General features: G+C 48.0%; 2 protein-coding genes and 1 long non-coding RNA gene across 4 annotated transcripts; 2 read left to right on the top strand and 1 right to left on the bottom strand.

The window, feature by feature from the left end:
- Positions 1 to 1,071: 1,071 nt before the first annotated feature.
- On the top strand, positions 1,072 to 38,416 carry LOC135820964 (piwi-like protein 1). 2 transcript variants are annotated; one of them, XM_065334022.1, is made up of 18 exons: positions 1,072 to 1,254; positions 10,824 to 11,929; positions 13,688 to 13,771; positions 14,388 to 14,579; positions 15,661 to 15,941; positions 18,089 to 18,203; positions 18,410 to 18,533; positions 22,041 to 22,055; positions 25,171 to 25,254; positions 25,949 to 26,137; positions 28,696 to 28,774; positions 31,676 to 31,901; positions 32,413 to 32,483; positions 32,839 to 32,921; positions 33,558 to 33,625; positions 34,765 to 34,893; positions 35,323 to 35,482; positions 37,343 to 38,416. In XM_065334022.1, the coding sequence occupies exons 2-18, from the start codon at positions 10,824 to 10,826 to the stop codon at positions 37,457 to 37,459; spliced, it is 3,123 nt and encodes a 1,040-aa protein (XP_065190094.1). In that variant the 5' UTR covers positions 1,072 to 1,254; the 3' UTR covers positions 37,460 to 38,416. The 2 variants fall into 2 exon arrangements, with proteins under 2 accessions (XP_065190094.1, XP_065190095.1); XM_065334023.1 differs by lacking the exon at positions 1,072 to 1,254 and adding an exon at positions 9,666 to 9,819.
- Positions 38,417 to 43,257: 4,841 nt separating this feature from the next.
- Positions 43,258 to 44,430, bottom strand: LOC135821617 (uncharacterized). The gene has a single exon (XM_065334614.1). It carries the CDS (start codon positions 44,428 to 44,430, stop codon positions 43,258 to 43,260), a length of 1,173 nt encoding a protein of 390 aa, XP_065190686.1.
- Positions 44,431 to 56,489: 12,059 nt separating this feature from the next.
- On the top strand, positions 56,490 to 58,730 carry LOC135820963 (uncharacterized). Its single transcript, XR_010554231.1, has 2 exons — positions 56,490 to 57,081; positions 58,103 to 58,730. It is a non-coding gene; the product is annotated as an uncharacterized LOC135820963 (long non-coding RNA).
- The last annotated feature ends 2,218 nt before the right edge of the window (positions 58,731 to 60,948 follow it).

Genomic DNA, 60,948 nt, shown 5'->3' with positions numbered 1-60,948 from the left:
ATGTATTAAACTAAAACTAAAATTACTTCAAGTCCAAGTGCAAGCCAAGGCCAATGCGGGCCTTGGCCGATACAACTATCGCATGTACAGTCATGCACATGACATTGTACATGTACATGTATGTGTGACTGTGATTGTGAGTGACGAAGTCGAAGATCTATCACAACTCTCGCTGCCTCACCACACCTGCACATGTCTTGTGAAGGGAGTCGTACAAACCAAAGCTGGCAAAAGCTACAATGTAGGCTAAAGCCAGTAAACATGGTAAAGGCCAAGCCTTGAACTAGTAGTAGTAAAGACTGAAGTTCGCACGTCCGCGTTACCATGGTTACCACCGGCTATACGGAATTGTATTGAGAACACACAGTTAGTTAGTTTCGCATGTGCCAGGCCACCACCATGCCTGTGAAGTGTGATACAAGGGTGGCAGATGCAGCGCCCTTAGCTAACGGCGAGAGTGAGGTGGTAACTCTCACAACCAATGCCCGACAACCAACTACATGTACATGTACATGTAACCATGGTAACTAGTAATAGTAATACTTGAATTGAAGGCCAAGACTGGCAAGATCAGAGTGAAGACTTGGCAAGAGTTTCTATGACTCCCTGGTGTACGGTGTGTGAAGTAGTTCACAAATAAGTAACAACGGATGCCAGTGATTATTGCCAGTATTGGTGGAGAACTGCAGATTGTGACGTGTCTACCACGCATTGGTCCACACTGTTTCATCAGCACCGTGCACCGCCGGCCGTGGCCCGTGGCATGCCTGTATGGAATTAATGTTGGCGCCCCGCGCGCCGATGCACGCACCCATGCGTATCACACTAGACTGTGCGTGGCCATGCGCGCCAAAAATGTACATGACCGGCGATAGACTCACACGTGTATCTAGAACGCCTCGCGCCCGCGCCTATGCACTTTATACTGTGACTTAGATCATGAGGTACTAGGACTAGGTATGAAAAATGTAAATCTGTGCAAGACAGTGATCCTTTTTTTTAAATAATAATAATTATTCATTTTTGTGAAAGCCTACCTAGTCCGATATATAGCTACCTGTCGTTGGCTTGGACGCTCAACAGTAGTACAACACTTCATCGCTGACTCGACTATTGTCGTTGACTATTGTCTTGAGGGCAGCATCGTTTGGTTTACACTGACGACGTCTTCTTGCCTTACATTGTGCGTCGCGACGGTGGGCCCCAGTGCCCGTCTTGTGAAGGAGCTAAGAAGGAGGAAGATACCCTAGAAAGGTACGTGGCTGCTTTCTTGCTTTGCCGCCAGCTCGCGCGTTGCGTTGCTTGCATTGGATGTGTATGCTGTAATTATGCGCCATGGCTACCGCTGCTGCGCGGAGCGGTGGCGCTGGCTGGTGAGGCTTCTGGTTTAATGATAGCCAGGCTGAAATAATTTCTAGAGGCAAGCTTGTTTACCTGTTTCGAATTTGCGTAGTGCCCTCGCGAGGTTGTCGCACGCGCTTTCGCATCGTCTCGTCTATTTGTGCGAAATTTAATCGTAATTATAGCCACGTTTGTTTTTTTGTATTTTTTGGAATTCGCAACTTCGAACGGGCAAGAACCCAAGAACATGAAAGCGAATGTGATGATGTCTACGGCCATAGGGACAATATGGTCGTTACGATATTGTTTTTCGCTAGCTAGCTACTAGTAGATTATGCTGTTCAACAACGAGGATTATGTAGATTTACGTCCCTCCTCTGTTGAGTACGAGTAGTTGCTTGTTTGTAATTTCTTTCCTATCGGGCGACGTCATTGAGGTGTAAGTACTACTAGTACAGACATGTGCACTAGTAGTCGTGTCTCTCGGTAGTGCGGCCAGCATGCCAGGGTCACTTGCAACAATTACGTGTAGATCATGACTGTACTTGACAAAGAGCGGAAAACTGTTTCTTGTGGAGTGTCTGTCCACCTGATCATAAACCTCGCCAGCTCTTTCAGTTGATCGCGAGGCGAGCGAGTACGCTCGTGGCTCCGTGTGATGATTGCAAAGCAAACCATTTTTTGCTACAAGTACATTTGTTGCCAGGTTTGGTATTGGCGGTGTGCAACGACGTGACATTTGAATATTCTATGTGTTTGGTTAGCTGTACTGTGGATAGTGCTGCATACGCAGTAGCTGCGTCGTACGTTCAGGGCTCACGGTTGGGATGCCAAAACTTGATTACATGGGAGGACATCTTGAAATCTGATCACCATAGAAATGAGCTCCCCTAACTCGAGCTATATGCACACGGCAGTGCGCGCCTACTGCGCGGAGCACAGCAAGGACTCGAGAGAGTTGCAGTGACTGACAAGAAGAAGTGGAACTGAGGAAGACGAAGACCGGCTGGGGACTTGCGCATATGCACATGCTTCCTTCCTTGTCGTCGCGTTCGCGTGCGTCCCTGCCGACTTAGCTCACTTCAAAACAGTATAAGGTAGCACAATATTGGCTGATTTTGACAATCGATGGCTCAAAATCTTCAGTAGATGCTAAGCTACAGTTTAACCGAAGCGATTTTTTCTAAATGAAGGGATCGCTGTAGAGCATTCACGGACTTTGTGACAATCTCTTTAGTTTCCCGGGGCCAAAATCAAAAATTCCTTCGGTTTAAACCCTAGTTCACATCTTGCCTGGTTCCACCCAAATTTTCAGTGTCGTACTGTCTACCCGTGCTACCTTACTCTATTTTGAAGAGGCATGTCTCGCACTGAAAATGCACTGCGAGATGGCTAGAGTTTGTTTACAAGGGGTGGTCGAGCTGTGGTCGCGTGACTGTCGACCTGTCGTCGCGTGAGCTGGCCAGAAACAAAATGGCGCCCACGTATTTGTACACAACCCGTGAGCCCTGACGTTATCAACTCTCCAACACCCAAGGCGCCACGTCGCTTAGCTCATCAACTTGCTGCCAGAAACCCCACCCAATGTCGCAAGTCTCTGCACAGCTCCTGATAGGACTATGCCTGGATGGCACTGTATTACATGTACAAGATCAGTGTGATAGCCCGTAAGAAGACCTTGAGTCTGTGGGGAATGCCCTATTAAAATATGAATAAATAATAATAATATAAATAACGTGATTAGAAGCGGTGAGGCCTCCTGCAGTTTCATACAGAATTACAGATGGAGCGGACTCGCTCCCTTCTATTTACACTGCAACGTTCGAACACATTTTCGTAGTTAAAACAACGTTTCGGCATATAGCCCTCATCAGGTTTGCAATGATGTGCACTCTACAAAGGAGCAGCAACTCTACCCCATGATGCAAGCCGAGAGCGAACAAAAAATACACAAACAACTGCGCATAAATAACTACCCAGCCAGTATCATATCGGAAGCAAGGGAAGCTGCCAGGAAACCTCGGCGTAGACGACGCGGTAATCCTCGCTCTGCCTTCCTTAAACTACCTCAAGTCCGATGAAGTACACCACCATGTGAACAAAGCAATACGGAAATACAAGTTGCCGGTACGTGTCGTATACGAGCACTCGGGCAGCCTCAGGCGTCAACTGTGCCGTTCGGCGCTGTCACCACCCAAGTGCGTAAACGAGCCCAACATTACTGAAAAAAGACGAAGAGGACGTCCACTAGGGCCTTGCATTACCTGTCAGTCTGGAGGCGAACGAGTATGTATGACAAAGAATGTAGTCTACGAATTGCAATGCAAATGGTGCCGGGAAACGTATGTTGGGGAGACGGAACGCTCCTTGGAAACAAGAATTCGGGAGCACAATGGCGAGGCACGCCGTCGCACTCTCGATAAGCCATGGGGTGACCACGTGCGCGACAAACATTCTGGCGAGAGTATAGCTGCTGCGGATAGTGTGTTCTCGGCTGTGTCAGTCCTGGCAAGGGCAGGCGACAGAGCAAGCAGAAAACTGCGAGAAGCTGTTGAAATCCGCAACTTGCGGCCGCAAGTAAACACTAATGCTGGCTGGGCACTACTGTGAATATATTATCGTATCTGGATATTAATATATCACCAATCCCTTTCGCCACCTTTGTAGCTGACACATTTGGCGCAAACACAGCACAGCACAGTATATTTGCTGCTCCTTTGTAGAGTGCACATCATTGCAAACCTGATGAGGGCTATATGCCGAAACGTTGTTTTAACTACGAAAATGTGTTCGAACGTTGCAGTGTAAATAGAAGGGAGCGAGTCCGCTCCATCTGTAATTATAAATAACGTGGGTGTCAATAACACACTATGGCTGTGATTGTGTGTGTGAGCAGCCCAGGTTGGTGGGGCACTCCGCATTAGTCCCCCCCCCCCCCCCCCCCCACAAGAATGCTGGATGGAATTGGAAGCAGTGTGTGGTACTCTATATTGTACAAGTAAATTGATTATTAATGTCCGTCTGTTGTTGGAAGTAATTTACAGTGAAACCTGTCTTAAGACGACCGCTCAAGGGACCTTCAAAATGTGGTCTCTGTAACCAGATGGTCTCCTTATCCAGGGTCATTTGACTGGAAATAGCATCCCTTGGTCCTGGTTTTAGTGGTCTTTTAAGACAGGTGGTTGCCTTCACAGGTTGTACTGTAGTTGACTTTGGTTACAATGGACCCCGCGTGACATGCCTAGCTTGTGTATATGAATGCGGCGTTTACCGCCTGCATTACAAGTATACCCCTCACTTCAGCCTTGGGCCATGGTGTAGCACGCACATGTACATTCGTATGATGCCCATATGCTTGAATGCATACGGAAAAGAAGAATTGGTCGGCGCTCGGGTTACCTGGATAAAAAAGGACTTTTTCGGTGCGGCCTGATTTAAAACCGGTTACTGTAAGTAACTCTGTTACATGGTATGCACATAGCAAAGCTAATGCAATCCTCAGGCAACTGATAATTTGTACGTCATCTAGCTACACCGCACTGATATCCAGGCAAGTAGTAAGGTCTTTCTTGCGTATCCTCTGTATCGTTCCTTGCCATGCAAATATATCCTGGTGGACATTTCAGTGTGCTGCGGTTAGTGACACATGGCGTGTGTGTCCATATGCATGTAAAACCAGAAGTGGTCGCAGGGCCATCGATCAAGAGAAACGTGAGCGATGTCAGCAAGAGGACGGAGAACGGACCCATGGATCTTGTTCGCCTACGTGTAAAAGTCAGCAGTGGTTGGTCTCTTGATCTCACATGCTAGTGCTTCCTTGTAAGAAGGTCCCGGTAAATTACAAGTCTCTTTGTAGAGCTGTGTTCGCAGTAAAAAAAATTAGCTGGGAGAGATGGCCAGACCACATTAGCTTTAGTTCGAGTCTTTACAGTGCCTGTCGGATGGGTTGTTACTCGGACAGCGCTGTCAATCCCCACTGGTACGGGATTTTTACGCCAATCTTTCCCTTCTGTGTGCCTGTAGCCAATGTCGTATATGGACGGTCACACTATAAGAGCGTCCAAGGTCGGATATGACATAATAATATTCTGACTGGGATGCTTACACAAAACTGCGTTTGTGTAGTGTGTGTGTGGTGTAGTGTGTGTGTGGTGTAGTGTGTGTGTGGTGTAGTGTGTGTGTGGTGTAGTGTGTGTGTGGTGTAGTGTGTGTGTGGTGTAGTGTGTGTGTGGTGTAGTGTGTGTGGTGGTGTAGTGTGTGTGGTGGTGTAGTGTGTGTGGTGGTAGTGTGTGTGGTGGTGTAGTGTGTGTGGTGGTGAAGTGTGTGTGGTGGTGTAGTGTGTGTGGTGGTGTAGTGTGTGTGTGGTGTAGTGTGTGTGTGGTGTAGTGTGTGTGTGGTGTAGTGTGTGTGTGGTGTAGTGTGTGTGTGGTGTAGTGTGTGTGGTGTAGTGTGTGTGTGGTGTAGTGCATGTACACACTATGGGATTTAAAGTGCTCCTTCGGAGGGCCCTGCATTACTAGTACACGCATACTGTAATACAGTCATGTGACCTTGTATACAGAGTACGTTGTAATACAGTCATGTGACCTTGTATACAGAGTACGTTGTAATACAGTCATGTGACCTTGTATACAGAGTACGTTGGCTACAGGCACAACGCAGGGGACGGACGCTTTATGGCTGCACTATTAGTAACTTGGAAATTTTCGCCAAAGCATTCACTTGACAGCACAACGTGTACAGTTGTGTGCACCCTGGCTAGCGCCAGGCGCTACTAAAGTAGCGTCTTTTGCATAGCTACGGGAATTGAAAGCCTCTGCACCTAGGCACATTGAGCATGCCGCTCTCTCTCTCTCTCGAGCTCCCCCAACTCGTACCAGGACCGTATTGGTACGGTGTGCACATAGTCATATTGTCCTGGCCCTTGACGATCCGCTGTAGTTCTGAAGTTTTTTAACTGTACATTGCTACAGGCACTGAGTTTACGACTTGGTTTGCTAGTGCACTGGTGAACGTGCCACTCGATGTCGACCATGCAATGATGTAAACTATGAAAATTAATAATGTCAATAATGGCTCCTGGCTGAGCAATTTGATTGAGACATAACCGTTTGCAGCAAAGAGACCACTAGCTCCTAGGCTGCGTTCGTTTTTAGCTACCTGGTAGAGTAGAGTCACTCTACCGATAGAGGTAGACGGTAGAGGCAAGTGCACAAACGCTATTATATATATATAGTCTACCGGATTTAGTAGTTTTCACGTATGTATGTGAAATGTTCCTCTTCTGTATGGAGTTGTGTACAAATCCTTGATCTTGCCGGAAATCCCGTAGCTCGACCAACTTCTACCGGCTTCTACCAATTTTTTCCTGGTAGAGCCGGTAGAGGAAAGTAGAATCTATCCATTTGAAGGCCGTGGCTAACTTGACAAACAAGACTGCAAGAGATCCCCCGGCCGTAGATCTGCTAGCTCTTCGGGTAATCGTCATCATCGAGTGCAACCAAGAGTTCATACACCCAGAGTACATAAATCTAGTTAGACCTAGTTTATGTACTCTTGGTACATGGTGCTACAATTAACAACATCGCACTGGGCGCTGAATTTCACTTTGTGTACTACAGTCAAATCTGTCGTAAGCAACCGCCGGCCCTTGGTACAAGAAAAAGCGGTCTCTTACGGCAGACGTATGGTAAATCCGGCATACCGGGCATGCATACCGGTATATGCTTCCATGTACTCAAATCGACGAGAATAATGTGATTTTTAATATCATTTTATTGGATATTCAATAGAATATAGGGGTGCCAGCTAGGGCCAGTCAATCGCACTTGCATTTTCACACCTTGCAGTTGACAGCGCAATGGCAAGTACAGTTTCGCACCTGACTGAACCTGGGTCGCGGTCGCTTACAGCAGATTTGAATGCACCGGCACAGGGAGCTCAGTGGAGTGGAGATGGAGCCTGGGACCACTCGGTCCTCCATCTCCACTCCAGCTCTCGGGAAACTGAGGCTGACTGAAGTTATTTTTCCAAAGCCTCTTTTACCGGCGAACAAACACGACGTAGATATGTAAAATAAAAAAAGGACCAATCCTGCCTTGCCAGTTACGTGAACTTAAGGGGGTCGCCATGGCAAGTACTGTAATAAAAAAGTGCACGTTCGGGCTCTAAGCCTTCTCCTTGAAATAACAAGGAGTAATTAGTGGAAGCGGAAAGCCACCAAGAGGCTGGAGACACACATATACATGTCTTTAGTTGTCATGCAAGGAAACAAGTGCCTCGGCTGACTACCACAGACGCGGCGGGGTCCCTGGTGACATGACACGGTGTGCGGATGAGGATCTTGCCCCACGAAGGCACATCACGCTAGCTCGGACGAATGCAAAGAGCCATGCCATCGTGACGGAGTACGGCGTCGACTAGCATGCTGGCAAGATGCTTTTAGCAATACGAATCTTTATAGTAAAAGTGGGGAGGTTCCCTGCAGTTTCATAAACAGTCGACAGGCCCGGTGGAACCGGTCTGGTTGATCTGGCCATGGCCGGACCAACGTTTTGATCGCCAACGTGTGTTTACTGCTGAGGAGGTCATGTGACTACCGTCCATATCATACACAAACTGTAAGAATGCCATAATATGGCCGGACCAATCAAAAATTGCTTCTTCACATTATTCCAACGTTTCGAGAGCTTGCATGTCATTGTGAACCTGATAAAGGCAATTATTATTTGCCGAAATGTTGGAATAATTATTGTGAAATGAGTTGAACTATTGGAAGAGAGCGTGTGGGCTCTACTCTTAAAGGGGAAGTATACCCTAAAATCAAATTTTCACCAGTTGTAGTCTTCGGGGTGCTGAGTCGAATGGTCTTGGTCCGAGGAAGCTGCGACGCTCCCTTCCTACTTGAATCCCAATCGAACTCGCGCACTTCCACCGAAACTGGGTGATTGCGCCCTACTAGATGGGGATTTGTATGCAAAATGTCACTAAAAGCGCCATTTCGTTCTTATAAAAGCACGGATGACCGCGATTGGCCCATATGTTGTAGTCTTTTGGACGCTGAGTCGACTGGTTTTGGTCCGAAATGGCTGCGATGCAGCGGTCCTCCTTTATTCCCAATCGAACATGGTTGAACAAGCGGTCACGTGCTCCTGCGTACACCAGTCACCTGGTCACCGTGCCGGCAGGGTACAGCTTACTAGCCTGTTTGACCTTTTTTGGGTGCAGTCCTGTCACTCGAGTTGAACTCGAGTTGAACCTTGGTGTGAAAGTTGTCGCCTGCTGGCGCGGTGACCAGGTGATTTGGGCACCCAGGAGCACGTGACCGCTTGTTCAACCATGTTCGATTGGGAATAAAGGAGGAACGCTGCATCGCAGCCTTTTCGGACCAAAACCAGTCGACTCAGCGTCCAAAAGACTACAACATATGGGCCAATCGCGGTCATCCGGGCTTTTATAAGAACGAAATGGCGCTTTTAGTGAGATTTTGCATACAAATCCCCATCTAGTAGGGCGCAGTCACCCAGTTTCGGTGGAAGTGCGCGAGTTCGATTGGGATTCAAGTAGGAAGGGAGCGTCTCAGCTTCCTCGGACCAAGACCATTCGACTCAGCACCCAGAAGACTACAACTGGTGAAAATTTGATTTTAGGGTATACTTCCCCTTTAAAGAATCTTTATTTTCAGGATTCAATTTGTGACCCAAAGCCTAACGCCTATCTGGCGGATCTCCTCCTTGAATAGGGCCGGCGATGCACACTTGCTAGTGCCACCAGTGGCTGCCAGCAATGGCGCGGTCAACCTCAAACAGACGCTGCTCATACCTCCGGACAGCTCCGCGAGGCTCCGGCGCGGCGTTTGTCCTTCTCGTGACGTGCAAGCACTGAGGAAACCTTACATCAAGAAAGGTGCGCTCAAATCGGCCACCCCAGATTCCATTGGCATTGGCAACAACATCAAGACGAGCCTGATCATGACATGAGCGGTCGTTGTGGATATCGATAGAAGCCAGCTGACTGAACTAGTCTGAAGAAATAGTCAATACAAGAAGTGAAGCGAAAAAGGCGGCGTATATACCGTATTTTACACCGGACGACCGTAGAGTCTACGAGTACGGTCGTCGTATGCTCGTTACTACTACTGCTATACGGTCATACGGTATGGTACGGTCATTTCTGCCGAAGACTGCATGCTTCATGTAGCGAAGTCGTTGTGAAAGCGCTGGGGCAAATCCGCCGCGGCCGATTTCTCGTACGCCGTACCTGTCCACGCGAAATGCGTGTTTCGAGAGTACTGCGCTTGCGCGCCTCAAGCCAGCGTTTTTCTCACGAGTCGAGTAGAGTGTTTTTGTTCTTCCTTGAAGTAAAGTCGTTTTCCAGTGCACGAGGCTAGTTAGGAAGGAAGTAGGTTTAGGTGGGTTCGTTTCTCCTGTCGTTGTGGAAGTCACCAGGATACTAGGAGGGACATAGGCAGTTATCAAGGTACAGTCTTATTGGATTTTTTGTTCTTGTATTGTTGCCAACGCCGCAGTCCACATTTCGATTTGTAAATTTCTTTTCCACCTTTCTTATTTTGTGAACTAAAAGCTACTCGCTTGGTTTCCACTTTGGCGCAGTATGTGTTCGAAGTGAATTTCAGTACATTTTCCTAGCGACGTAGTTTGTCTTCTCGGGCGTGCTTTCACGCCTTCAGGCAATGTGGCTGAAAGTGTTGTCCATTTTTTTGACGTTTAGAATAGTACTCCTATTTCCACGTGTGTTCCTGCAGGCGAATGTATTTTTTGAGAAATTGTTGTCGAGCTTCTGTTTTGCTTTGTGCAGACTAGCAATTCTGTCTGCCAGAAACCATATTTTAATTTGCCTTGAACACAAGCAGCTCTCCCTATTCGGTCTTTTTTACTGGCTAATTTCTTTGAGAAATCGTAAAGTCACCTTGTGTTATGACTTCGCAACATTTCCGATTTCGCCTCAAAACTGTCTACGATCGTACTGTCACATGAAAGAGTTTTGTTTGAATTGTCCCCTCGGACAAACGGATCCATATTGTGAATGCGAATAATTAAAAGGTTTTTACGTTGTAGCAAGCAGTTGAGTGGCGAAAGCGATTTTTGCTCGCTCCCGCTTCCGCAGCTTTCTCTCCTTTTGGTCGATTTGATCTGCTGACTTTGGATGTGCATGTACCGGTTGGACAAGTGCAGTTGTCCTGCTTTTGAAGTGTTTTTCCGAATGCAAATCAGGCACTACGTGATTTTAGTAGCTGGTGTTGCGTCGGAGTGACACTGGGTAACCGTGTGCCTCAGGAAGGATTGGGTTCTTTCGGTTTTTCTATTATTGGTGTTTGCTCACCAATTCTCTTGGTGTTGTTTTGTTCGTGCAAGTCCTTCAGTTAGTGATCAGTATCTGATATGGATTGTGCTGATGTGTTCTGTGGATGCGTGTGTATGTGCTTGCGTGCGTATGGCACTGCTGGTGTGTTCCTGGCTCAGATGTCATCGCAAGGTACCGGACGCGCACTTGGCCGTGGGCGAGGTCGTGCTGGAGCCGGCCGAGGTCGCGGCAGAGGGGCCCCGTCAGCGGGAGCATCTCGTCCAGGTGGTGGAGCCGCAAAAGCTCCAGCACCTGCAGCAGCAGCAGCAGCTGCACCAGCACCTGCAGCAGCAGCTGCAGCAGCAGCTGCACCTGCAGCAGCACGTGCACCAGCACCGGCAGCAGCACGTGCACCAGCACCGGCAGCAGCACGTGCACCAGCACCGGCAGCAGCACGTGCACCGACAGGAGCATGGGCAGCAGCACCGGCAGCAGCACGGGCAGCAGCACCGGCAGCAGCACCGGCAGCAGCACGTGCACCAGCACCGACAGGAGCATGGGCAGCAGCACCGGCAGCAGCACGTGCACCAGCACCGGCAGCAGCACGTGCACCGGCAGCAGCTGCAGCAGCAGCAGCACCGGCAGCAGGTGTAGCAGTATCCCCTGCAGACCCAGTAGCCGCTGTTGCTCAACAGTTCGCAGGCGCAGCCATATCGGGAGCTTCGGCAGGAGCTTCGGCAGGAGCTTCGGCAGGAGCTTCGGCAGGAGCTTCGGCAGGAGCAGCATCGGCAGCAGCCGCCTTTCCCGGGCAAGGAGCAGCTGCACGACCAAGGCGTGGCGTCCAACACTTACCCGAAGCCCAGGACTTTGCGCCACAATGCAAACAGGCGCCGGCGAGTCGCATGGGCACGCTCAATAACTCTATCCTCGTGCCCATTGTTACCAACTCGTTCTTGCTCGTACTCGGCAGGAATGGCCCATGCCATAAGTGCGTGTATAACTACCGGGTCACCAGTCATCCCAACCTGGCCCCGTCCGTATTGACCGCCGTTATCCACAACTCCCCAGAGATCACCGCTGCCGTGGGAAAGATGGCCTTTGACGGCGCGCAGGCGTTCTTGCTCGGAAAACTGGCAGACAGTGTAACCACCTTCTATGCCCGCACTAACGGTTCCAGGGACGGCTCCATCCCACCCGAGGATGTAGAGGTCATCTTCGAATACAACCATGATGTCCCGTGGGGATCTCCAACCATCCTGCAGGCGATGAACATCCTGCTGAAATCGTAAGTCGCTTTGTTTTTTGTTTTGTTAAACGTATATGTGTTTGGTGCGTGTGCGCGTGTCCGTGTGTGTCCATATGGTGCAGTGTCATGTGCAGTCGATTTCCAATCGAGGGGTTGCGGGTTCAATTCCCGACGATTATGGTCGCACACGTCTTTCTTCTCTTTCTCATTCTCCTAGCTCTTCTTTCATTCTCCTGGGTGGTTACCAACAGCCAATGTATGCCGGAGTATGTCCTGTAGCGTATGTGTAAAAAAAAGAATTAGCCCTTTTGTAGAGCATGAGACTCAGGGTCGTGGGTTCGAGCCCCACGTTTGGCGCCAATGTTGAATTCAAACAATTCAAACAACAGCCGAGCAGATCTTCAATGGTTCGAGAGACAGTTGAGAGAGAGGCAACGCAATATAAAGGGCCTGGGTAGCTATGGCAAACATGGACGCGCAAGTAGCTACCCAGGCCAAATGAATAATGCATGAACTAATGAATTATAATTATGAATTAATATATTGTAATTACTTGTGGGCCTAACAGTACTACCCTTTATGTACTGATTTCCAGCACAGAATGAAGCAGAATTTGTAGTTTCAATTTTCACCTTCAACATGCAGAACGCTCAAATGTTCCGAGGCGATTCGAACTTCAGCCAACCACGTCATAATCATGTGCTCAGTTGGTCAAAGAGCACACGAAAAGGGATTTCCTCTAAAATGACGGACTCCCCGCCGAAGAGATCGATAAAAATTTGAATTTGCCGAGATAATAATACGACGCGTGATATCACTGGATTCGGACATCGTAGCTCTTCTGCGATTGTTGCGTTGGAAAGCTTGGAGTTTCCGCCACGAGGCTGTCCCTCCAGAAACTTGCGGAGACATTTCGGAAATATCGCGGAAAAAGTTGCGAGGTAAAATGCCACAAATTGCGGGCAATATTGCGGATTTTGTCAAATATTGCGGGATTATTGTGGTAAAATTGCGGAAATTGCGGCCGATTTGGTACTTGTACTGTAGTGGTGTACGATGTACGGGTCGTACAGCATAAATCATACATGAGAAAACAGAACGTACGTGTGCTGCGCTGACTGTTCAACTGCAAGACAGCTTTCCTCCATCCTCGGACAACACTCGACGCGAGCCTTATTTTGTGACTTGTCAGCCGCTGATTTGCCCAGAAACTTCTCCATTCGGGTGTCGATCTCACAAGTAAACTACTGATGAGCTTGAAGGACTAAACAACATCGAAGAAAGACCCGAATATCGCGGTTGCTTTTCGAAATATCGCGGTGCTTTTCAAGTATCAAGGACAGTTTTCTACAATAACGCGGATGATTTTTCAAATATCGCGGATATCACGGACTTTTGTTCAAATCGCGGAAAACAACGCGGCCGCGGAATCGCAAGTTCCTGGAGGGACAGACGAGGGACTGCTGCTGCTGAACATGCAACTAACTTGCTAGTTGAGCCTCGAGCTCCTTCGCCATGATATTCTTTCCAGTGCAACTGGAAAAGAAATGAAGATGCACTAGCCTATGCAGTGTAGCTGGCCAGCAAAGGTTCAACAGTGCACATCGTATGTGAACTCTACGCATACAGCACGTACATTGTGACGTACAACTATTTTCAGGGCCGCACCCGTTTAGCTAGTTTTGAATACAGGCCGCGGCGGCTGTTAAAGGAAATACGGTATTGGGCAGGATTTGTTCGTTGAAAAAATTCTCTGCTCTGTGTGACCTCGTTGTTCATTTGTGTTTCTATGCACAGGTACATGAAGAAGTGTGGCATGGTCCTTATCGGTCGCCATTACTTCCAGCCTGATCATGTCCACCCTGTGCAAGGATTGGCGGGGTACGCGTGAGACTATGGAATGCACTGATTTAGAGTCCTAGTCCGTTGAGCGAGGCTCTTTTTCGCATTACTAAGATGTTTGAATCATGATGACAGAATACTCCTGTGGTGAATCTTCTCTACCATACCGTCTTGTATAAAAGCTTGTCTCGAATAGTATGAATACCGCAACGTTTCTTTACCCGTAACTTACCTTTCAGTAACTAAATTGTGATTACACCTTCATGGCACTAGAGTATGCACTGTGTGTGAATGGAAAGTTGGTCACCTAAATTTCAGTTACACCTGGACCCTGTCAGGTCGCTGGCATCGGAATTTTAATGCCGTGAAAGTTACATGTTGTATAGTACATGTGCATGTATCTGATTTGTGTGGAGACTTAACACTGACATCGGCTTCTACGTGAATAAGCGCAACCTTTTTCGTCACCTTACACTAATTGTTCCTTGCATTAGGCTGTAACGCGGACAAAGAGTTGCAATTCAGTGGCCTCGGCGGGTCTGGTTTATCTGTTATATTAGAGGTTCATGCACAATGTATATGTATTGCTTCTGGGGTGTGTGTGTGTGTGTGTGTGTGTGTGTGTGTGTGTGTGTGTGTGCATTCGTTGGTGCAGGATCAATGTGTGGCCAGGGTACGTGACGGCCATCAGCGAATGTATGGGTGGTGTCATGCTCAACGTTGACATAGCCCACAAGATCACCCGCGACGAGAGCCCCTATAATGTCATCCAGGAGGTAACGCACAGTGGAAAAAATGTGAAGGAGAATGTTGAGAAGTTGTTGATCGGTGAAGTCGTTATGACGCCGTAAGTTAAATGTTTGCACCTTTAGGAATCTAGTAGTCTATTGTGTTGAACTTGATATGTCTGACCTTGAAGCTTTGGTTATAACTTTGCGACGTAAGAGGAGGTGTTGCTAATTCTTTGCTCACTCATCCTCATTTCTTTATCTGTTTTACCTTGTATTGTTTTGAGCAGTATACATCAGAACGCACAGGTACATTTCTGGCCATAACATTGTTGTCCGTTGGCTGGTTTTATTAAACCTGAGCAGCTGCAGCTGGGAGTTCATTTGTCGATAGACTAATTACTGAATTTGATCAATGATTGGACTTATGATACTTGGTGATTTCAAGTGCACCTGTTCATGCATGAGAGATTGATCCGTCACATGGGCCTTAACCCTTTAAGAGCCACAGGAAAATTTCAAAATTCTGCATTTTTTCGTGTTCCTTGGATCATAGCTCCAGTTCTACTCACTCAATCCTCATAATCTAGGGCTTCCTGGAAAGGTCTCCGCGAGAGGAAGAGAATAAGGTCGATCATGATAGCCAGCACACCGTCTATCCAGCGCTAGATCGCAGCGACAGTACGAAAAATGCCCCAAATGGGTCCAATTGCGTCCCGCTCCAGATATTTCATTTTACTCGATCGTGGAGTTCCTATTTTTTCGCTGTGTACTCTTGACAATATCAACAGTGAAACCCATGCAAATTCGAGTACATCAGCGTGACGAAAAGTCTCAAAATTCTCAATACTAAAGTCGCACTGCGCGCTTTTGAAATTGCCGCGATCGTGGCTCAACTTACGAGTGATTTATCTCAGGAACCGTTGCTCGCAGCGCCTCGCGGATTGTTGCTCCCGACAGGTGAGAGTTTTCTCTTCGCCCTGGATATTTCGATCACTGGATTTGAGCGAGATTGGACTGAGTTACGATCTTTTGAAGTTTTGCATTTGAATGCGTCGTTTACGACGCATTCAAGTATGGGGCGGCTCTTAAAGGGTTAATATGGTTATAGGGTTAGCTAGCTGGCACTTGTGTAAATGTTTTATTGATTTTGAAAGTTTTACACACACACGCACACACACGCACACACACTATTCACAGGTACAATAACAAGACCTACCGCATAGATGACATTGACTGGAACAGCAACCCTTGTTGCAGGTTCACGGCTGGTCGCAAGATCGACGGCGTGTTTCAGGAGTATGAAACGACGTATCTAGAGTACTATGAACAGAAGTACACGGTAAGCATCCACGATCACGGGCAGCCTATGTTGATCTCTTGCAACAAGAAGAAGGGACCAATCCCTGCCAACAATGCCGAAGCAGTGCATGAGGCTCAGAAGCTCCTCTACTTGGTGCCAGAGCTGTGCAGGTTGACCGGTAAGTCGGCTTCTTATCCAGTTGTGTAGTTTGCACTGGCTGCTGGTGCCGCTGCCAATGAGAGTGATTTGTAATTTTTTAAACCATTGGGACTACATGAAGCTCGCATTCTAAGTTCGCATTGGGACTAGTGTATGCTGTAAAGACCTACCAACGCATGCTTTGTTGATGCTTATGTACTTTCGTAAGCCAGAGTCCGGTCGGCTTTTGAACGGGGACATGCGCCAGTGTTCTCTTGCTGCTCCCACCGACGTGCTATGCTGGGCCTCTTGGGTTCCTGTCCTTTTCTGGAGTCGGGTGGTTGTTGTTGCTTGGCCTGCGTCCCTAAGGTCTTAGTAGTGGCCGTATGCACCAGCAGAACTGCAAGCAGTCATGTCTGTGCTGCGTCGATAGTTTAACCCTTTCAGTGCCAAGGTGGTCAGACAAATGATCACAAATTCTTCTGAGTGGAGCCGAACTCGAATTTTTCATAGCTCGGTCTTACAAACGATGGCCGGGCAGACAACTGAAGAGTAAATGCAGCGAAAATAGTCTTCCTCGCGAGGGCGCCTGAGCGAAGTCCGTTTTCTGCATTTTCGTAGCATTTGCGCTTTCTCAAACGCGATCGATCGCAGTGCAGTCAACTTTCAACGCACGAAATTCGAACAAAGTTGGCCTGAAAGCTATCGATGTTTTTCATACTCAATATGCATGAGTCGCCGCGAAAGAAATAGAGAAACCTGCGATGCCCATACGTCCTGTTTTTTACTCGCGACAATTGGACAATTTGTTCGAGCGCACGCGCTTCAGGCTTCGCCCTGGCGACACCTATCCTCACGGACACAAAACGATGTGATGAGTCGATAGCCAAGGTCTTCCTGAACACGTAGAGTGGTTGTTTTGTAACTCTCCTGTGTGTAAAACTGGAGATATAAAATTATTCGTACACACAAACTCATTCTGGGCGACTAAAGTCGCCCGTGGCACTGAGAGGGTAAATGATGAAGTAGCGCTTAGGGCGGGATTGGTCCTGTGTGTGGCCTTTTACTTCTCATGGTGGCATACTATGTCTATTGACTCTCATGAAACCAAGAAGTGTAATGTCTCAAGGCTAAGCACCGCGTGACCTGGGGTGGACAGTACATTCCTGAATCAATTACACATTGTAGTAGAACTTGGTATGTGCACCTAACCCTAGCTGCTCTTCAGTAACGTGGTGGTATGCAACTGGAATCTGTATGCTACACATTTCCAGTGTGCACTGCATACTTGAAATTGTCGCCACACCGAGTGGTATGTTCCCTTGTTCCCCTCCCTCTCCGCCTTCACAATATACTAACAGGCAAATCGGTGCAGCTCGAAAGGGCCCTCCCTCCCCGCCAGAGTGCAGAGCGGTATTGATTGGTTTCACATCTAACACATGACCATGCTTGAACATGATGGCCATGATGTCCATGTGGATTCCAACTCAAGTCAACCCTTCATGTACGGGTCACGTGTCGTCCATGTTGATTCCACTGCCTCCATGCTAGACAAAGCCCGATTTTGCCGGTGAAGCCTTGATATTTTGCCGCAACATTTTCCTGGCCTTGTCGATATTTTGCCGCAAAATTTTGCCAGGCCACTCGATATGTTGCTCCCTTTTCGTTCCAATGTGAGGCCAAATTTGTGTCACGTATGGAAAAACTGACCAAAAGTTGGTCGCATTGTGGCAAAAAGAGAAAAAGTGAGTCACGTGTTGGCGAAAAGTGCGAAAATGAGTCCCATGCACTGTATAAGTGTGAAGTCTCCCAATTTCCAGCTAACATACACCGATATTTTGCTGGCAAAATTGCTAGCAAAATCGGGCTATGTCTACTCCATGCTATGGTCACTTTCTGCACAATTCAAATCCTATCACAAATGCATGGAGCCACTTTACACCCAATTACAGGAGATCGAGGTGCTGTCTGGTCAGGTGATCGCTCAGTGCATGCCACTAGAAGTTCAGTGAAAGCCTTCCAGCTCCTATGTTTATGCCACACACTGCTACGTTTAGTACCTGTTTCCTCATGAACATTCGGAGGCTGGAGAGGTCAGCCAGATGTATCTTTTCGAAGCTGGCGTGCTCCTCGACGTGCATGCAATGATGTGTTCATGTATTGGTTTGTACGTGTCTGTGTTTGTAGGTATCACTGAGCGCCAGCGTGCCGACTTTAACTTCATGAAGGAACTTGGTAGGGTGACTCGTGTCGGACCCAACGACCGTGCCCGCCTCACGTTGGAGTACCCTCACGACATGAAGTAAGGGGAGGGGTAGGAACACTGTCTCTTGAACAGCTGCTGGTGGTGCTGACAGATTGCTGTGACTTCTGCACATTGCATTGTCCTTGTTTGAGAGTTTCCTGCCTATATCTGGATGCACTGATTAAAGACACCATTGTTATCAGTTACTCTGCCCGTTCTCAGTCAATGTTCGATATTATTTGGTATGCTTTGTTTGTTTGCAGCAAGAAGCAGGATTGCCATCGCTTCGACAACTGGGCCATCAGGGTCACAGAGCAGTTTGTGAAGCCTACGGCTCGGCGCCTTAGACCGGTTGTAATGTTCCAGAACGTGGACTACGAGAAGAAGGTGAGAGCAATTCATACGGCTGCCTGCTTGTCTCAGTTGCTCTGCGTATCGTCCTCAGATTTCAGATTTGTGGGTTCAACCGCTGACTTTCAGATGAGCGTGCGCTTGATTGAAAATTTTCCAGGAGCCTGTCTACATGAGGCTTAGCCCATTGAGGGCTACAGGGCCTTTCATCTGAGGCTCTGAAGAAAATGCTAAAAATGCTATGATCATCACGCTGACCAACTTGATATAGGTCCCAAAAGAGGAACAAAGTGCTATATGACACGTAAGTTCATCTAAATTGCGTAAAATACGGAAATGTCGAGAACATTGCTGTGGTGTCAAAACAAGAACGGTGTCGGTGAAGAAGAAACTCTGTTCACATTCAGTCGACCTACCCTTATAACGATAACCCTTAAAACGATATTACCCTTAAAACGATATTGCCCTTAAAACAATATTTTTCTGCCAAACCTAATCACTCCATTCATTGACTTGTGTATACAATGCTTTACCTCTATAACAATATTGCTATAACGATATTACCCCTATAACGATATTCAATGGGCTGACCAATCAACATTTTCCATTTTATAACAATGTCTAGCAGGGAATATTGTACAGCCCACTATCCAGGCAGGGCAAGCTTCACTTGATAAGTTTCTGGGAAATGACGAAATGCAATGGGGGCACCAGTGGGCACCTTGCTGTGTACATAATATGCATGTACGTCAGTTTTTATGCTATGAAGAGTGTAAAAAATGGAGAAAATCCATGCATTATGACGTATGTGTATGAAATGAACCAGTTAGGGCGCGTTCAGACTACCGTGAACCCCGTCAAACCGTGAATGCCGATAAACCGTGAAGGACATTCACACTAACAAACGTTACCGTGAAGTTTTCAGCTCTCACCGCGGCACTGACAATGGATTTTCCCTTTTTTTCGCAGCGCGCATGCAGCCTGAGCACTTTTTTACTGCCGGTAAAAGTTTACTGCCGCAGCAGCCGCGGCAGTAAAACTTTCTCACCGGTAACGTGCCAGGAACGTCACGTGATCAAATCACCTTGGCGACTTTCCCAATCGGTCACTTTTTATCGGTAGTTTGAACGCGCCCTTACCCCTATAACAATATTACTCTTATAACAATATGTCTTGGTCTACGGGTAGGTCGACTGTATAGATTTCAGGCTGGGCTGGAAAAAGGTTACGGTAATCAGACCATGTGATTTGAAAATAGGTGGCGAGTGATCTATCGCTCTCCTCGCCTGTGTTAGGCGAGCTGTAGGAGAGTGATCCAAAAATTCTCACTCCAACAACACAGCACATTATTGATATCATTTTTTTAGAGAAAAAATTCTGGATGCTTTCTGAATTTCCACCATTGTCTTGAAAGATGACAGCGGTTGGCCGTGAACTGCCATCAAAATATGCAGTGTGGAAGAGCTTTTCGTATGCGTCCTCCGCTTGGACTAGAATAGCTGTGTGGATGCGTGGCTGCTGAGGCGCTTGTGTTGCCTTGCTCCCTGATGCAGACGTCGACGATGATTTGTCGGTGTCACCCAATAGCTTCGCATGGCTCACTCCGATGCTATGCGCCTACATGACAACAAGCGAAGAAAACAAGGAGAATGGTCGCGAGTCCGATCGACTTTACTTTCGACATTGAATTGACCACTTACCTGTCCAGACAAAATTTAATGTCGAGTGACAGCGTGCTTCGTCACGTAGTCCGATCACTCCACAAACCTCAACGCATCGACCTTCGCTTGACCTCTCAGCCATAGAGTCGCTCCGGATAACGTCAGAATACTTCGCACACGACTTGCACCACACTTTCACGACCAGCTCTTTACCTTCCTTCTTCACCGAGTTGAAGCCTATGTCCTCATCTACTTTCCAGCTGGGGAAAGTGGACAACTGCACACTGTTCCCTTTCGACATTTCTACTGCTAGCAGCAGCAGGAGATCACCAGCAAGGGATCATGTCGCAAGGAAAGAAAACAACTGGTATGATCAACTCCAGTTGACCAATTGGCCTTTTATTCTAAGAGTAAGAGGACAAAAGCGCCATTTGGGTGCATTTACTTGCAACGCATGCACTAGCAGAACTAGCAGAACTACTAGTCTATGTCAGACTGCGGTCTATCTTGCTACTCGGACCCGCCAGGCGCTAGTTCAGAGGGTTGTACGGACCCCTGCGCTGCATGCAGGGGTCCGTAAAACCCGTTGAACTGGAGTGTTTCATGAGTGGTGGTAGATCTACGCGGCACAGCTAGCTCTGACTAGTTCAAGCCGCAATCATTCATCCAGACGTGTGAAATGCCCCGAGGTCATGCCAGGCTAGCTGGGCGCCATGCCAGTGCAGTGCCTGTGTCACACTCACAGTGTACGTGCAGTGAACTAACTTACTTGCCTACTCAGTACTGACTACTGTGCATGTCACTACACATGACTAACTCACTGTCTAGTCTGTTTCATAACAGCGCGAGCGGGCACAGTTCCGGCCTGCGCACGGATCGATGAGTGCACTTGACACCATACACTCGTACTAGTCATAGTACAGTAGTAGTTGCGCTGCACTCCGAAAAGCGTACATGCAGCCAAAAATAGTTTCAGGCGCGCGACAAAAAGTGCACCTTCCAAGAAAATAAGGCGCGCGATGGCGCGCGAGAGCGATCGCTCGCCTCAAATCACAGGGTCTGGGTAATAATTACCTGTGCTTGTGCTTGAAGATAAACGGTGCGTCCGAACCCTACTTATAGTGCGTTCTGTTTGTGACTGGAAACACACCGTGATATACCGTATTAAAGCCGGGCTTCTTCCTGTAGCTTCTTTGATGCCAGGGCTATTCTTTTATTCACATCAGGCTTCTATTCAATTTTTCTAACACGCGTAGACATTTTCTATTTGTGTCGACACTTAAACCAGCCTTTTATGCCAACAGTGAATCTTGAATCTTGAAAATCAGGCTTGTATTCAAAACAGGCTTCTATATATGAGGCCGGCTTTAATACGATACGGTAGACTTTGTTTTATTGCCTGTGTATAGTGCGAGTATAATGGTCATTCCACTGGTGTGCCTAGTTCATCAGTGTTCTGTACTCACTCTGTTTCCTCTCTCTCTCTCTTCCTCTTTGTCTCTTCCTCTCTCTTTGTCTCTTCCTCTCTCTTTGTCTCTTCCTCTCTCTCTTTGTCTCTTCCTCTCTCTCTTTGTCTCTTCCTCTCTCTCTTTGTCTCTTCCTCTCTCTTTGTCTCTGTCTCTCTCTCTCTTTGTCTCTGTCTCTCTCTCTCTTTGTCTCTCTCTCTCTCTCTCTCTCTCTCTCTCTCTCTCTCTCTCTCTCTCTCTCTCTCTCTCTCTCTCTCTCTCTCTCTCTCTCTCTCTCTCTCTCTCTCTCTCTCTCTCTCTCTCTCTCTCTCTCTCTCTCTCTCTCTCTCTCTCTCTCTCTCTCTCTCTCTCTCTCTCTCTCTCTCTCTGCAATGTGCCCCGGACGGAATGAATGTGGCGGCTACATCTAATTGCAGATCCGTGGTGCTGAGGTACGTATAATAGTGCTTCATTGCACTTTGCCATGCTTTGAGGGGAGGTTCTTCTCTGCATTCATATTGATTGATTTTTATTTCACGGATCCTCCAGAGGCAAATAGATGCCTATCGAAGGCAGTCTCCTGAGTATGAATATAGAATATAGAGTACAAAAGAAGTAAATTCAGTACTTCGGTTTTATTTATTTATTTATTTCACTCAACTCGTGGTTCAATTGGCACTTGACCAATTGGCACGCAAAGTGCGAGAGAGGGGTGATAGCCAACCACGGCAAGAAAAGAAAAGAAAGGAATATAGAAAAAGAGAAGAAAGAAGGATAGACAAGAATCCAGCAATGAGATCCTATCGTACTACATTATGCGATCGGAGTGCATTTTTAAAGCTGGAAAGACATTTTGATGTCTTAACATGCTGGGGAAGTTGCGGCCAAAGGCTGTAGGACAAAAACAGAGGAGAGTTGGTAAATGCGGCTGAATTAGCACAGGGAAGTGAGAGACTATTACGAGTGGACCGGGACAGAGAAAACCAATTGAATACGGAGAGATGAATGGGAATTTTACCTAGGCGAATTCTGTGGATCAAAACGCAAAGCTGCTGTTTGCGATTATCTTGCAGTGGCTGAGTATTGCTGATACAATAGAGCTCAAGACTAGGAAATAAACGCTGCTTGTTAACCCTTTGTGTACCAGCCCCATCTCGAACCGTAACGTACGTTACGGTTCGACGCACTGCGCCGCGCCGTTCGGCGGCGTCCTTGCTCCGATCGACTCGCGGTTTTTTGCGCTGGGCAGCTGAGATCCCACTGCAAATTTTGATGTATGATGTGGGTAGGTTGCCATTTGAAAGTATGGAGAACGATCGCGGCGAAAAGTGCGCTTTGCAATTTCAGCGCTCTGCGATATATTTTAGCAATTTCGATCGTGTTTTCGTTCGGTTACGCTGCTTGTATCTGGAATATAGCTTGCTCTAGCTGTTGTCGATGTCTACTAGTGATGGTGAACGCCAGGAGAGAGTTGTAGTAGCGATATAATCTCAGGATCTGAATCGAAAATGAGAATTTCCATCGCTGAAGCCATTGCAGTATTCGCTCTCCAAGCAGCAGCGAGAGGGAGCGCAGCGATGGCCTGAAATAATCAAGGCAGGTGGATTTCCTCACCCATCGACTATTCCTGGTCTTCTCAATCGCCAATACCCCCGCTGGACGCAAGTAGATAAGTGAAAAGTACATATTCAAATCTGACACAATTTCAATAATTTGAAATTTTGATGCAATTGTTTGGCATCTGGTATTCACGCAATATGGCTCTTTCCGTCCATTTCGCTATTGTTGAAGCATGCAACTGGCGGCTATACACTAGTGCAGTGGTTTCCTGTTGCTCTGTGTGAAGAAGGGCAATGTCAGCAAGTATATTCACGATTCCAAGTACACGGATCTAAATTGTCAGGAATATGGACAATTGATTCAGAAATAGGTATTCCAGGTATGGCCTGTATCTGTAGTTGTGTGCTCGGTCAAAATATTTTCTTACCTGGACACATTGATACCAACAGATTCAGAAAAACATAACTTGCACATACAAAATGTGTCTTAGTTTTATGCTATAGGTCCATCATTACCGACGAGTACCCCGCGCATACATTAGATGCCTGGTACACAAAGGGTTAAACAATATTTTAAGAAGAGATTTATGTTGGATTTCAAGTTTGTTCACAAGATGTTGACTTAGACTACACCAAGACTGACATGCATACTGGAAAATAGGTAATAGATACGAGCGATAAAACATAGAACGGCATGTATTTGGCAAATGAGAACGATGAGGATATAGTATGCCGAGAACACTACTAGTTTTCTTGCAAATATAGTCTACATGAGGAGCCCATGTTAGACAGTCGTCAATAATTATACCAAGGTGCTTATGTTCATGGACAATTTCTATGGTCGATGAGCTGCCAGGACATGATAAAGACACATTGCAGAACTGATCACTAGCACCGCTACAGAAGAACATCACTTTGGTCTTACTAGTGTTCGGTCTCAGCTTCCAAGTCGACATCCAAGAAATGGTGGAGTTTATCTTTTTCTGGAGGTCATTGACTAGCAATTGCTTGCAACTACTTGAAGCGGAAACTGTGGTGTCATCGGCGAACAGTGAAACATTAGGGACAGACATCGGTAGATCATTGACGTAGACTAAAAAGAATAGTGGCCCCAGGATTGACCCCTGTGGCACACCAGAATTAATTCCCTGGGGAGACGAGAGGGTGTTGCCGACGCGTACAGCCTGTAGCCTGTCAGTTAGGTAGCTTTCAAAGAAACAAAGCAGGTTGCCACCAATGCCATAGGCACCCAACTTGGCAATCAGGCCTCTATGCCAAACAGTGTCAAAGGCTTTCGGTTAATACATTGCATGCTAATTGCATGCTAATCATAATAAGAATTAGAAAAATATACAGCGTGCCAGAATCAACCCTGTCCTGTGTCGAAACTGTGTCGTGTGTTTGTTGCTTGTGTTTGCGGTCGCATTCACCCGGTGTGGGCCGATCAATAGTTTACAGATAACTGGCACTATCCTCCCTACCGGCTTGTGTGATCTTCAGTAAAATCTGTAATGGCGACCACTCGACCATGGCGACCACATTTCCTTATCACGGACGCATTCACATTCAAAACAGCTTTGATAAGGCAACCGCTCAACGCGACCGACGACCACGCGACTGCGTTGCACAGTGCTAGTACATGTAAATGTACGCATTGCATGTTGCACCATGCATGGTAGATCTACACATCAGTGCAGGAAGTGTAGATGTGCATGGTGCATGCACGGCACTTGACAGGTCTGGGGACCCCATGTACATGAGTCGTGCTAGAGTAGCATAGGCGTGTGCACTGTGATACACTGATCAAAATGATCATGTGGATATGGTCACGTGACCCACTGAACCTGGATAAGAAGACCACCTGGCCACGGCGACCATTTTTTCTCGTCCCTTGAGGGGTCGCCTTAGACAGGTTTCACTGTATTTGCGCTAAGAGTAGATGCTGACACTGCATTTCACTGCATTTCCTGTTCCTTTGATGTGTTTATCTGTGATGCGGTGTATGTAGCTCAAATCCAACCCTGACAACCCTGACTGGACTGCAGCCATGCGAAGCATGCCGCTTCCTCGCCTGCCACAAAACGGCTTGCATGTAAGATACTTACAATGTATGCTGCTAGGTGCCGGTGTGTGTGTGTGCGCGCGCGTGTATGTGTGTGTGGATTATAGAGTTATGATCTGTTTCATTCAGAATAAGATCCGCTTTCGTTGCTATAAAGAGAAAATCTGTGGGTGTACATGCAGTGCATTTGCAGATTTGCGTGCTTTCTCTTCCGACGGTCGTATACATGGCACATGGTACATGGTATGTTTAGCCCGGATTTAGCTGGTATGCACCAGACCTGAGAAATGCTCCCCTTGCCCGCTGAAGCTAGCTTGAACTTGGCTCTCTTGTGAAAGTCATTGTCATCATAGATTGGGCAATGGCGATCACAGGCGCGAGCGGTTCACAAACCGCTTTTGGTCAAAATTCTACAGGATCAGGGCAGATCGCAGGAGTTGTCCGACTTTAGTGCCCAACTTTGCCGGCGGTCCCTTGCGATTATTTACTGTATGATTTTGTTACGACTGAACTGGTTCACAAAATCGCAATGGGCCGGGAGAGGTTGCAAGAGGCCCACCGCCGGTGACTTCCGGCGCGTACCGGCGATATGTGAACCAACCCTAAGGTAGACCACCGATGTCCCTCTCATTTCCAGGAGCGTGTCGCAGCTATTAATACTACCACCACAATCGGTGCCCTACTGGATTCTTTAAAAAAATGTGCTCTCTTTTTCTGTTTGCAGACCTGGCTCTTTCTTTTCCCAGAGCGTGTACTTCCACAAGCGCAGGACTTCCACACCACATTGATGAAGGTTGGCCCGCCCATGGGACTCAACATTATTAGTGCAAACGTTCTCCGCTTGGACAGAGACAGCCCTGGCAGATATCAGGAAGTAATTGCCCACGAGCTGCCTAAAAAAAATTACCAGCTGGTAAGTGGATCTGGTGCCTCGAGTATTTAGTGCAGCGGAGAAGAGATTGTGCAGCTCACTTTAGGACATACAGTCTGACCTTAGCTGAGCTGGGGTGAGGCAATTCCTCTTTTATTTATTTGCTTTCTGGTCTCCATGTCAGTAGTCTTCCCACGCCTGCTGTGTACAGTATTGGTGTAGTGTTTTGCTAACAACAAAAGTATGCAGCTCTGCATGTGGTGACGGTCTATGACCATCATATCGCTGGATGCTCCTGTTCACTACTGGCATAAGCTGAGTAGGTTTCTGTTACTACTCCACTGCTCGCTAACAATTTTGGGAGCATACAGCATGAACACCAAGGCTGTGAGTTTTTGCCGTCAAATGACCCCATAACACAGTTCATGTGCTCCTATGGTGTTCCTGTAAAACATGTAATTTTAGGTGCATTAACCCTTTTACCAGCCCCATCTCGAACCGTAACATGGTACGGTTCGCTGCACTCCAATCAAGCGCGCCGTTCCCCGCCGCCGTAGCTCCGATCGACCCGCGGGTTTTTTTTGCGCTGGACAGCTGAGATCCCACTGAAAATTTTGATGTATGATATGGGTAGGTTGCCATTTGAAAGTACCGAGAACAAGTATGCTTTTCAGCGCAAACAATTGTCGCTGTTTCGATCGTGTTCTCGCTCAGTTTCTCTGCTTGTAGCGAAGATGTAGCTTGTTCTCGGTCATGTCGACGTCTGCTAGATGTGGTGGACGATTGATTGGAGAGTGTGGCATTTCATCGCGGAATGCGACTCGAAATTGAAAATTTATATCATCGCTGATCCCATCGCAGTATTCGCTCTCGAAACAGGAGCGAGAGGGAGGCAATTGTTTATCTCAAATATGTGACAATATGACCATATCCCTGGTATGTTGTTGCTCTTCATGCACTGAGACAGCGCTTGTTTTGTCCCCATGTTCCCAGTATATGAGCACAAACTAATTCTATTTGTTTGTGATACCCTGGTTGGTCAGAAATATGCACAATTGGCGCGTATGGCCTTCATATACTACTGCATACTGTCCCAATATCCATGTGAGTGCAGTGCAGTGATACATATGTAGTCAGGAAAACACACCTTGCATATACAAAAGTTGGCTAGATTTCATACCATGGTTGCTTCTTTGGCTGCGATAGCCCCTTACATACATTAGATGGCTGGGTTTTCTGATTTCCCAGGCATTCGCACAGCACAGCACGCAACCACAGATGGTCGATTTCACAATTCGCTCACCAGCAATGGAATTTCATGATCTGGAGCTTCCTGAAAAGCTTGTGATCTCCTCAATCCAAAGATAAAGACTTAGAAACTAAGCAGAAGCAACAGAAGCTCCTCCAAGTCTCTTGAGTGCAGCTCTGTTGCGCCTGAAGGAGATACACCACCCACAGCAACAATTTCCTTCGCTTCGCCTTTTACTCAACACTAAACAACGATTCAAAAAAGTTCTTCGTGCTGCTGAAGCTCAAGCGGTCATCTTGACTCTTGGTACCCATCTCGCATGGGCTGCACTGTGGAAACCCCGTGCGCACGCGAGCCCTACTTGAAAATTTCAAAATTCTCAAGTTCAGAAGTATGCAACAGCGTTCCGGTCTAAGCCGCTTGGGTATTTCGCATCGCGCTGCCACAAATGACACACCGCTGGAAAGGTCTTTTTCCTTACCTTTCCAACAAGCTATCGTTTTGTAAAAATCAAAGAAAAGACTAAGCAGATACGAAGATTTGTACTGTGATCTATGCTCAATGCGTACACAGTGCGTGTTTAGACGAGTTACTCGTCCTTGGGAAATCACTACAGTCCATTCAGAAAAAAGATGATAACCTAGCTTTTGGCCATGAATGGGTCAAATTTTGAGTTTTTGGTCTCAATTTTTTTGGCAATCCCCCATGGAATGTTCTTCCAATTGTGTTTTTGAAGTCTATTTCTCCAAAAAAGCAAGCCATAACAAGAATAGGATTTCGGCCAGGTTTTGCCCCCAAAGCACTGAATTGGGGAACAGCCATAAAAATCCAACCCGTGCACTCCACTTGCAGAACAGTACATTTGCGGTTCAAACCCCAATTGAGGTACCTTTTTGGACCCTTTTCAAGTTTCGAATCTCGCGCCACTGGCGAAATCACCAAACACTGGAACTCTCCGGGGCCAGCGCTAATCTATTTCTGAATAGACTGTATGGACGAGTATACTCGCCCTTGGGCTTCCAAGGGTTAAAATGTTGGTGCCAGGGAACTGCCAGGTTTCAGGTGTAATGTAGAATTAGGTGACCAGCGTTCCCTTCACATGACAGTGCATGCTCTAGTGCCTTTAGGTGTATTTTTAGTTTAGGTGCCTGTCTTTCTCTACCAAAATCACTGATTTAAGTAACACCGAAAATTACATGTTTCGCAGTATATTTTCTTGCTGCCAGTTGTTTCCTCCTTTCTCTAAAGCTGCTTTGAGGAGCCCCGCTTTTTGTGTGGATTTGTCTTTGTGCAAGTAGCACGTCTGTGTTCTTGTGCCTGTCCGTCTTGCCCTGGTCTTTGTCGTGTGCAGGTGTGCTGCATGTTGCCCAACAACCAGAAGCAGCGCTATGACACCATCAAGAAGCTAACGTATTGTGGACCAATACCAGGTGAGGAGGAGTACACCATAATTATAAACTTGTGCACGTGTGAATTGGCTAATCTCACCTTGGGCTTGGTCGTGGAGCCCAGTGCTCAACGTGATATTGTGTTCGTCTTTCGTGCGAGTTTAGCCCATTGCCACATACCAGCTCACCATTGTCCCACTGGAAGCTTTTTAACGAGCGAGAGATTGGCTTCGTGCGTCTTTTCTGTTATTGCCCTTCATTCAACGTTTGATTGGCAGCCGGCATCATTAGGGTAAGGGTGCGTTCTTAAATCTCCAAGGTTCGAGCGCTGTTGTTATATCCTCTCCGACTTTTAGGAAGCTCTCCAAGCTTCAGAGGTGGTTGAAACTTGGAGATCCCTGCGGTTTGGGATCAGTGCATGCGAACTACGGCTAAGAGTCACGTGTTCACCATGGATGTGCGCATTTGCCTTTTCGCACACGCACATGTGCGTACTACATTCAGCCCCTTTGGCGCTTCTTATTGCTTGACATGTGCAAAATATCTCCGAATTCTTCGAGACGCGTTTCGAATTTTATCAGTTTCTTCGACTTCTCTTTTCTTCTTCTCCGAGAAACTAGAGAATATAAGAACGCACCTTAACCCTATCTTTTCTCGTAGGCAAATTTTAACAAAAGGTATGCGGGCGGGCGGAAAAAACAGGATAGAAAAAACAAGAACAATTTCTACTGAAAACTGTATACATTTTTTTCGTGTGTGTGATTCCTACAAGACACTGCGTGTACAGTACTCGTCCCATAGCATGCACATGATTGTACTACATTATCACACCAGCCCACGAGTAGTTCGAAGTGATAGGCAAAGTGCAACAATAATGGAGTATAGAATTTGATGACGAGATGGCGAAGAGAACATACATGTATCTGCTATTGCATCAACAAACGCTTTCCCACTCTTCTTTTTTATAGGCTGTCGAAGTGCCTACGTCATGCTGCCTGAAAATTCGTAGTTAGGCGAAGCGGTGACAAAACAAAAGTCGCATCACCTGCGCTTGTCGTGTTTCCAACGGTCACGGCATCACTTTGACTGGGGCACGCTGGTGCAAGATCGCGAGTTCAAATTTTGTTTTACTTCAAAAAGTTTCTCCTTCGCTCTCAAGCCATCGTGGAGTGTTTTCCTGCTGAGTGCTCACCAGCACCCGAGAAAAAGGAATTCTGATTTTCGCTTGCCGCTGGACAATGAAACGAGCCCAGAGTTGGTTGGTCTCAGAACTAAAATAAATCAGCAATCGCTGCGATAGAAATAACAGAGACACCCATCATTGCTTCTTGGTCGGTGACTACATGTAAGGCCGAACGACAGTACAGGCACAGCAGTGGCCAAGCAAAAAATCAGCTACGGCTTCTCCTTCTCCATAAAGCGAAAACTACAAGCTCCGCGACAAGTAGCAGTTAGAAATAAATAATCAACGCTCGCGCGCTCCTCAGTCAAAATGATGCTGCAGCTGTGTTCACTGCATGCTGCTGTGCTGGCACTGGAAACACGACAAGTGCAGGTGACGCGACTTGTTTGTCACCACTTGGCCAAGTAACTACGCGTTGTCAAGAAGCTGTTACGTCAGACTTTGGCGGCCTATTTCGTTCAACGTTCTTATGTCCGCTTCGTCAATACTTTTGATTGCACTAGTTTGTCTCCACGCCGCTCATCCTTTCCTCGCCATGTGTCCATTGTTTAGATTTTCTGCTCGCGTAAGATCTTAGACTTCTTTCCGCAGATGCCAATAGCCACGAAACTTCGACTTGCGGTATTCCTGCGACCCGCGATGCTCAGGAAGTGAAAGACTGAAAGCTTGTTGCAGCAGCCTTCATCGCCGAGAACACACGGGGAGCACTACTTTGCTGCTGTGGTGCAAAAGCTTGCGATTTTTGATTGACGCATCTAGCCGCTGCAGCATTTACAGCGTACAAGCATGAACTTTTTTTCCGAGATTTCAGAAAACCTACGCACGCGGTGGCGAGAAGCATGGAAAAAAACAAGTGTGGCCTAATGGTAGTGACTACACCCAATTTCCAAAACTTGCTCCGATCGCTTCGATTTTGCTCCCATTCGATTCTCCCAGGCGTAGTACATAGGAAATCTGTAAGTATTATTCGAATCGGCCCAGCCATTCTTGAGTTATAGTCATTTGAAGTGCGCCAACTTGGACTTTTGCTGGAAACAGAAATGAATGGGAGCGATGGGAGAATCGAGAACGACCGCACAGTCCGTGCATGCAGTACAGTGTACAGTGCACACGCCTCGTCACTCGAACTGCGCGTACGAAATTGCATACTTAGGTATGCTGGCGCAGAACAAATTCGCTCGTAGAGGAAGACGAAAGCGTCTCACCGCCTTGTAATTTCACATGGCCAGTAGTTTTTCGACGCTGAAGACGATGGAATAGTCCGCGACGCTGCGACCCGACCAGAACAACCCGAAATTCATACCCTGAAAAAGCGCTGAGCGCAGAGCTCCTAAATTTTGTCGTATGGAAACGGGACTTCGGGTCTCAAGGGCACGAACATCTTCTCTCTCAGATAAAGCAATTCACTCGGTGCGATATTCTACAATTTGACCTGGCCACGCCGAAATGCACTGCCATGTCGGATTCTCCCATCGGAAGTATAGAAACTTGTTTCCAAAAAATCAGCGTCTGGGTGCGAGGGAGTAAAGTCACTACTAATGGCGCATATTATGGCCGGACTTATTCCTGTAGAAGCCGATGTCAGGGCTAGGCTTCTGTTCACATCAGCTATTTCTGTGTTTGTCAACACTAAAACCAGACTTAGATGCTGACAGTGTAAATCAGGCTTGTATTCAAAACAGGCTTCTACATTATTATCTCCTTGGCTTCACCACTGACACTTCAGTACTCCAACTTCTCTGGCTTGTGTCTCATTTCAGTTCTTTCTCAGTGCGTCTTGTCCAAGACCGTCTCCGGCAAGAAGCTCATGTCGGCATGCACCAAGATCGCCATGCAGATCGTTGTCAAGCTGGGCGGCGCCCTGTGGCATGCGGAGCCGTGTGGTATTTTTTCTAGTGCCATGACCGTCGGGTTGGACGTGTACCATCAGAGGGGACAGAACTCCATCCTTGGCTATGTGGCAGCTCTTACCCCGGGCCAGGACAGGTAAGGACAGTCTAGTGTGCTAACTGTTTACTTGTTACTAGGGATTTAACGGGCCATGAATTTTACCAAAGAATAATCTAGCCAATTTCACTCGAGCGAACGAACGATTATTCTACTAAGTATTGGAATACGAAGTGTGAGTAGAGTCTACCATGGTCTATCGTGCATAGTCTACTAGTACGCCGTGAGAGACTTGCTCAATGAGAACTGTCACACTGGTTTAGTGTTGCATTTTAGCGTTGTCGGCTCTTACCTCCATTCACACTTTCTTGACAAGAGCGTCATGCTCAAGGTGTATTTTCTCCGTCTCGATATCTTCTCTTATTTGGTAGCGTGCTTTCAAAAAAAATTGTAAGTGAAGCGTGTGGGTACAGTGTGTGCTGCATCCCACTAGATTGTGCTTGGCAGGAAGAGCACCTTGAAGTGATAAGTCACGTTTCTTCGTGGACCTTTTTTTCCTTTCCCTCGAACTAATTATTAATATTTCCTCTTTTTTGTTGCACTACCATAGGTTCTATTCCAAAGCTTTTGTTCAATGCGAGAGAGAAGAGAATATGAATCAGCTGCATCAGCCTACCGTTCGTAAGTGACAGAAAACGTGGTGTTCTTTGCATTCCCGTCTTGAGCTATTCCCTACTGGTGTATATGTCCAGACGTGCCGGCATAAGGCTTGTCTTTTCTAGCTCGCAAGCCTTTTGTTTCGCTGTGAGAGAGACAGTCGTCATGTCCTGGCTACAGAATTCTTCAGTTTTTGTCGTGTGAGCAGCTTGACTATGCCCCATGATAGACTAGCTATCAGGACTGTGATATCCGCTTTTGTTAGTGTCTTTGTTGTTGTTGTTGTTGAAAAGGAACTCTATAATGTGCTGTGCATCCTGTAATGTGTATTATGAGCGAGGCGGTGCTCTTTGTGTAATTCGACTCTTCCTTGTCTTAGATGCTCTACAAGCTTACTATCAACTACACGGAAGATACCCGAACAACATTGTCGTGTTCCGCGATGGTGTCGGTGATGGTCAGGTATGTCTTGTTGTCCTACAAATTCCCTTTTTGTTCTATTTGGATCTGCCAGCATAAAGCACTCTTCATCTAGCCTTCACACTTGATGTTGCGCTTTGAGAGGGACATTGGTCATGCCATGGCCAAATAAATCTTCAGTTGGTTTGGGTGGGCAGCTTGACTAGTACCCTTTAATAGGCTAGCTCAATCAGGACTGTGACATTGCTTTGCTTTCACTTGTAGGAAGTTGTACCACGCAGGGTGTAACTTCTCCGTCTACTTTTCCAGCTTATTGAAAGATGATCCGTAGTCTCTTTCCAGCATTGGCTGCAGCTGGCCACAACTTTACAATGTAGATATCCAGCTGACTTGATGTGGTGCCTTAGGCCGCAGTCACACATGACAACACAACACCAATGTTGGCACACCAGAGCCATCACCCTACATGTTCTGCAGGGCGATGGCAAAAGCTGTTCCTTAGAAGCGGAAGGTCTGTTCGCTTTTCTTCCCCGCATAGCAGAACTCAACCTTCTCCTAAAAAGTGCATGTGTTAATAAGAACACAGAATTTGAAGATAAAAAGCTTGGCTGCTAAAATATGTTCTGGTGACGGGTTCTGGTATGTGTGTTTGCTTGCTATTGCACTGCTCTGTTGCAGCTCCCTCTGGTGAGGAGCCACGAGTGCGCCCAGTTCCTGGACGCCATCCAGGCAACAGCCTCCCACAAGTAAGAGGTGCCACAGGTGTTGGCTTCGCTGACATATTCTGCTTACATGTGTCTGTGTATGTGTCTGTGTAGTACTGGTCACTGAAGGTTAGACCCATTGTTGAGACTTCATATCTGGCACGCTCAAGGCTGTGCATTGTACGCCCCTCGAACCTGTGTTCTTCTGTGGAATAAGGAACTTGTCGTCACAGCCAACAGGGCTGCACGGAAACGACAAACTATAGGGTGCTCCTCCCATAGAGGAGCACACATTCTAGAATTGTATACCGCACAGCCAAGAACGCGCCGTCATCAAATATACTCTTGAATCTATGTACAGTTGAGTCACCGTGTATACATCTGAGGTGTGCTATGCTTGGTAAAATTCTAGCCTGTTCGTTCTTCAGCACATGACAGTACTGTATTGCTTGAAATGCATGTGCAGCTTATGGCCTAGTGCCCAGTAGTGGCTATGTATTGCTTCAAATGCATGTGCAGCTTATGGCCTAGTGCCCAGTAGTGGCTATGTATTGCTTCAAATGCATGTGCAGCTTATGCTACAGTCCATTCATTGGAAACTGGCACCTTAACTTTTTGGTATCTCTCTCTCGCATAGTTGTAGATATCGTGAAAACAACAGTACACCCTGCATTGTGTGACCCATGCGATTACTCCTTGCCACATTTGAGGCCAGAAAAGTCCAAGAACAGGGAAATAGAAATTCAGCCAGGTTTTACAAAATTAGGACAGGTATGCCATGGCAAAATGTATGGAGAAGCAGATCCAAAACCCAGATTTTTGAGATTTAAAGTGGTTTTTTGATCCTCAATTCGGCCCAAATCCGACTTTCAAAAGCCAGCAAGCCAGTTTCCAATGAATGGACTGTAGTGGCTATGTGCTGTGAAGAATTCCAGTAATTGCAGTTGCTGGAACAGTGTCGCTCAATGAAATCCAGTCGTTCTCTCAAGTACACGCGCCGCCCGTTGTGCATCCCTAGACCTGTGAACACTTGGCTGCGAAAGTGGTGCAAGGCGCCAACTTGAGTGACGTGTATTTGCGTGCCCTGTCCCTGAGTGGACTTTCCTTGTTCACGTATATGCATGGTCGTTTAAGTGATGTTATTGCCGCTGCTGCTGCTATTTCTGCTCTGGCCCACACAGGATCGGTCTTACCTTCATGGTCATTCAGAAGCGTGTCAGCCAGCGCTTCTACTTGAACACAGGACCTGGCAGTTATGAAAACCCTAGGCCTGGAACAATCATCGACGATGTGGTTACTCGCAAGAAGTGGTACGTTTGCATTTCTTTCTCACTTCCAGTGGATTGCCCTGTTTTCATTAATGGTGGGGAAAGACGAGAAGCTTCTGCTTTTGTTGTTATTGCTTCACATGTCTTTGCTCAGCTCTTCACTATTCTTCAAACTGTTTGTAGCTATAGCACCATTTGCCCCCCCCCCCCCCCAAACACACACACACACACCTCTTCGATGAAAAATGGATACTGCTGCTACTGTGCATCATACTCGTGCTTGTCGTGAGTCTTTCGTGCTTCTGACTGACCTGGCTGCACCTGGATGATTCCAAAGGGCAGTCTTCATATGAGCACCTGTGTTAGTTGAGGAGAGGCAGGGGAGATGTTTTGGTGTTAGCTAACTTTGCTCTTGCTCTTTCTGCCGCTGCTGCTCTGTGCCCTATCCTGCCACCATGGTGTGGTGCACAGGTGTGACTTCTACCTGTGCAGTCAGTCGGTCAACCAGGGAACTGTCACGCCCACCCATTTCAACCTGATCTATGACACGGCCAATGTCGGAAAGGGATTTGATATCGACCTCCTTCAGCGATACGCCTACATCAATACCCACATGTACTACAACTGGCCGGTAAGAACGCACATCTCTACTGTTGTCTGCAGCTTCTTTTCTTCTGCTTTTCCTCACAGGACCCTTTTAAGCCACACGGCACATCTTGCTAAACATATACTACCTCCGGCACGCGAAACGTGGTGCCTTGTTATCTTATTTTCTGGTGGTACTACAAGACTGAGGTACGACCTACTTGTAGCTCGTTGCATCCAGGTACAGGAAGCCTAACGGCGGGATGGCAAGTGGCACGTGGCTCAAAGGTAGACGTTTTTTTGTTTGCTGAGGCAGGCCAGTCTCTCTGTACCAGCACAACGGTGCGCGCTTCAATCCTGCAGTCGTTGACGAAAGAGTTCAACATCTACAGCCGGGCAGCTACGCCGCTGATGCACAGGTGCGGGTGACGGGAGAGGGAAAGGACAAGCATTCCTTGACGGCATGGAGCAATGACTCGTGTCGTGTTCTAGTTTAAGTTTCTACGCCGTTAAGTCCTGTTGTGTAAACGTAAATATACGGCTGGTCTGCAGAGCCGTGTAGCGCAGTGGTGACGATGTGGAGTTGTGAATTATTCGCCACTCCGTTTCGTTGCAAGAGAACAAGTCCAATAGTCCTTATGCACATTGTACAGATGTACGAAGTTCTGTACTATGGCCGTAGGTGTGTACATACCCGGTTGGGTGTTCATTGTGTGCTATACATGCGCGTTTGACCCATTTAGCCTCACAATTCATGGCAAACGATCACTTTTCAAGCCTTCTTCACTTTGGGATTGAACTAACGACTAGCTAGATCTCTGCCGGAAAAAGATTTCGTATGAAATGCCTTCATGGCCCATTTCATAGTGGAAATAGCAGTAAACACAATAGGGTCCTGCACATTCAACACCCAACCGGGTCTACGGGATTCTACAAGATTATACGGGATTTCGTGCATCTGTACAATGTGCATAAGGCCTATGGCTTCGCCGTTGTGCTAGCCATGTATTTCTTCGGTCTGCCATAACCATGATAACTCCTGGAGGACACAGCGATGAAGCGCCAGGCGAGTTGCAAAAACGTTTCAAAAATTGCTTTGCTGCTAGTGTTGTTTCCGCATTCACAACAGGTCCAGCACGCGCGGTTCTTCCTCGCGGCTGAACTGCAGATAGGGTTGCCTTTGAAATGTTCGTTTGTACCCGTCTCTGGCCTGATTTTGATGGCCAATAGCTTAAAATTTTCAGTAGGAAAATTAGAAGAACTTCTCCGAGAGACTTTTCAATTTTAGTACAATAATCCTAATCAGAATTACGCCTGCACCAACTGATACTTTGGCTCCATATGTGCGCCAAACTGTATCGATTAAAACGAAAGACTCTCGGAGAAATCCTTACAATGGGTATTGAGAGTATGTTCCTAGAGTTTCAGAGGCCTAGGCAAAAGCATTGGTACAAATGAATATTTTGAATGCACCTCACTTTCAAGTTTTCAGAGATATCTGCCTGATTGCATGTACACGATTCTGGCATGCTGGCTGGCTCCTGTGACAGTGGCCTGTCCAAAATGGCGCCCACGCGTTTGTGTGATGCTGTGAGCCCTGACATTGCTCATGCAATCCATATTCGGCAATGCACTTGGAACTTTACGAGCCAGCAATGTTTACCACCCTGTGTTCTTCAAGAGCATGCTGTACTGTGGTTATAAAGTCTGGCCAACCACCTGTAGTGTTGTGTGGTGGCAACGCAACGTGCACCTGCGCTCTCCGGCTGTTTACTGAAGAGCTAGCCCAGTGGTTATGTTTTCTAATATTGATGAGTGCTCTGTTTGTGTGTGTATGTGTGCGTGTGTGTGTGTGCATATGTGTATGTGTGCGTGCACGTGTGCTCGTGATTTGTATGTATTGTAGGGTACGGTGCGTGTTCCAGCTCAGTGCCAGTATGCTCACAAGCTGGCCTATTTGGTCGGCGAGCACCTCGTCAGTATGCCGGATGATGCCCTCAACAATAGGCTCTACTACTTGTAGACGTGTGCTGCTACTTGTACTTTGTACGCGCCTTTCTGGATTCTCTACGTCGCGTCATCACGCCGTCCACAGTACCTGTGTAGTGTATAGCATCAGGATCCTCATCTCTTGATCAATAAATTGTGGTTTTCGGTGGCGAATTTAAGGGTGGTGACACCACTGTCGCCTGTGTCTTACTGTTTGGGTCTCGTCTTAGGTGACAACTTTGTTGTGTGTGGGTGTGTGGTGAAGTGATCGCTGCTGTCTAGTCATCCCCTACCCAATTTCTCCCTGTTCCTCATGTGTTGAGATTTGTCTTGATGCATGTATGTGCGTGTGTGCTTGTGTTTGTGTGTTATGCTTTTGATCCCAACCCGCGCATTTTTCAGTGATGATGGTGTGCTCCTGCTGCCGGCATGCAATGCATTTTACATCTTCCTTCCTTTTTCCCTTCTATGATGGCTGGCTTCATGCTGGAGTGGCCATACACGCCCAGTCCTTGGGCAGTTTGTGTGCTGTTATCTACTCTCTCCCTTCGTGAGAGATTTTTCTCCTTTCATGGCGTTCTTTACCCTCTCTTTTTTGAGTCGACCCTGACACAAAGCGTAAGGTGTCTATGCTTATGCATGTACCTCATCTAACCAAGAACAAGAACGGCCATTTTTTTCCTATCTCTGGCTACCGTGTGCAAACTCGCTGTCTAGCTTCCCCGGTGCATTTCTTTTTCTTTCTTTTTTCATTGATTTGCGTGCGAGTTTGACGTGGGCCACTACAGAATGCTGACGGCAGCACAGTCATTGTTGGTTTTATATGCGTTGCGTGTCGCCATTATGCTGCTTTGTGTGTATGTTCTCCGTTTTATCCGACAGCGTGCGCCCTATCCTGTTTTTCTGGGCCCAAGCTTTTTTTCTCGTTGCGACGCTGTGTGCTGCTGCTGTTGTTCATGTTGCTTTATATGGCAGAATACGTTCCAGTTGATTTTCTGGTTTGTATGCTTGTGGTGGTGGTGCGTGTGCGCGCTCGCTACCTGCAGTGTTGCTCCATGAAGTCCTGCGAGTCGAGAGTAGGTTTGAGCCCTGCCCTGTGCAGAGACACCAGGCACGGGGACACAGCGTAGACGAGGATGCGGTCATTGACGCGCCTGGTCAGATTTCATTGGGCATCGCCGTAGCAGGCGCGTACACAGCTGCCCTTGGCAACTCCAAACGCGGCAGTGTACGACCGGATTGAATTGAGAGGGTCGTATATTATTGTTTGTACCCCAATCCACTTCACTCCACACCGGTGCGTTGGTGGCATGGTGTCATCTTGTTCAAAACCAAAATAATTACTTGATTCACTTCTAGCCGGCATCGGCACTCGAGTACGGGCGACTGCGACTTCCTACCGCCAACAAGGATTAACCCTCACACCACAGAAGAGATGAGCCAGTGGGGTGTCGCAAGCTTATATTGAACGTGAGCACGACATGATTATTGTGATCATGATGACGTATAACATAGTTCGCGTGAAATGATCGGACTGGGCCGTCTAAGGCCGCCCATCTGTAACATAGTATGATAGGAACAAATAACGCCATCTATCGGCTATGAAAGAGCGTTTGAAAGACGACCCATGGGGTCATGTAACAATCATAAAGGCTGGGTGTACCAGTACATTGCTATGGCAACTGCATGACCACTAAGTACTCGGTAGTACCCACAAGTATATTAATTGTATTGTCTGCGGCAGCCGATGGATGTGCACCATGCGGATTTCGTGCCCATCGGCCGAGCCCGTGCCTCCCCTCCGTCCGGTAGGCGTGGGCGGGTGGGAAACAAAATTGCGTGGCGAGCACTCGCAGCAAAACAGACAACTGGCAAAATTACACCAGCCAGCAGTAGATGAGCCGTCTACGGATGCATCCGCCAGGCGAAGGGTGGCTCATACGGGATGTCGTATGCGAGTGCGACCCGAATGCGGAACTCTGCAAGAGTGCGTGCTTGCGCAAGTCGGCTGCGGCGGCACGGCGGAGTGCGTATGGTCACCTAAAGTCATCTTGCGGGAATATTCCCCTGCGGGGGCGCGGCCCGTGGCGTGCTGGTTAACTACGGTTTGCGCAACGCAAACCAACATTTAACCCTCACACCACAGAAGAGATGAGCCAGTGGGGTGTCGCAAGCTTATAATTAGGGAGGTTCTGCTCTACGTTTTGGGAACGCGACGCAAAGAATCACGCGAACTTTCTTCGCGTTCCCGTAACGTAAAGAAATGCTGTTCTGCTCTACGTTTCACCTAGAGAAGTCACGTGGAATGTGTACTGGGAATTTCCCCTTCCATATTTGGCAGTTTTCTGCATGCAGTTGATCGATACCCACCAAATCCGTACGCATTTTCTCTGCGTGTGCCGCAACGTAGAGAACCTCATCTCCGCGTAGAAATCTGGAGCCAAAACACGCGAAGCCGTAGACTCTAACCCAGGCACCTGCTCTCTACGTGATTTCTCTACGTTTCACGTATAGCAGAACCTCTCTAGTATTAGGGAGGTTTAGTCCCACGTAATCCGTGGGTACTTTACGTGTGTGTACCACGTGATACTCAGTGACCCACGGCCACGTACAGACGTTTTCTGATTCACGACATACCGTGTATGGACTATGGAGGCTCACCCACGTTCCGCCAGAACGTGGGTGAAAATCAGAATGGAGCGCATTTTGCGAGCTGTGAGGGTGCTCAGCTGAAGAAATTTCCGAAGCACGAAATAAAAATATTCGATGAGCTTCTTAGGCCCGGGTAGCTTCGTCTTTGACCAGGTTTGGGCCTTTCGCTTCATGCTTTTGTTTGTTCCGTGTGACTAAACACAACATTGCAACGTGGATGCCCTTCCTCCACTTTACGTGGATCACCCACGTACGCGTTTCCGTTACGTGGGAACTAAACCTCCCTATTGAACGGGAGCACGACATAATTATGGTTATTGTGATCATGATGACGTATAACATAGTTCGCGTGAAATGATCGGACTGGGCCGTCTAAAGGCCGATTCACAATACAACTTTCTGCAACGCGACTTGCGACACATGCGACACACGGTTCACAATATTCATGTTTGCGACATCCTCATCATGATCATGCACAAGCAGTACTATGCACGTGCACCCAGGGTCGAAACTGTACTCCATTTGTGTGTGTGTCGCATGTCGCAAAAGTTGAACTTTCTTCAACTTCTGCGGCAGGTGCATTGCGGCAGCTCGCGACAGGCAGTTTCTTGTCGCAACTGTCGCAAATCGCGTGTCGCGTCGCAGAAAGTTGTATTGTGAATCGGCCTTAAGGCCGCCCATCTGAAACATAGTATGATAGGAACAAATAACGCCATCTATCTATCGGCTATGAAAGAGCGTTTGAAAGACGACCCGTGGGGTCCTGTAACAATCATAAAGGCTGGGTGTACCAGTACACTGCTATGGCAACTGCATGACCACTAAGTACTCGGTAGTACCCACAAGTATATTTAAAATTGTATTGTCTGCGGCAGCCGATGGATGTGCACCATGCGGAATTCATGCCCATCGGCCGAGCCCGTGCCTCCAAGAAAAGGGGGCGTGCGGTGCTTGCGACCCGTGGCTCAGTAACGCCGTGACATGCCTGCAGGCCTGCGAACGTACGTGCGGTAAGCTCCGCTGGACCACCGCCCGGCTGCCATCAAGGCATACTCCGGGGCACCTTGGTTCGCCATGTGCGTTGCGCCACCTGCACGGAGGGAGTGGCTACTGTAGCTGGGGCCCAGAACCCTGCGCAACACTGCGTTGATGTCATTGGGCGTGAGCCATCGTCCATTGCCGAACTTGAAGAGAGGTTGTTCGTCACTACCCCATGCGCATGATCTGACGTATGCCCCGAGGGCCAGGACGGGGCATATTTGCGGGTCTGCATGGCGATGCAGCACAACCTCGCCACCGCTTGTCAGCTGCGATGTCTTCGTGCGTTGAAGCCGTAAGCTGGCTGTGGCCTGAGAGAGCACGAGGTAAGCGCGCCTGAGAGTTTTCAGGGTACCCGACCCTGCTGGCGACGGGGACGTGTACTCGCTAACTCGCAGCACCATGGAATGCTGTCGTCAACGCGGCCCATAGCATGAGCGTGTCGCCAGGGCTATAAGCGGAACGCTGCAGGAAAAGATGTAGTGCCTTGAGTTGTACGGCGATGATAGCCTGTCTCCGAGGCTGGGCAGTTGCGTGTCGTGGGAGCGACGCGCTTTCTCTCTCCAGGCCTTTCACCAGAGCGGTGAGCCGGCTGGATGCAAGGACTTCCACAGGTCCTCCCCTGCAGAGGAGGTTGTATCTGACTGCGGCCTTGCTTTTCTGCGGATAGATGAGCGATCTGGGCTGGCGAGCCATCATGTGAGCGGTTGCATGCGGCAACGGCCAGCGAGCCTGGAATCAACACAACAAAGGACAAAGAAATTCAGTCAGTGCGAATGACCCTGCTTCGTGCGACCCACCCCCATGAGCGCAGTCATGATCCTAGGTGTAACGGGGCTCTCTGACCGGTGGAGGCCTACTGCCATGAGGCGTGCGGATTTTGCTTGCGGCTTGCCTTTTTGATTCCCGATCTACCGGTAAACGTGCCTATTGCAGTGGTCTCCCCAGGCAGCGGCGGGACCGAACTGCTCCCAAGAAAAGTGCAGGAGTCTAGGGGACCTGATTCAGTCCCTAAGCACACCGGGCGGCAAATCTAGAGGACTTGACTCGGTCCATAAGCATACAGGGATGCGATTCTAAAGAACTTGACAATCCGTGAGCACACAGGGTTGAGGCAGAAATGATAGCCAGTAACACCCCGGCGAGGGCTTAACAACTAGTGCAGAGGTGCAACGGGTGGGGCGTGGCAGTAGGCTGTGCGAACAGAGATACACAGCGGAAAAAGTGAAAAAAACCAAAAAGAAAACACGGGGGCAGACGCATAGTTCTGTGGTCTCAGGAGCAGAGTGTCCAATCTCGGTAACGGCGGACCCTGGATGGCGACTTCCTCACACTGCGGCGTGGATGTTAGCGAGTGACGATGGACTGAGGTCGGCCCCGGGCGCCAAGAGGCGGAACCGTGGGAACTGAGCGCGGGATAGGGCATCTGTGATACCGTTGTCTACTCCGGCGATGTGGCGGATAAGCAGACAGAAGTTGTGGCGAGCGGCCGTCTGGAGGGTGCTGCGTATGAGCGCCATGACTCCTGGGTGCCGGCAGGTGCCCGACTCCCAGGCAGCGCACACGGAAGCGTTGTCGCAGTGGAGCAGGATCTTCTTCTGCGTCCAAAGCGGTCCCCACAGCTGGCAGGCGAGGGAGATTGGCCACTGTTGTAACCTTAACTGCATGTATTCATCGATGTCTTGATTGTATAGCCCTCTCATCGATGTCTTAATTGTATAGCCCTCTCATCGATGTCTTGATTGTATAGCCCTCTCATCGATGTCTTGATTGTATAGCCCTCTCATCGATGTCTTGATTGTATAGCCCTCTCATCGATGTCTTGATTGTATAGCCCTCTCATCGATGTCTTGATTGTATAGCCCTCTCATCGATGTCTTGAGATTGTATAGCCCTCTCATCGATGTCTTGATTGTATAGCCCTCTCATCGATGTCTTGATTGTATAGCCCTCTTGCCTAATGAATCCTCACTTCTCTGTGTTCAGGTCTAGGTGCTGAAAGCATGGCCCCATAGGCCCCCTAGGCATTCTACCACCCAGCTCTATTCATGTCTGCTTCAGAGATTTGGCGCGTGCACGTGCAGCTGCATGTGTGTACTCTGCCGCTAGGTTCTGCGCTAGGTTCTACGCGTACAGGACTTGCTACTCTTTGCTACTCTTTGCACGCCAACTCTGTTCTACGGTACACATACTTCTGCTTTTGGGGATATAACCTGGGACTGGTTGTTGCTCTCGGGGAGTTCTCGGAGAGTTGTGGAAAGGAAGGCTTGCGTTTTCAAGGTGACTGGACTGTCTTGAGTTTGAGTGTGTGAACGGCGTCCGCCGAGTATAGACGAACCATAACAGCCACATCTCCCTCCACATGATGGAGGTGTATGGCGGCGTCTGTTGCGTTGCGGACCATGCGCCGGCGAACCAGCAACCTTGAAAGAAGCCACCGAAGCCTAGGCCGGATGCGTCCGTGAACAACTCAAGGTCTGGTGACCTAGACCACTCTGGGTCGCGCATGAGGGCTTTGCCGTTCCAGACGGGAAGGAATTCCTGCCACCACCGGATATCGGCTAGGGCATCGCTGCTCAGGTGGACGATGGGCGATGAACCGTGAGCGGAGGTGCATGCATCAAAGAGCCGTCTGGTAAAGGTGCGTCCAGCAGGAACAGCCTTTGCTGCGAAAGACAGGTGGCCCACTAGCGATTGGAGTTCCCGCCGTGAGGCGGTGTGGCGGGTAGACCATGACTGCAGCAGATGTTGCAGCGCGCGGAGCTTGTCAGTGGGAAGGCGGAGTTCCCCGGTGGCCGAGTCAATCTCGATGCCCAACACGGTGACGCACGTGGATGGACCCACCACCTTGTCGGTGCCAACTGCAGTGGGGACACCCAGGTTGTCGAACACCTGAAGGATCGTGGCCTTGTGGACTGCGGCTGTCGACGATGGCACCACAGTGGCTGGTGGTGATACCGAAACAAAGTCGTCGAGGTAGTGCTCGAGTGCGGGTATGCTGTACTTGTGGCGTAGGATCCACTCAAGCGCGTCTGCTAGGCGGTTAAACAAGCTAGGGGCGGACCGCAAGCCGAACGGCAAGACTGTGTCAAAGTAATACTTCGATCTCCATTGCATGCCAAGCAATGGCCAGTCGTCGGGGTGTACTGGACAGAGCCGAAACGCGTGCTCCAGGTCCACCTTGGTTATTAGTGCGCAGGGGCCTGTTCTGCGAACATGATCGGCAATGCAGTCGATCGTAATCAGTTTGAAGCGGTATTGGTCAGGGTCAATGAACGTGTTCAAGCTGTTCCCCTGCGGCGCGGAGAGGTGCATGATCAACCGGTGCCCGCCTGATTTTTTCGGGACCACCCCGACTCCTGATGTGCGGAGGCAGGCGAATGGCGGAGCTGTGAAGGGACCGGCTGTGTGGCCCCGCTGGCATTCGGTTGCGAGATATTGGTCAACGACTTCGGGGTGAGCTGTTGTAGAGGACAGATTAGCACTATGAACAGAAACATTACGAGGCCCGGAAAAACCAATGCGAAAGCCAAAACGCAAGTCATTAATCAAAGCAAGAACAAAAGAGGGGTCGGGGTGCGTGCGCAATTCATCATGCAATACATCAATGTGGATGGGGGTGTGCGGTGCAATATTATAAACGAGAGAGCTTGGAAGCTCAGGGCCCTACGCTATGCTTTTATGCTTTTTTGCCTAGCTCATCGTACATGTTATAAGAACTGATGGAATTGTCTTTTTCCGTTCATTGGCCACATCACTGTATTGCAAAAACGTTTCAATCGGTTTGAATATTATGAGTTAGGCAAAAGTATTTGCAGAATTTATTGCGGATTGTTGTTTCTCTAATAATCATCTACTTTTGTCTTGCTCCTTCTTTAATTTTTATCTCCTTATATTGTAAATCAACAAATTTTGGCCGATGAGAAATAGAAACCTCTCGATTAGAGAGGTTAAGATGCACGTTATTTCCGACGTGACGCGCAGTTTCACGTCAAATTTGAAATCGATCGGTATTTTTGCTCTCACATGCATCCATTGCTCAATCATGCATCATTTGCCTATATGACAAACGTTGGCCTGCGAATTACTTTGGCCGGTTGGTACCAAGCGGCGAAATCAGCGAAATTAAATCGCCAGCGATCATTAGTTGATTTTAATACAGGAATCGGATTTTCTGGCCTTTTTGTAGTAATACATCTACATGGACCTGGTGAGCCAATGACGACGCCGAATGCATGGTTGCCTGTGGAGCACATTACATAACTTTACAGTCTCCTAAAATACCTATCCTGTCCGACGGCAAAAGAGGCTGCAGATTTAGTTTTTCTGCGCGTCGACGGGATGTCTGTCCTGACGTTTCCTGGGACCGGCGCTGACTCTGCCGATCACGGGCATTCTGGACTCGACGGGTTGTCTGCCCTGACGATTCCGGGGACCGGCTTAGACTCTGCCGATCACGGGCGTTCTGGACTCGACGGGATGTCTGTCCTGACGTTGCCTGGGACCGGCGCGGACTCTGCCGATCACGGGCGTTCTGGAGTCGACGGGATCTCTCTTCCGACGTTTCCTGTGACCGGCGCTGAATCGCTCGTTCACGCTTATTTTGGAGACGACGGGATCTCTCTTCAAAAGTTTGTTTATGCTGACGCATCCTATCACCTATTCGGCGTCTATTCTAATTTAATTTCCTCCTCGTCTCCCTATTTCTTTCCAAATCTCCCTCTACATCAGGAAGTCGTACACATAATACGACGAATATTGGTACGGTACGGGACAGATACAGGAGCCGGTACATATTGTGGACAGCTGTTATGTACAATCCTGTAGAGCCTTTGTAGTCACAGATACGGGACAGATACGGGACAGATACGGGACAGATACGGGATAGCTCCAGGCGTGACACAAACAAACAAACACACAAACAAACACCAAATTAAAGCTGTGTGGACCCTGGCTAGCGCCAGACGTTACTGAAGTAACGTCTTCTGCATAGCTACGGGAATAAGACTATTTAAAAGAGAGGATACTGCCGGGGCTGCCTTCGCGGCATCACTATTTCTTGGCTGAGCAGGCGGAAGCTGGGTGCTCTCCCGAGCAAAACATGCATGCGTGGTGAAACTTGCACGAGCCGACGCAGGTGCCGTAGTTGTAACGGCGGCAGGTCTCGTTCGGTTTTGCGCTGGAGCTGACACCTTGCTCCTTTGGCCTGCTCCGAAAGGGCTGCGTTGTGCAGGAGGCGGTCAGGTGCCCCAGCCTCTTGCAGTTGTTGCAAAAGGGGAGTGCCTGCCCGGTAAAGCAGGTTGTGTAGAGCTCAGTGTCCAGGTCTGCCAGTGACCGGGACAAATCTTTCGACAGCGCCTGCCGCGCCCTGGTGTCGAATTCGACAACTGCTGCGAAGTGGTACTTGCCGGCGGCCTGGATGATTCGGAGTTGGTGAATCATCAGGGCTTCGGCGCATAGGTGATGTTCGCCTATGGCAACCAGGCTGAAAATGGACCACGCCTCGATCCACGTGGCCAAGTTTTCAATTTTCCGTTTTGGAGCGGCGCAGATGCCAGTGCCCCGTCGTCATCTACCCGGAATCTCCTGGGGGTTGGTTCGGCGGCTGGTCCCGGCTTTGGGGGTAGCAGACAAGCAATATCGACATACTCGATCCGTTTTATTTTGTCAATGGCTTCTTGGGCCACATGCGCAATACAAGCGGGGGTGTGGTTGTGGTGCGTGACATCTGAGAACACACTGTTTGCTCCAGTCTCGGAGTCAGCCACGTGGTGTCCAGCCGGCGAGCTGTTGCCAAGTGCTGCTGCAACCCTGGCAGCCACAATCTCGGCGATGGAGTCCCTCTGGGCTGCTGAGAAAGCCATACTAAACGTTGAGGAATAGAAAACAAAATTGCAACTGAAACAAAATTGCGTGGCGAGCACTCACAGCAAAACAGACAACTGGCAAAATTACACCAGCCAGCAGTAGATGAGCCGTCTACGAGTACGGATGCATCCGCCAGGCGAAGGGTGGCTCTGTAGCGACCTGCACAGAGTATTGCGTCATTCTACATACGCATGCGCAAGAAATAAAATCCTCCTCTTTGGTCACAACTTCTTCGTTGTCCGGTTGGCCAAAGTAGCCGTCGTCTAGGGCCCGACGTAAAACCCTAAATTGGTGACCCCTGGCGCTGCGCTCTTCGGAGTTTTGAGCATGCCATCCCCGAGCTCGGCCCGCCGCAGTTTCCTGCTCGCCTCAACTCTCGGGATCCCGTCAATCGCCGGCTGTTGACGTAAAACTTGAGCCTCACCACCACTCGTCACTGGATCCGCCTCGGAGCTGCTGTGGCCCCTGCCACCCTCCCGGCCCACCTGGATACCCCGCTATCCTGCCACGGCACATCGTCCAGTCGTCTTCGTCCTGGCCTCAAGCTGGAAATTGGCCACCTCCACCCGTCGTACCAGCTCACTCACTGTGCACGCACGCAGGCACACGTCCGGCACCGGACCCCATGGAGCTGCGCTCGCCTCCATCTGTCCCCGCCTCACTCGGCATGCCTCGCATCAGTGCAGCGCTCCTGCTGGTACCCCGCCAAGCCTGCAACATGCAGCCGCCTCTGACACGATAATACTCCTCTGTCATGCGTACATTTCCTCTTTTCTGTCTTTCTGCCTCTGACATGCTCTCCACCTCTGTCACGTTAACACACCTCTGACACGTTAACCCGCCTCTGTCATGCATCTCTCTCATTTCCGCTTTCTGCATTTTTGATTTTGTTTCGGCCTTTGTTGCCACGTCACAAACAAATTTCATACACGCAGTGCTCTCGCTTGTACATAATGTATCATATTATTATATTTTTGCCTTTCCGCCTTGTACATGCTGCGCTTTCCTTTCTCTTCTCTTTCTTGTTTCTTGTTTATCGTGCTTCGCTCCTCCCGACCTCACCAGTGGCGGGGGAGTACTGTAGCGACCTGCACAGAGTATTACGTCATTCTACATACGCATGCGCAAGAAATAAAATCCTCCTCTTTGGTCACAACTTCTTCGTTGTCCGGTTGGCCAAAGTAGCCGTCGTCTAGGGCCCGACGTAAAACCCTAAAGCTCATACGGGATGTCGTACGCGAGTGTGACTCGAATGCGGAACTCTGCAAGAGTGCGTGCTTGCGCAAGTCGGCTGTGGCGGCACGGCGGAGTGCGTAACTTCCGCCGTAAGGTCACCTAAAGTCATCTAGCGGGAATATTCCCCTGCGGGGGCGCGGCCAGTGGCGTGCTGGTTAACGACGGTTTGCGCAACGCAAACCAACATAAGACCTTTTTTCTTATCTTGATTTCTTTCTCAGGCCCTTCGCACTGACTTTGGAGGTGGGGCGGCCATGTACGGGGTCCTCCCCCGGGAAAAAAATTCAAAAATTGAAGCCAATTGCAAGCATTTCCGGGCATTTGGTGCCATTTCAGTGTACGGTAACTACAATGAAAGTCTTTTTGATTCTGCTACAAACCAAGAAGACGCTACGATTGGGGACAAACATTACCCTCCCCCGGGAAAAAATCAAAAATTGAAGCCAATTGGAAGCATTTCCAGGCATTTGGTGCCATTTCAGTTTAACTGCAATGAAAGACTTTTTTCCGCAACAAACCACGATCGGGGACAAGGATTTGTCACGTTTGCGCTAAGCTGCGATCATCGCGCTTTGTTGTAATGTGCTAAAAAATAGCCGAAAAAGTGGGCCGGCCTCAGCCGCCCCAGCCACGCCCCGGCTGTGACGGCCTTGTTTCTCGATTTCAGTGCGTTGGGGGCGTGGTGTCGTCTTGTTCAAAACCAAAATAATTACTTGATTCACTTCTAGCCTGGCATCGGCACTCGAGTGCGAGCGACTGCGACTCCCTACCGCCAACAAGGAAAGACCTTTTTTTCTTATCTTGATTTCTTTCTCGCGAAACGCGGGAATCCCCGAAGGTCGATTTTCCCAGACGTAGACAATTGGTTAAATCAAGAGTACATAAACCAGAGTGTGCAACTGTGCATATCAGATCTGAAACAGTGCAGTTCGTGCACTACGTCACCCTGATGAGGTCAGCCAAGTTGTGACTTGCGTACAGTAGGCCTGTCCGGATTATGACAATAATTTATGTTTTGCATATTTTTCGCATTTACGGGGTTTTCAGCTTTTTTTCGCATTTTGGGTTTCTTTTCAGCGTTTTTCAACATTTTGAGCATATTTTGCATGCTCATCGGCAGCCTCGGGTGCACTTGGCTCTGAAGAAGCCATACAACCAAACAAAATGTTCGATTCCTTTCGACTATCAAAAACAACCACATCCTTTGCACGTGCTTCCTCCACGTGCACTTGGAACGACAAGGGATTCAAGTTTTACGCCATTTTGGCTGCCATGGTATTAAAGCCCTAACGGCAGCATATTTTTCGCATTTTGGGTGAAATTTTGAATTTTTTAAAAGATTTTTTTAGCATTTTGGGTAAGTTTCCAAAAAATAAACATTTCCATTTTGACCCTTCAAAAAACGCATACTCCGGACAGGGTTAGCGTACAGCTCAAATTATCATGTTTCATAGCCCGGAAATCAGCCAAGTTTGCTTGATTTTAGACGTCCTGTTTCAGGATTTTTTTCTCATGTGGCTGCTAAATAAATACTACTACTACTAATAATACTACTACAAAACAAGATCATCGGATCATAAAAGTGTTGAATATAAATGCTAGATTTCGGTGTTTTGTGTGACTGTGTACGCTGCGTACATCTACCGACAAGTAAAGTCACCAGGCCAGGTTATCCGTATCAAAAAACCGAAATCAGGACAAACTCAGTGACCTGCACCACCGCGACTGGTTACGCAACTTTTCACCGTATCTGTGGCTTACCATGCCGTCAGAAATGATGTACTGCACGAATTGCGCTCCCCCAGGAACCATCCCGAGCTGCACACTCTGGTTTATGCACTCTTGGTCAAATGTGTAAAATTTGCTTTTCTTGTAGCTGTTTCTTTGCTCCGGATGGCTGTATCAAAACATGGGTGGTGGCAAATGAGAGCGCGGCCACTTCGGTATAAATAGACTATAGTGGTGAATACTTAGCCATGTTGTGTAAAATCTATAAAATAAGCGAATGAAATTATGAAAATTTGCCGCAGTCTGACCAGGCCCTTCCTGGCCTTACAAGGCTGTGTTTACATGAGAGGTTTCAACCCGGGTCGAGTTCGCCCCTGGTCAGATTTCAACACGCCTTGTACACGAAACGATTGGCGCGTTTACACCCGGGTCAACTGCTTTCATGTAAACGCTCACCTATTTTGTCTCTCGTACAGACTTTCAACCCGGGCTGAACTCGACTCGGGTTGAAATTTCTCATGTAAACACAGCCTTAGCTTAGGCTGCGTTCGTTTTTAGCTACATGTACCTCTGGTAGAGCAGAGTAGATGGTAGAGACAAGTGTACGAAGGCTGTTCTACCGGATTTAGTAGTTTACACGATGTGTACGTGAAATGTTTCTTTTTTTGTATGGAGTTGTGTACAAATCTTTGATCTTGCTGGAAATCCAGTAGCTCTACCAACTTCTACCGGATTCTACCAACTTTTTCCTAGTAGAGCCGGTTGAGGAAAGTAGAATCTACCCTTTTTAGTAGAATTTTTTTCAAAAAACGAACACCTCTACCGAATAGCAATAAAGAGAACAAATTCAAACGAAGTCATGAAAGTTTACCAGAATTAATTTTCTTGTCACATTCATCAGCGGAAAGTCGTGACTGAAGAGTAACCATGCTGAACAATGATTTTAAAATTAATATACATTCAATGATGTGTTACGAGAACAAAATACAGTGCCAAAATAGAATGAGGGAAGGTGAGACAATAGAAGTGAAGTGAGAGCTAAGTGCAACGGCGGGTGAGAAACTAATAATTATAACGCTAAAACTGTGTAGTGAGACAAACAATCATGCTGTGCACCTACGAAAACAATTTTAACGCAACTACATGTTTCTTCTGCTTACAAAGATCAGGCTTATGCAAACGAATACAAACAGCCTCAAGTACTTTCAACTGACTAGCATACTGTGCACGACAAAGAACAGAAAAACTAAAATCATCATACACCTGCAGACACTTAGGGTGAGACAACAAGTGAAGAAAAACGGCAGACTTCTTACGATCACAATCACCATCTGGCCCGATATCTGAGACTTTCGACCTTCGGGGCTACGCGGTTTTTTTGAGAAAACACTAAAAACAAATTTGTTCGCAAAAAATCGATTCCGTCAAAGCAAAGTGCAGAGACGACAATGGCGGAAGAAAATTGAAGGCGATTCTTCTGTCAGTTGGTTATTGGGCTCACGGAGCACAGCAGCCGCGATCCCATGGACGGTGATGCATCGTTCTTTGTGGATATCCTGTCAAGCGGCGACAGCGCTTCTAGTTCTGAGAGCGCATGTCAGGCGAATCGATCGCAAGTGACACGCGGTACTTACCTGTCGGGGGCGACGATGATGAGGACTTGGCCTGGATGAGTATGATCAAGGCCAACCACAGTCTGCCTCAGCGATAGCTGCTACAGCTCCAGGCAAGGACAACCAGGTGGATTCCTGAGGGTACGCCGCTTGCAAGGCCGCTGGGCGCCCTTGCGCGAGTGGCAGAACTGTTTCCTGAGTGTCACGCCAGACCTGCTAAAACGGCACGAAATGATGGAAGTTTTCTTTGCGACGATGATCCTAACATGTTTTGGATGGCACGCTCGATACTCGAGCTAATAATGGCGAATCAGACCATCACGGAGCACATGAGGCTGGGCAATCTCGAGTAACATTCTGTTACTTTTGAGTTGGTGGTGTGAAACGCTTGTCAGACTGTGTTACTGATGTTTGGAAATGGTCAGTCTCCACAAAGTGCTACAAGGCGAATCTGGACGCATTTGCTCCGTTTGACTCCTTCACAATAAGTATGTGAATGCTGTTACATGTAACATGGTGTTCCATCAAAATCTGTTGCAGACAATCCTGTCAAGCATGTCCATCACCAGGAGAACAGATAAATCACCTCTCCTTCTAATGCTGCCATTGCTGCTGTTGCAACTACACAACCTCAATAAAGTCACGGAATGCTGGAAATGAAGTACCTGAACAGTCAAAACACTTTACTATATTAGATATCACATGGAAACAATTTTTGGTGGCTCCAAACACACTGATATTTCAAAATTGTAAAAAAAGAACAATTCATTAACATGACTCCTGACTGTAGAATGCATTTCTACATGGTCAATATTGGTCTGATGGCCGTGAAACGAAGTCACAATACTCTACAAAGGCAAGACATCAATTTGCAATAAAAAAATCAATTTCACCAAAACAGCCCCGAAGGTCGATTTTCTCAGATATTGGGCCATCTGATTCCTCGTCTCCAACAACCGCAACCTCGTCCTCCGTCTCATCTCCCAACTCGTCCTCAGTGTCGTCCAATTGTTTTCGTAAAAACAAATGGTATCAATGCCCTATATACTAAAGGGGCGTTCGTTTTTGATCTACATGTTTGGGTAGAAACTACTTCTTTCGGTAGAGGTGTTCGTTTTTTGAAAAACAAATGGTATCAAAATATGAATGCCTGCCTCAGCAACCGCCAAGGTGGGAGGCACCGGCCAAATACATGCTTCCGGGATCCGCGCAAAGCCGCAAACACATCACGCTGGACCGGACCGGAGTAGGGCAAAACTTAATTTGCAGCGAACCCAAGACATGCCACAGCTGTATGCTTCTCCAGTCTTGGCTGCTTGAAGAGAAGCTATCCGCTTGTAGAGCGACTCCGCGTGTTTGCCCAAACCACCAGTGGTAGAGACTTGATATGGCCGGAACAAACAACGAATGCTCTATGTCGCGGACACGTTGCTTGTAGCAGCGCCGCTTCTCCTTCTCATGCTTGGTGTAGCAGGAAATTGGGACTCCAGGAAGCAATGGAGGTGGCGCCGTTTGAGGAGGCATGAGGATTGAAAACCCTCACGTCGATGAAGGTGCGCTCCTACCGGTCACCCCAAATACCACTTGCGCGGCGCAACGTCGAGACGGGCCTGCTCAGTCTGGATAGCGGTGCGATACCGGAACTGCTCCCCAGTGACCGGCTGGAGGTGGGGCTCCACGGCTACATTGTGAGCCACAAGCTTCAGCATATGGGTAGTGAGGTCACGCACCTCATTGTGCCGCACCGACGAAAACCCACCGGTGGGCAAGACAAAGCGTGAGCGACTGAAAGTGTGGCTCCACAGCTGCAAGATAACGGCAGTCGCTGTGGAACTGCCAGCCATATCACAGGTGAATTCCATCGCAGAACTCACCCTTGGTGAGGGTCAAGCCATGCCGTTTCAAGGGCCGACAGGTGAGCCAGGAAGAAGCTCCCTTCTCCGACGCTAGAGCAATAACATGCTGCAACTCAGCATCCACAGATGAAGACAGAAACACAGCCTCAGCCCGAACCGAGGTGTCAACTCTGTTCAGTGTTCTTCACTTGCTTATTGGCAGCGTGCACACAGCGAATGGCGGCACCTAATTCCATATCTTGGACCAAGATGCGGCTTGTCAGGGGCGCGGTGATGTCTCGAGAAGACTGGTATTGGGAGGCTCGCGACGATGGGTGGGGCAGCCCGAGACCGCCGAAGCGACACGGAAGAGCAAGGAGGCTGCACTCTTGGGTATTCACCGGTCGTCCCAGAAGGGCAGAGACCAGCAAGTTGGACACAGCATCATCAAGTGGACGCAGGTGCTCATCCATAGCTGGCATGCCCCGGCAGAGAACGGTCCGCTTACTCTGTAAGCCATGGGTATACGCGGCATACGCAGCTTGAGGCTGAGAGCGGGCATAGTCACTCAGCCGTTGGACCTGTGCGACCCACTCCTTTATTTATTATTTATTTATTTATTACAGCATCTCGTAGCACAGTGAGAACACCGGCCAATACAAAGAGAGAGGGTGTTAGCCAACCATGGCAAGGAAGGGAGAAGGGGAGGAGAAGAAAAAGGAACCGGCATGGATCTTGACCTACTGCTGCACGTACTGTGAGGCAAACACGGATGACGGTCAGACCCGATGGCTGCACCAAGGTAGCGGCATCCATCTTCCTCGATAGAAACACCAGTACCAGCGAAAATCCGGATGGCTTTGGGAAGTAACCATATTGGGGGCCCTTTTCCGTCAGCCGATCCCACCACGATCGGACGCTCCTCAGCTTGCCACCGGATCCGGCATCATCTGCATACCATGCCTGTACTGCTCCTTCTGTTGCAACAGCCTTCATACGTGGGATGATGCCAATGGCATACATCGCCATGGAGACGGGATCGCCCTGGGTGGTACCCTCGCATGACAAGATCTTCTCGCCGCCGACGAAGAGGCTAGCGGGCTGCCGGTAGGTGTTGATCACGAGTTTGGCGAGTGATGGGCAGAGGTGCTGGATGTTACGGAAGTTAAACGCGTGGCGTCGGCCAGAAGAATGGCTTCAGTGGAGGTGTCATCAAATACGTCGCACATCGCATGGATTGCCGCCTCTATGCCGCTATCTTACCCCGCACATAGCTGGAGACTGCCAGCAGCTTCCATGACTTCGGGGCGGATCACCTCGAGGATGGCCTTCCCCACTATGCGCCGCAAGACTTCCCCGATGCCTATTGGCCTGACTCCAGGGCATTTGTCGAGTGGAATCAGCCTGCATGCGGTGTAGGCATCTGGTGATGACAGCTTGGTACACGTGCACATATATACGCTGCATGTCACCTGACGTGTCAGTGATGCCCCGGCATTAGGCCCAGACAGATCCCACCGGCAATTCTTTCGGCAAAATATCGAAGAACTGAAGGAGCGGAAATTGTGGGAGAAATCGGAGTAAAATATCGAGATGTTGGGTAAAATCGATGCCTGATACTTGGATTTCCTTGTTTCTTACCCGTTCAGCGGGATACACTGCCCAGGACTAGGGTCCAGCGGATAATGCTCCGGAAATGTTCGTATAATGCTAATCATAATGATCCAAAAACTACCTTGTAATGCTGATTATAATCATGCGGCTTCAACAACGGTTATAATGCTCTTGGTTTGCAACAAAAATGGATGAAAGGCTGCACATTGTCAAACTTCCAGGAAAGGATGCATTTAGTCGATCTGCCTCTGCTGCTACAATATCTCTCACGAGCTCCACCACTTCTTAGCACTATAAGACATGATCGCGTCTCCATTGGCTGCTCTCCATTGTAACTTTGATGCAGGGCTGAGGCTGAATAGTGGGTATATCAAAACCTTTCCCTTGCTTATCCATGTGGTGAGAGGTAAACCCATTATTGCTGGTGATCATTTGGATGCTGGAAGCTTATCAAGGGAAGTGGTAATCATGCCTACAGACAAGCTGTCACTGCTTCCACTCTGTGAAAAAATGTCTTCATCTGAAACAGCTCACGTGAGGCCAGTTCCGGAGAGACGATCTCAGATCGAGATCCCTCCCATTTGCGGAAATCCTGAAAACTCGGGGTGAGAAGTTATTTTGCCACTCTACATTTTTTTTACAAAATACATTGTACACAACTCACCGGCAGGCACATGGCCATGGGGCTAGCATGGGGTGAGAACTGAGATGGTGCTGGTGGGCCTTGCCATGCTCAACCGACCAGAGGTCTCGGCCTCTTCACATGGCAGGCGCACCAACACATCCGGTGCTCGCGCTATCTCCTGAGGTTGCGTGGAGACAAATGGTTGGCCACAAATCCACAATACTCTTCATTTCTGATAGCACTTGACTGTAGGCCTTGCATTACAATCATCCACGACGAACTGTACGTGCTTCACCAGGAAAGTAAGACACGCGCTGCTGAGCACTCAAATCGACTTGGCACTGCGTCTATGAGAAATTCTAGTTCTTTTCGAGCCTGCTGAGCTGGACTCGGCAAAGGCCGTTATTTGGAACAAGCTCTTTCTGTTTGTAGCCACTCCTTCATCCAGATCCAAATGCATCAATGGATCAGTGTTTTCTTCAGTATCGCTAGAGATGCTATGGCCAGAGCCTACGGCATAACAGGAAAACTCCTCTTCGTCTGTTTGATATTCACTTTGCGTAGATCTGATCTACGCCTAGCCTAGTCTCTTCCATGGCTAGGTCGGCTCTCCATGATTTCTGAAAAAGAACTCCTCGTAAATCATCGTTACGGATTTTGTGTAACAGCCTCAGTTGCAACGTTGGGTATGCTACATCACCTGTACATACCGGTAATCATTTTACCTGACTATACAGGGTCATTGCTACATAAAGACTTTATGTAGCAATGGCATTACATGTATGTAGTCAGGTAAATGTAGCATTAGTGCTAAAGGCATTATTATTTACATAATTAAAGGGGCACTCCGGCTTCATTTTCGACGCCGAGTTTTCGATGCCAAGACGAAGGTAGGTGAAAGAGAAGACCCCTCGAACAAGAACGAGTCTCCAGAAGCGATCGAGTCGAGCAGGAAGACGACTTTTGAATTTCGGCCGAGCGAGCGCTGATGACGTAATGAGGGATTAGCTTGCCAGTGGAAATGCATCTGCGCACATACATTTCACACACTTTTTGGCCAATTTTCAATCGAAGAGGAGGTTGTTTGCTATGTTCTCCCAACGCCGTGAGCGATCCCGTCTTCTATACCCTTCCAGGTACCCTGAAGGTCCTCCAGAGGAGAATTTATCTCCATCAAAGCGTTGTTGATCCGCTAAATTCGTCTCGAGACATATTCACCCAGTGCAGTGCTGATAAATGTAGAATGTTGAATCTGTGATAATTGTCGACGATGGAGAGAGAGGCTGATAGCCGCTGTCGCAGGGAGAGTGAAGCTGCTGGAAGTAACAACAGGGAGCCCGTTTGTATCACCTGAACAACCAGACTTCAAAGCAGCTTGACCAAATCGGAGGGTGCCTCGTTGCTTATCGTGAATATTACACCGACATGAATTACTTCAAGTATACTGGTGAGTTTTTATCTTGTTTTGTTCGTATGCTAGTACCCTGGCCTGGAGTTCTCGTTAGCAAATTCCTATTCCCTGGCGTTTTCTAAACATTCCGTGTAGGACTGAATACGTGATCAAGTATTCCGATTTGGGTAGATGTGGAATTTGGACATGTATTTTTATTAAAAAAATTATTTTCCAAATAGAGCGTTTGTAGAGAAATGGTTGCCCAAATACAACAAAATTTATTCTGCAGTTCTACAACTAACTTGTACTGAAATCCAGTCGAAGTAAAAATGATTCTTCATGACAGTTGGGGTCAATGAAATCTGATCCAGGCATAACGAATGGTGACGCCTGCCACCCCGGGAACGAATGCCCATTTGGTGGGGGATACCAAAGTACTCGAAAGTAGTGCGTGTTTCAATGTGGCATGGAAGTTTTATATGATCTCTGGTCAATGCAACATACGATAGCCATCATGAATTGCAGGCCTCGAACGCAACTCCGACCAGAATTGGCAGTTCCCTAAGTTAGATGCTTTATAATTCCATGGCCCCAGCTGTAGTTAGGCCATGGTAAAAAATAAAGTTGATTCTCAGGTCATGAGCCTGTGGAAATCGGTGCGAGCGAGCGATTTTTTATTTTAATTCCCACAATTTTTTTATTTCCAAAGATAGGGTCACACATGTGTACGTCACAGGTTCATAATTAATTTATAATTATTTTATTATTCAGGCCAGGGAGTAGAAAAATACCGGTATTTTACTACTCCCGGATTCATGCCGTTCGCATTGACCGTTTTCATGCACGCATATGCATGCATAGAAATAAAAAAAATCGTCGGTGCGCCACCAAAAATCGATGCGCGCGTACTTGAGAATCAAAGATATTTTTTACCATGGCCTTATAGAGGGTTTTTGCACATTATTCTTATAGTCGATAGGTTTATACTGATGGCCACAAACAACGGCAGTTCAAACTTCACTGATGTGTTCATGAGCTGAGAGATTTCTCTCCACTATTTCTGTTGTGCACACAGGTCTGTCCAATATGCATTGACCGTATTGGGTATGGTACCTGCTCTGAGAAGGGAATCGCTGGAGCCACAGTCCAACTATACAGGCTTTCAAGAAACAGAGAGGAGCCATCTTTGCAAGCTGATACCTGATGTGTACCGACAGAATTCTCACGAGATAGCTTACAGACTACGCCTGGTGTATACTTCATAGTACTCCTTCGACTACTGTCTAGAATCAAGTCAGCTGAAGCAAGTTCAAACAACTCTGGCTTCAAACGAGCCATCGATTAGACAAACAAAACATTCTCTCATATACTAGAGCACTCTGACAACTCACGACCTATTCCTAACGATTGCCACCGCTTATAAATATGTAGAGTACTGATTGGAATGTGCTCACAATCTCAACAATCCAGTGCTATAATTATTTGAACTATGTGTTCCTTCCATAAATGTTGTATCCACATATAATCCACAGTGCTGCAAAGTTTCAGAGTTCTCAGAGTATCAAACAAAATTATTTCAAATACAGTGAAATAGTTCGTGGACATTATAGCGTAACTTGTAGTTCCCTGGTCCTTTTCTTTGCTATAAATTAATCCTTTGCTCTCTAGCCACCGGCGAGTCCAACAGTGAAATTGTTAGTTCATATTTATGTGGGTATGTGTGTGTGTGTGTGGGGGGGGGGGGGGGGGGGGTGAACATATTTCTATATAAGGGACCTGCAACTGTAATACCACAGTACAGTAGATAGCAGATATGTAGAAAACAGAAGTGCATGTTCCCATCATTGTACATGGACGGGCGCAGCAGGCCGAAGCTATCAGCCAGAACAGGATTTACAATCGCCTAGAGATACTTGAGCTATTCCAGTATTCTCCGTGAGCTGTCCCATTCCACAATGGTTCATGCCACCATTATTTCTGGTAGTATCCATGTGCATAATTCCAAGAACATCTCGGATTCTTCAGCAATTTGTGCCACGGCAAAAGACAACGCTTGACTCGGTCACTGGGGCTGTCAAACTTCGCATCACAAATTAACTTCAATTTCTCATCTGGTTCAAGTATATGTACTGCCATGACTTGACCATGCTTCATCCACAGCTGGGCGAAGATTGTGGCGTTGAATTCCATAGCGCACCTTCTTGCTGCCATGCAGGAATATGTTGAGAGAAGTGAACATATTTTTACTAAAAAAAACAACAGCCACTGAAGAGGATAGCATTAGCAATAGCCTTGGGTGAATTTCCTGCAGGTACACGTTGTTGGTAGGTCTACTGGTCGGTCTCCATATCGTCAAGTTCAGAAATCACCTGTACTACACATCTTGTAGAAGGGATCCTGATCGAAAATTTTTCTGATCATAAAATTCACTAAACTGAGGGCGAGACAAATAGTCAGTACTCCCCGATTCCGTCTAGCTGCTTTGATCAAGTGATGCTAACAAGCTCCCCGTTGTTACTTCCAGCAGCTTCACTTTCCCTGCGATAGCGGCTATCAACCTTTCTGTCCATCGTCGACAATTATCACAGATTCAACATTCTACATTTGTCAGCACTGCACTGGGTGAATATGTCTCGAGACGAATTTAGCGGATCAACAACGCTTTGCTGGAGATAAATTCTCCTCTGGAGGACCTTCAGGGTACCTGGAAGGGTATAGAAGACGGGATCGCTCACGACGTTGAGAGAACATAGAAAACAACCTCCTCTTCGATTGAAAATTGGCCAAAAAGTATGTGAAATGTATGTGCGCAGATGCATTTCCACTGGCAAGCTAATCCCTCATTACGTCATCAGCGCTCGCTCGGCCGAAATTCAAAAGTCGTCTTCCTGCTCGACTCGATCGCTTCTGGAGACTCGTTCTTGTTCGAGGGGTCTTCTCTTTCACCAACCTTCGTCTTGGCATCGAAAACTCGGCGTCGAAAATGAAGCCGGAGTGCCCCTTTAAGTGTCTACAAATCACAAAGTCATGTGCCGGTACAACACATGGCGTTGCGCCTCATGGCTTTAGCCGATTGTTTCCAAAAACCTGATATTTCCCGACATTATTCACTATGAAACTATGTTACTTGCTATGCCGCTTAGACCTCACATAATGCTCGTGTTGTTCCTTTTTAATGCTCCATAATGCTCTGATGCTCGGATAGTCTCATAATGCCGGCATTATCCGCTGGACCCTACCCCTGTCCCGACAAGAATAAAATTAATATCCTGCATGATCCAACTAAGTTGAAGGACAGTAGAATCACCTCTACAGAAACCAGACTGTTTTGAACTGATGGCTGAGTTCACATGAGCGTAGAGTTGATCAAAGACAATTATTCGTTCACATATTTTGGATACACAGCTGAGAAGGGAAATGGGACAATAATTGGCAGGGTTAGACGGTGAGCCTTTGTTCTTAAACATGGGGATACTTTTGGCGGTTTTCCAAAACAGATGGAAATATGCCAGTTGAAAACGAAAGATTAAATATAAGGCAAATGGGAAACGCAATTGCCGGACACAAGGCCTTTAGAACATCATTGGTCAGACGATCAAGCCCTGGTGACTTTCGCGGTTTGGATCTTAAGATATACTTACGCACCGCAGCAGTCGTAGTGTACAGAGAAGAAAACGAGGAGGAAATGGAGCAGTGTCTAGGCAATGTGGGGCAAGGCCAGGATGGATCATCCACCACAGCCACTGAAGCGAACTGCTCATTCAGCCCAGAAGCTTTTGTAACCGGGTCAGTGGCCAGACATCCAGACGCTGGCTGAAGGTCAGGAATGGACATGCGATTGACATTAGGACGTTGACTTCGCACAAACTGATACAGAGTGGGTCTTGCGGAGGCGTCAGACAAGGTAGATCGTACTGAACG

Source organism: Sycon ciliatum, chromosome 7, assembly GCF_964019385.1.
Source record: "Sycon ciliatum chromosome 7, ocSycCili1.1, whole genome shotgun sequence".
Lineage (NCBI taxonomy): Eukaryota > Metazoa > Porifera > Calcarea > Leucosolenida > Sycettidae > Sycon > Sycon ciliatum.
The sequence above is the reverse complement of the archived record's forward strand: the minus strand, read 5'-3'. Positions and strand labels throughout refer to the sequence as shown.

Bases quoted from the DNA above. Each gene is read 5' to 3' on its own strand.
- LOC135820964 (XM_065334022.1), top strand. From the start codon at position 10,824: ATGTCATCGCAAGGTACCGGACGCGCACTTGGCCGTGGGCGAGGTCGT. The intron at 28,775-31,675 runs GTGAGGAGGAGT...GTCTCATTTCAG, and splicing joins GTATTGTGGACCAATACCAG to TTCTTTCTCAGTGCGTCTTG. The intron at 34,894-35,322 runs GTACGTTTGCAT...TGTGGTGCACAG, and splicing joins GTGGTTACTCGCAAGAAGTG to GTGTGACTTCTACCTGTGCA.
- LOC135821617 (XM_065334614.1), bottom strand. From the start codon at position 44,430: ATGCACCTCTCCGCGCCGCAGGGGAACAGCTTGAACACGTTCATTGAC.